Source organism: Arachis ipaensis, chromosome B3, assembly GCF_059453495.1.
Source record: "Arachis ipaensis isolate K30076 ecotype BB chromosome B3, ASM5945349v1, whole genome shotgun sequence".
NCBI classification, from domain to species: Eukaryota; Viridiplantae; Streptophyta; class Magnoliopsida; order Fabales; family Fabaceae; genus Arachis; species Arachis ipaensis.
Genome location: NC_142438.1, coordinates 138,093,980 through 138,166,068, shown reverse-complemented (window position 1 = coordinate 138,166,068; position 72,089 = coordinate 138,093,980). Strand labels below are relative to the sequence as shown.

At 30.2% G+C, this 72,089-nt stretch overlaps 5 protein-coding genes and 1 pseudogene across 9 annotated transcripts; 4 read left to right on the top strand and 2 right to left on the bottom strand.

Annotated features, from left to right (window-relative positions):
* Positions 1-18,852: 18,852 nt before the first annotated feature.
* On the top strand, positions 18,853-19,343 carry LOC148572585 (uncharacterized). Its single transcript, XM_088508164.1, has one exon. It carries the CDS (start codon positions 18,994-18,996, stop codon positions 19,210-19,212), a length of 219 nt encoding a protein of 72 aa, XP_088364290.1. The 5' UTR covers positions 18,853-18,993; the 3' UTR covers positions 19,213-19,343.
* Positions 19,344-26,068: 6,725 nt separating this feature from the next.
* On the top strand, positions 26,069-27,736 carry LOC107631455 (RING-H2 finger protein ATL46 pseudogene; annotated as a pseudogene). The gene is made up of 2 exons (XR_015907213.1): positions 26,069-26,194; positions 26,326-27,736. The product of XR_015907213.1 is annotated as an RING-H2 finger protein ATL46 pseudogene (transcript).
* Positions 27,737-34,011: 6,275 nt separating this feature from the next.
* LOC107631456 (AP-1 complex subunit gamma-2) lies at positions 34,012-46,994 on the bottom strand. 2 transcript variants are annotated; one of them, XR_001618570.3, is made up of 19 exons: positions 46,547-46,994; positions 45,163-45,465; positions 44,901-45,042; positions 42,691-42,864; positions 42,175-42,354; positions 40,242-40,396; positions 39,445-39,535; positions 39,185-39,348; positions 38,755-38,809; positions 37,628-37,750; positions 37,441-37,536; positions 37,066-37,193; positions 36,670-36,774; positions 36,315-36,568; positions 35,699-35,965; positions 35,437-35,612; positions 34,745-34,849; positions 34,353-34,634; positions 34,012-34,241 (listed from the first exon to the last, which is right to left on the bottom strand). XR_001618570.3 is itself a non-coding variant. In XM_016334908.3 (18 exons), the coding sequence occupies exons 1-18, from the start codon at positions 46,588-46,590 to the stop codon at positions 34,539-34,541; spliced, it is 2,658 nt and encodes an 885-aa protein (XP_016190394.1). In that variant the 5' UTR covers positions 46,591-46,994; the 3' UTR covers positions 34,012-34,538. The 2 variants fall into 2 exon arrangements, 1 of the variants encoding a protein (XP_016190394.1); XM_016334908.3 differs by having other exon boundaries at positions 34,012-34,634.
* Positions 46,995-56,127: 9,133 nt separating this feature from the next.
* Positions 56,128-57,084, top strand: LOC107633835 (uncharacterized). The gene is made up of 2 exons (XM_088507607.1): positions 56,128-56,746; positions 56,972-57,084. The coding sequence occupies exons 1-2, from the start codon at positions 56,128-56,130 to the stop codon at positions 57,082-57,084; spliced, it is 732 nt and encodes a 243-aa protein (XP_088363733.1).
* An 869-nt stretch (positions 57,085-57,953) lies between these two features.
* Positions 57,954-60,918, top strand: LOC107634713 (uncharacterized). Its single transcript, XM_088508135.1, has 6 exons — positions 57,954-58,097; positions 58,198-58,371; positions 58,505-58,669; positions 59,212-59,409; positions 60,067-60,164; positions 60,282-60,918. Exons 1-6 carry the CDS (start codon positions 58,040-58,042, stop codon positions 60,753-60,755), a joined length of 1,167 nt encoding a protein of 388 aa, XP_088364261.1. The 5' UTR covers positions 57,954-58,039; the 3' UTR covers positions 60,756-60,918.
* A 2,539-nt stretch (positions 60,919-63,457) lies between these two features.
* LOC107631458 (uncharacterized) lies at positions 63,458-66,487 on the bottom strand. 3 transcript variants are annotated; one of them, XM_016334910.3, is made up of 7 exons: positions 66,089-66,487; positions 65,892-65,972; positions 65,569-65,745; positions 65,127-65,297; positions 64,709-64,921; positions 64,535-64,623; positions 63,458-64,361 (listed from the first exon to the last, which is right to left on the bottom strand). In XM_016334910.3, the coding sequence occupies exons 1-7, from the start codon at positions 66,186-66,188 to the stop codon at positions 63,675-63,677; spliced, it is 1,518 nt and encodes a 505-aa protein (XP_016190396.1). In that variant the 5' UTR covers positions 66,189-66,487; the 3' UTR covers positions 63,458-63,674. The 3 variants fall into 3 exon arrangements, with proteins under 3 accessions (XP_016190396.1, XP_016190397.1, XP_016190398.1); XM_016334911.3 differs by having other exon boundaries at positions 63,458-64,355; positions 66,089-66,470; XM_016334912.3 differs by having other exon boundaries at positions 64,709-64,903; positions 66,089-66,470.
* Positions 66,488-72,089: the final 5,602 nt, after the last annotated feature.

Here is a 72,089-nt window from a genome sequence, read left to right as displayed (position 1 = left end):
ATTTTAACTAAATTTTCATCTAACAACTTTCAATTATATATCAACTTTACGTAAAGTTAACTGCACTTGAATTTTTACATTTTTTCCCTCCTTTTTCTTCCTTTTCATTTTATCAATTATTACATCTTCATTTCTATCCATCCTAGACTTGATATACAATAAAAAAATGAGTTCAACTAGGAAGTTAATTTTGTTTAATTTCATATTCTAAATTCTAATCCTAAATTCTCTAAAAGTAAAAATAAAATAAAAATAATTTTACAATAAAAATGGCTATTATTAACTATTTAAAAATTCATTCTCGCTATATTTTCCATTATAAATTTATGGTGATTTGATTAATTGCTTGCAAACAAATATTTGTCACGGTCGCTCGTGGTGTACGTTCACCAAAGTAAAGTGTTACTATATTTATTTGTCCATTGCTATCAACATTTGGTCACAAACAATATATATAATGAGTTACCGTAAAGAATAATATAAAAAAGTTTCCACGGCGCTCATGGTTTTTACCAAAAGGCTAATGTAAATTTTGTAACCCATATTCACATCCGATTTTTGGAGGAATCCGAAATTAGTAATAATTAGAATAATAGTTTTTTAATAATACACCATTTAATAATAAGTAAGAGATATATGTCCCCCTTAATACGTTTATAATGGACCGGTACGTGTACAAATTTAACAGCTAACTATTTTATAAATTAAATCATGTTACCTATTTGAAATCATTATATATATCTTGACAACAAAGAATATAACTTTTAGTAGTAAACATTAAAAGTTAATTTTAGTATTTAAATTTATAATTTAAAATTAAAATAAATTTATAATATAAGATCTAAAATTTAAGATAAATAAAATAATTAAAAAAAAGTAACTAATGTTAGCTTAAAATAATTAATTATCTAGTAATACTCATAATTATATATATGTCTCTTTAGTCAACATATCATCTTCATTACTATTAAACATTTTTTACTTCATTTTAATTTTTTAGAGAGAGAGAGAGAGAGAGAGAGAGAGAGAGAGAGAGAGAGAGAGAGAGAGAGAGATTATAAATTACGGTGCCAATTGCCAAATAAGGAATTTTTTTTTTCTGTTTTCGTTAATATATAGTATTGTTTTTGTCTTGTAAACTTTGGGCCTAAAATGAATTACGAATATCCATCCAATCAAGGTCAGAAAAAAAAAAAGCAAATGAGTCTTGTTTGTGCTTGCTTTATTTAGCAAGAGGAATAATAAGAGGCTGGTTTAAATAAACACAAGAAGCACTAGTTAGCAACTTTTAATTAAGGGGTCAAATTAAAATGTACATAGCAAAGGAATTGAACATGGCTCCAAATTAAATTATTAAAGCTAAGCCAAAAAAGATGGATGATAATATATATAAGAGATAGGAAAATTTTCAAATGTACTAAAAAATACCAGTGTTCTAGTTGTTTTAACCGTTAATTTTAATTAATATATCAACGGTTAAAATAACTGAAATACTGGTGTTCCGATATACTTAAAACTCTTTCTATAAGATGTGGCATGGAGACAAAAGCCCAAATTAAATTTTAGTTGTACATATATATATTTGAAACCTCTCTATCTATAGGGCTATAGGGAGAACGGAACATGGTAATAACAACTTGAAATAACGTAGGAACTGCCAACAACGTAACCCCATGTGCAACCATGTGCGTTCCGTTCCCACCACAATCCTCCAGCTAAGAATAATTGCATTTTATTTTATTTATATCTATCTATATGCACCAAATTAATTACTAGGAAGGACACAATCCTTGTAATCATTTATCCAAAATTTGATTTTTTCTGTTTGTCATTGTACTGTATAAATATTATCCGCCATTAATTAAATGCATGAAAATTCTGCTAGCTTCATCATACTGATTATATAAAATTAAAGCGTTTCATATTATTAATATTTATATTTGTAAGAATTTTAAATTAATAGACAATTAAATAATATATGTTCATACTTCAATCAATGTCTTATACAAATCAAATCAGAAATTATTATTAGCATCTATTATGCATATATATCAGGATCAGATAATTATTCCTGCTCAAAAATAAAATAATTCACTGCTTCAAAAGTTAAGCAATCCTAACTATCACTATAATAAAATATTATTTTTATGATAAATTCTTTTACTGTTTAGCGACAGTTTTAATTGTTACTAAATTTTTTACTACAATTAAAAAAATGTCACAAATTTAAGTGCCACCATGTGATATAGTAACGATTTTGGATCATCGTTAATAAAAACCATCGCTGAATTATTTGTGACAATTTTTAAAGTATAAAATTGTCATTAATTTGTAACACTTGTCAAAATATTTTTTAATATTGTATTTCGCAACAATTTAAAACCGTCATTACATTATTAAATCTTGTGACAATTTTATTCCTATATTTTATTATTATTTTACATCATTAGAATATTTTTAGCAACGGTTTAAAACTGTCACTAATTACTAATTTGTGTGACAAAACTTTTTTTTATATTTAGTGATTGTTTTAAATCGTCACAATATATTTAACGAAGATTTAAAATCCTAAAATAATTGAACAACTAAGCTATTTACCTATTTGATAACATTGATTTTTTATTTCAAATTCCAAGGAGAAAAGATTAAACTCTTGCAAGCTTTTTTGTATATAAGATCAACAAAGTAGTTGATTAATTAGTGATGATCAAACTCTAAAAGTTGCATTCATGTGTCAACTAAAAGTCAAGATCCTATATAAAGGTAGCATGCGAGAGTCAAGGTCCTATACAACCTAACTGCTGATCATCATCATCCATATCATCATGCTTCTCAACCTCATCTTCTTCTTCTACCATCCTTTTGCTTTTATTTGCTTATTATTTGTCTTTTATTAAGATCAGCACTAACTAAAGATCACAAAGTTAATACATCAACCAGTACAAACAAATAAATTGCAGAGGTAATAATGCTAAATTAATAGTGATATAATGATAAAAGATAACTAATAAAGTTGAAAGAATTAAACTTAAAATTTACCAATACACTTATTAATAAAAATAAAAAATAATGCAAAATAGATCAAAGTTGAAGAAAAAATTAAAAAAAGTAATAACAACTTCATAAATGCAAATAAGATAGAAAAACTAGCACAATATTTAAAAAAGAAAAATAAGAATTATTATTAGTATCTATTATGCATATATATCAGATCAGATAAATTAAATAATATATTTTCATACTTCAATCAATGAATTATACAAATCAAATCAGAAATTATTATTAGTATCTACTATTATATGCATATATATCAGATGGGACAAATTATTCCTACTCAAAAATAATATAATTCACTTCTTCAATAGGCTAAGCAATCCTAGCTATATTGCACATACACACAGCAGGGATATAGCTATATATTAGCTAGCTTGCTTTATTAATGAATTGAACTATACAAGAGAAAATGTGAGTCCATTCATAATTTCTCTTATAACAAAACTCTTATGCTATGTGAGTACTACGACTTATCAGCAAAATTCATATTCATAGTAGTGGGGAATATTATCAACATATTATTTGTAGCCGAATGACTTGTCATGATCAATGGCTTAAGGAGCCACATGGACTGTATCTAGATCTATTGCAAGAAAGATGCAACCAACTTCTTATATATATATATATATATATATATATATATATATATATATATTGTTTTTCTATTACTTTTAAAAAATTAATTTTTATATTTTTCAATTAAATTTTACCTAAAAAAATTAAATTAAAAATAATAAATTACTAATAAATATAAACAATTTTCCATAAATTATTTAATTTTGTAATTATAAAATAAATAAATTTAAATTAAATTAGATATGATGCCAAAATTATTATATTATTATGTACATAATAATCTTATTTATGAATTAGTTATTTATACATATTAGTAAATTTATTTATTGTCTCAATCTAATTTAATTTGATTTAGACATAAAAATTTATGTTTAAAGTATTCTTTTTTTATGTATAATTCTAATAGAATGGTAAACTTTTTTTAATTTTGTATTAATATCATAAATTATCTTTTATTTTATTTTTTTAATTATTAATTTTTATTTTATTATTTTTATCATTTTTTATATACATACCTATCATTGACTTACTACTACTATTATATTAATTTATTCTCTTTTTCTTTTTTCTTTTTCTTCTTTTTCTTCTTTCATTTTATCTTTTTTTATTATAATTAATTACCACTGTGTATTATTTTTGCAACTCTTAATCTTATCTATCACATTTGTCCATAACTATATGTTATATTAACTTTTAATTATGATTTGTTAAAGATCTGTTAAAAATTTTTTATTTTATTTGTGTTTTTGAATATCGAAATGTATGTGTAAATATTTTCTTCATTATTCTTGATATATGGTTTGATTGACGAATAATAGCAAATACTTAATAATTTTAATAAGTTAAACAAATTAAGAAATGAATTAATTCATATTTATTGTAGTTACACTCAAAAGTAAATATTATTTTAAAAATAAATTAAAAAATATCTTATTAACTCACATGTAAATCATCTGATCTATACTCTTATAAATATAATTAGAGGATAAATTTAATTTCTTTTATAATGAGCATTTTTTAAATTATGTAATATATATAAAAAATCACATATTTTTATATATCATGAAGATTAAAAATTAAAGTTAAATAATATAATATTTTTTGGTTTAACAAAATTGAAATAAAACATAAAGATAAACATGAAGGCTAAAAAAAATAGAAAGACTCTAGAGAATAGTAATGTTGAATATCATGCTCTTATATATAAGAATATTAGGGTTTATTACATTATATATTCTCTCAATGTCACATAACAAAAGTAAAATTTTATAATTATTTTTATTATTTATTTTACTTATTTTTAGTTTAGTTGTTTAAATTAGACTTTATAATTATTAAGTTATTTCATTTTTTATCCGAGTACATACATTACATCGTAGTTTTAATAATTAAGGTAAATTGTAAAAAATGAATAAATTTGTATTTATTTTTTTACACTAAAAAATAAATACTATTATAAAATCGTAATTTTAATAATTAATGTTAATTTTTTAAAAAATAAATTTATATTTATTTCGGTTATACTTAAAAATGAATACTACTAAAACCAAATGAAAACTTATATGGTCAAAGATGCAGAAAAGACAAAAAAAAAAAATTTATATTCTAACATGTATTTTATACTGGTGGCTGATTTTGATGGCTGATTTTGGTATACACGTAGTATAACTCTTAAAACTTATATGGTCAAAGATGCAGAAGAAGACAGAAAAAAAATGTATACGTTAAAACAGTGAAAAAATATGTGTTAGTTATAAAAAAGGAAAAGTCTAGGAGGCCAGCAGTTTTGTTGAATTTTGGCCAGCATGTAGCCAGCAGAGAAAGGTGAGTCATTGGATGAAAACTCACATCAATCTCACACCATTAGATCATCATTGATGGCTATTTGATGGTTACTAATCACAAAAGTTACTGGCCCCTATCATTGCTCTATAAAAAATTATGAAAACTGTTTTTGGGGATCGAGATGAATGGATTTTGTTATGGTTTTCTTATTTCTTTGAACCATAATTGTTCATGGCAGCAGACATGGCTAATACTACCGTTCAAATATTTTTTGTTGACATCTGAACGACCAAAATCTCACGGAATATCATGTTCTGTTTCCGTACGACGGAACACCACAACATCTTCGCATAATATAAAGTATTATTGGTGTTCCAGTTATTTCAACTGTTGATGTGAATTATAAAAAATATATATAATATATATTAATTAAAATCAACGATTAAAATAACTGGTGCAAACGGTACTCTTGGTGTACTTGAAATGTTTCCTAAAGCATTTCAGCTAAGGAAGAATGTGAGAGGCCGCCGGGAGACAAGACCTAGAAGTCCGGTAAGACATTTGAAGAGCCTCCCAAGAAAAAAAAGAAAAAAAAAAGAAAGAAAAAAAGAGAGAGTGAGTGAGTGAATGAGTAGTGTACTACTGTGTGTCTAAATGGACCACACACAGAGCCATCAGCCATGCATGAGAGTGGCCATATTCCTTCCGTTGAACACGCTTCCATATCCATCCACGCACTCCAACATTCTTCCTTTTTTATTTTTCTTTTTATTATTACTCATCAAAAATATCATCATTAATATTATAATAATTTTAAGATAAATAATTTTATAATATGTTATCAGAATTTTATGTTCAAAAATAAAAATTCAATTCTTGATAAACTCTCAAAAATAAAAATAAAAATAACATACGATAAATAATAATAATAATAATAATAAAAACCTATACAAACGGTTTCATGGCATCACTCACCCCACTCCTCTTCCTTTCTTTTTATTTTTATTATTACGCTTATCTATTAGCCCATTGCTTTTTTATATCAAGCTTGCTAGTAATTAAAACAAAAGTCTATACATGCACTGTTTTCAGACATTTATTCATTTCACCATACGAACCTTGATTAAGCTTTGTTTAATTCTAGGCATCAAGTGATTTCTTGCTCCATATTTTTGTTACATAATTTGGACCGGCACGTAGTTAAATTTAGATATAATTGATAATTTTTTACACGATCTCACTAGGTGAATAATAAGAAATGTAAACAACGTGAACAACGGATTGTATTTCAGTTTCACTAACTATTTAAAATAAGAATTATATCTAATTAATTTAAAATTTAATTTTTAAAATTAAATTAACCTTTTTTTAATCTATTATTTACATTTACATTATTTAAAAAAAAGCATTATTTTTCTATATTTCTCTTTTTTCACAAAATTTTTTGGACTACTTATCAATCAATAACCAATTCAAATCCGAATGAGTTATCGTATGCTTTGAATCCAATATTTATTTAAGTTAACACAAGTTAACAAATCTACCAGTTCAAATTAATTATTTGGATATAAAATTTAAAATATAAATATAGAAAATGATTTGATTATGAAAATAAGAATAGAGACATAAAATATTGTTATCTTTTTTTTTTTGTCTTTTAAAAAATAATTACATATCGTAACCACCTCTTTTTGTATTTAAGGCCTGATTTTCTCATTGTATTAATGATAAATATAATTTTAAAAAATTAATTATTCTAATTCTAATATATTTTTTCCAATTTTTTTCACTTAAACTTTTAAATCTTTACAAATACATCCTTGAAACCAAAACGATTGGCCTAAAGGAGGTAAAGGGAATCACAACAGACATCTTCGTATCTTATTCCTCACATATATAATAAAGACTAGAAGTGTGGCCAAAATCCTAGCTTCTTAGTTCCAAACAATTTTATATGGAACAAGGGCATGTCTGTTGTTTTATGATATAAAAATATACAATAATATTTGAAAAATACTTAAAAATTTATTTAAATAATTTAAAATTTATTAATTATTATTAAATAATTATATAATTTTAAATATAACAAATATATAATTATAAATATTATATAATTAATATTATATTATATAAAATAATTTTAGATATTATCTTATTAGAATTACCGAAAAGTATGGATGCATGCCATAGCAATACGATGTCATTAAATAAGTAAATAAAAAATATTAGAAAATTATTATAATTTTTTTATTATCTAATTATTAATTAAATTTTTTAATATAATTTTTTTAATTTAATAATATATTTTATTTTATATTTTTAAATATTAATAAGTAATTGAATGAAAAATAATAAAATAATGAATGCAGCTGTCACGCGCTTCCAGTTGCACCATTTATGCCGGTGCAGCTAATTTATGTGGTGATAGTCTAATAATTAAAGCAAACTCCTACTTTATTGACTCCATATACTAGCTACTAGTACAGTAATTTTAGAAAGTGTAACGTTAGAGAGACCAAAAACAGTTAGAATTTGTTTTATTTAGTATTTATTAATTGTGGTAATAATTTATAAATGTTAAATAAGATAAGTTATGGCTATTTTTGATTAATTTTTTTTATTATCAAATATTTTTATTTTAAAAAATCAGTTATATTTTTTTTAAAGATAAATATTATTTTATTAATATAAAATAAAAGTGTTTTCATAAAGAAGTACGAAAAAATTGAGTATTCCCATTTATCATCAACTGTGACCGAAAGACTAAGAGCTCAAAGAAGAGTAAAGTAAGAGTAAAGAAAATTAGCAGCATTTATCAGGTATGGTTCACGAGTTTACGCACTAAATTGCTGGCTTCTTTCACTATCTCTGGTGCCCGAGCTTATTACCTCCTCAAAAAAACACACTGATTCCTCGCTTTCCAAGTGCTCCAACACAGCGCCGCTATGAGGAGGATCTTTTGTCTACCGTCAATTGAGCCGCTACCAGGATAAGACTCGTTGTCACCAATTGAAAAATGTCTCTTCTTCTCTCATCCATAAGTCAGGGGTTATTAAGCTTAGACTCCATATTATTGAAGACAGAGGGCATTGGAATAAAGCATGAGAAATTGATTCAGCCTTCAACATACATCTTGGACAAGTGGCCTGGCAGGAGTAGATACGAACCGGTTGTGAACTTGTTGCAACACCGAAGCTTTTCATGAAGACGTTTCCAATGAGTTATAGATCAAATGGCATAATTTCCACATACTCATTTAAGAAGTTGCGGGTTCGAGTCAGTTATATTATTTAATTTAACATTTACAATTGTATATTTATTATATTTAATGTTATTTAAATATTTTAGTAATAATTAAAAAAGTAAAATAAATTAATTTTAGATTATTTTAATAACTTTTTTTATTATCTGTCAAATATGTTTGAGTTAGCTAGTAATAATATTAAAATGAAAACCATTATTGTTATTTAAAAATAATATTTTCACTTTTTATATATTTTTTATAGTATAAAAGTATATTTTTTATTTTTTATATTTTATCAAACATTGATAAAAAAATATAATATTAAAAAAATATAGACTAAACCACCAAAAGTAACCATGAAAGATTGATTCGCTGACAAAAGTAACCATAAAATATCATAACACCTCATATGCCTATAAATGATTAGATCTGTTTGACAAAAATAGCTTCATACACAAACCATACTCTTATAGCTTTGATTTCACCTTTAATCTTCTTCTCAACCTTCATGGTCATGTTAACATTCCTCTCCCTATGGTCTATTGGAGCAATCGTCTATTGGCTATTTTTGACAAACAAAACTAATCAATTATGGACATATGAGGTGCTATGATCTTTTATGGTTATTTTTGTCAGCGAATCAATATTTCATGGTTACTTTTGGTGGTTTAGTCTACATATAAAAATGTTTAATTATAACATTATTCATTCGTAATTGTAATAATATTGATTTGCATTTCTAAAGCGAAAAAAGAAAATTCTAATATATACAATTGGATGCATCAAAATAACACACATTGAACTGAATAGCTAAATTAATTACTGGAATTTAAAAAACAACTTGTAAATTCATTTTTCTTTGCACTTTTCCCAAACATATATAAACTCTAGTACATAGTTAAATTAAAGATAAAATATATGTTTTGTCAATAATTTTCGTAACAAATTTTAAGAATATCTATAATATTAAATTTATAATAATTTTATCCTCGACTTTTGAAATATATTCCATGTATATCTATACGATGGAGCTGCCTATTAATAATAGATCATTGTGAAATATATACTAAATATTAGGGATAAAAAATGTTACAAGTTTTTGAATTTTGTGAAAATTTTAAATCATATTAAAAAAATATGGCCAATATGATCTGAAATTATTTTTTTTCAAACATTAAATTGAGAGTGCCAACGAGTAATAGCTCAAATGGCATAGTCTCTCCATACTCAATTAAGAGGTTGCGGGTTCGAGTCTCCTATCTTTGGTAAAAAAAAAAAACATTAAATTGAGAGTAAAATTAATCCAAATTAAATATTAAAATATCTTTAAAAATGATTACTTTATAATAGACTACATACACAACATTAGACAATAGATATAGGTTATAAAAACATTTGCCATGTTACAGATACGTACATGAATGATTAATGCATGCAATAGTAATAATGGCAAATGTGCACAATAATAAGTACATGGAGTGTGTCGAAGAGATAGATATAGGTAAGTTAAGTCTCTGCAACAAGGCACGTGAGTTTCCATTGCATTAGCATATACTGTATAGTTTACCTCTCTCTGTTGCTACACTCTGCTACCTGCACCTTGCATTTACTCAACCCCATGCCAATTACCACATCGCAGCAAATCACCCAGGCTTTGCACTTTGCAACAACAACACTCATTTTTAATGCCAAACTTTTAGTACTATATATATATTATTTAATTTATATTTTTATGATAATTATATATTTATTATTATTAGTATATATCTTTTGCGGTCATTAAATTTTTTTTATCGATATTTATATAATTATTCCAAAAAAATTTTAACAACAAAGCATAAAACAACCAATATTTAATTGTCGTTAAATATGTTGGTGGTTACTTTTATTGTCGCTATATATATATATATTTGTGTCGAATTTGTCAAAGTTGATTATTTTTTAGGATAAATATTAAATATTTAAAAGTTACTTATTTATGTATTTTTAAAATTAAATATTAATTTTTATTAATAAATTAAATAATTATATATAAACATCATAGCAATTATATATATATAATAGACATGTTGATGTGTCGACAGTAGAATTAAACGTCATAATCAAGCATCACATGGCATGGCTTTCGTGAACCCTGGATCCGAACTTTCTCACCCTTCAATCTCTTGGGACCGCTTATTATATAGCTTGATAGCTAGCTAAGGAGCCCAGCCTCACCAACTTATATACAAAGCTAAAGCTAACTTCTTCTTTTTCTTTTTTCAATTTTTAATGCTATTTAAGTATTTCATCTCTCTAATATAAAAATTTTGGGGGTCAAAAATTTAATATAAAAATTTAATATCAAACTCATCTGATGCAATTCTTTAAATTTTTTAAGGTTATATCTCATTTTTTTCATGATTTATTAAAGTAGAAAAACTATTTATAGGTGTTGATATTGTAGAAGTTATATGTTCTTCTTCTTGAACATTAGTCTTCATTTTAAAAAATACATTAATTCTTTAATTTTTTATCATTATTTTATATAAAAATTTGAATATATATTTTGTAAAATATGTGAAAAAAAATTAAAAAGATAAATATTAAAATTTATAATATTTATTGATTTTTTTATCAATTTATATAAATATAATAATATCAATACTTATTGAATATTCCAATATTTTTTATCATATAAAAAATTAAATTAAATAAATAGTAATATATAAAATAATATTAAATTAAATAAATAAAAATACCTAATTTTAAAATAAGAAGCAAAAAAAAATATGAGATAAGAATTAAACCTAAGTCCCTTGGATTATAATAAAACATTTCAACCAAATGAACTATTCTTTATTTTTTAAAAAATTACTACTAATTTTTTTATAAAAAATTTGGGAGGACCATATAGCCCCATTGCCCTAGTTAAACTTCGCCGCTGTCTCATATGATAAGAGTTTAAAATTTTATAATTTTTTTTTTAATATTAGACTCTGATATGAGACTTTTTTTTATATATATATTACTCGTATATACGAGACTCATAACATAGTATCATCGGTTAAGAGTTGGCGTTTTGACGGTTTTATTTCGTGCTTCACTTAGTGATATTTTATTCGATATTTTAACATTAGTTAGAATTTTTTACTGATCAAATGTTAGTAGTTATTTTTGATTGGTCGAATGAATAAAAATACTAATATAAAAAACTATAAAACATAGAGAAGTAGTCTTTAAATAATTTATAATATTATTAAAATGATTAAAAGAGAGAATGAGTAAAACACATTATAATTATTATTACTGAAAGAAGCAAAAAATGTTACGAAGTACTAGTACATACAGGATTGATCGAATGTAGAAATATAGGATTATTGCTTAATGTAGAATGCATGTGTTCATGCTATTGCTATGGATAGCGGTGGGGAGCATATATATACATGGAGAGAGAGAAGGGATGAACTCTGCTTAATTAATTGCTTAATTGCTTGCATTGTGTACACACGTGTTGAGGCATTTATGTGCACTATATCTAGCTTTATACTTTCATATATAGCTTCCTAGGGCATGGCCCTTCCTACCTTGCACATGCACATGCACCACCACACTACTAGGGCTTATACTACATATTAATTAAGATAATCATTATTATTTTATGGAAAACGAATGCTACAATCATCCTTCAAAAAATATATGGTAGGTGTCGATTTTTTACTCCTCTTATTTATTCAGAAGAAGTATTCTAAGTTCTTTTTGTATTTGTTCAGACCATTTAATTTTCCTTAATTCTTAAGTTGATAAGAGAAGAAGAATTTTAAAACAACGGTTAAATTATTTCTATATAATCTTAAGATTAGGCATACTTCAAATTATAAAAATAATGATTGATGTAATTATTATGTTAGACCGTATATACCAACATTCTTTAAATGTGAACTTTTTTCTAAATTTTTCGTTAGAAAAGGTATATGTTGACAATGAAAATACTAAACAATGTGAATAATAGATATATTGGATGTTTATTTTACTAGGTGTACGAATGGTTATTTTAATATTGAAATTTAGGTGAGTAATTTGGAGGTGTAATGTGTTTTTATTTGATTGGTGGTTGTTCATGTTGTTCAAAAGTTGATCAAAACAAAAATCTACCGAGTCCCGCTAGGGAGACAATGGCTTATTTGTACAATGTGTACAATGAGTTATATGAGTTACAAAATGAACATTCCCATACTATCTAGAATAATCATCCGAGTACTAGGAATAATAAACATCTTCCCAAAAGCTTAAACTGATTCTTGGGTTCACCAAGAATCAAACTCTTGACCTTTCGGATCTAGAGTTCTAATACCATGTCATAATACCACTCATTCCAAAAGCTTCAACTGATGGAAAAAGATAATACTAATGGTTATATCTCTAATACTCCCTAAACTTCCATTGTACACATTGTACAAATATTCCATTGGCTCCCCATACTTTCCCAAACCTAAATTCTCTTTTTAGACTAAAATTCAGGTTTTTGCTTAAAAATAATTTATTCAATCTTTTTCTTGAATTTCAAATTCCGTCTCAAAACCAAAAAAAAAAAAAAATCCTTTTGACAATAGAGATACATGAGAATATATATTCAATTCTATTATAATAGTAATTAAAGTGTATTTTATAGTTGCTATTATTTGATTGCTCTATATATGTGTTCATCAATCAATCAAATTTTATACTCTATAAGTGCATTCTCTTCTTCTTCTTTTTTTTACTGAAGAAAATTTCATTTGTGGGAAAAAATCAATGGAGATTTACATATAGAAATGGAAATATTAGATCTAATTCTTAAAAAAATATTCTTTATGTTAAATTATATGCTGAGAATAAGTACAAATTTGTATTACTAACAATTTTAATAACAAATAGAAATATAAGTAAATATTAATCTCTTAAGTTTTTACTTTTAGATCTATTCTAATCTGATACAACAGTGAAAGATATTCATTCATCTTTTTTAAATAAATTGAATATTTTTAACATCTGTAAATATATATTTAAATGGCCATTTTTTTTTATTATATCTCTTTTTAATTTGAGATCAACATCACCTACCAAAATCATTAAAAAAAAGCAAAAATATTTCAAAAAGAGAAAAAATACACTAAGAGAATTATTAAATACAAAATTTAAGAAATGAAATCAAGATCAGTAAGTAAACAAAGGAATAAAAGCGGTGAAAAAAGAGAGATAAAAGGGAGGGGAGAAGAGTAGTGGAGAGAGGGCGGCCATAAATGGGAAGAGAAAGAAGACAATTAGAAGAAATAATTAAAGATTTGAGGAGAAAAGAAGGAGTGAAGGAGGTAGAAAAAATAGAAGTGGGAGGAAAATTAAAGGGAGAATAAGAGGGAGAGACACCATGAAAACAAATAAACAAAAAATATATAAATATTAGAGCATTTGTTAAGAATATTAAAAATAGTAATTATATATTTTGATATTTTCATGTATATAATGCACTAAAAGTGTATTCAAAATATAAAAAAAAATCTTAATTCTATTTTTAAAAAATAGGTATATAGAAGAATAGAAGCATTGTAATTTTAAATACTTATTAATAACTTAAGGAAAATATTAAAACAACAATACTAAGAAAAATTATCAGTTCAATCAGTCACCAAATAAATAAATTTATTCAGTCATATTTTTTTAAATTATTTTCTAGTTTTTATTTTCACATCATCTCCAATTTTTTTTTCTAACACCATAATTTTATCCATCACCACCAGCTACTCACCACTGACTCTGACTGTCACCCAATTACTATATTCAGTTACTTTAAACTTTAAACTTTAAATTCTAAATTTTAAATTTTAAATTCTAAATCCTAAATTTTAAATATTAAATTTTAAATTTTAAATTCTAAATCCTAAGTTTTAAATTCAAAAAGACTAAATTTTAAATTTTATATCATAAATTAGTTTTATTTCATTTCATTTTTAAACAATGCAAGTTTTTTTATTTTTGTTTTGGATTTTTATTGTTTATTGTGTTAGATGTTTGTTTATTTATGTATTTTTTTTCAATTATTAACTAATTTTTAAATTAGTTGGTTGAATTCATTTTAACTTACTTTTTAATATTTAAAATTTAGATTTAGCTAATATGTCGCAAGGGCACATATTACTCTAAAGACACAAGTGATAAATTTATTATTAGTAAAAGATTTTAAATTTTTATATTTAATAAATATAAAATAAATACACTAAAATTTTAAATTTTTTATTTTTTTAATAAAAAATTTAATTTATAATTTTAATATATACTCTTAGAATATAAAATAGATACATTCTTAAAATTTTACTATTTGCTTCTTTAAAATCATGTAACAAATTTCCGCCGCCCAATTTTGGCGAAAATGTTGACTAACTTGAATTATAATCAAGTCACTCCTATGAATTTAAAACTTTAAATTTATTGAAGGTTTGAAATTTTAACTTGAGATATCTTCTTCTGGCCTTTAATTTAGTCACAATTCCTAAGTCGTAAACGTTCTACTACAGACTTTGGTACCTAATTTGTTGGTTATCAAAAACTTTAAAGCGAATAATAAATGGAAGCTCATGGCCTAATTAATCATACTAATTGTTTTATCACAATAATCTACTTAAACTCACCCATAACTATGAAGCCAGGTCAAGCTTGGTCCCATGCATTAATTAATTAATTAAAGAGACGTACTTCTTAAGTTAAGTTTTATTTTGGCTTTTGAAATTCACGAGTTGTATATATTTAGTTCTTGATTTTTTATTTACTATAATTTAGTCCCTTAAATTTAAAAAAGTGCACAAATATAATTTATCGTGTATTTTTCGTCATTAAAACTCAACGTTATTAGTGACGTGACTCAATTCTTACCACATTGGACATATTAAAATGTCGTCGTATATTTGTTGGCGCTAAAAACATCGTTTGAAAATTTTAACAAAACTAAAATGTTACGCCCTTTCTTTTTTATCACTTTGTCTTTTCCTTTTCTATTGAACTTCAAACAAAAAAAATTAACTCTTCCATGAATAAAAAAAATTGATGGTTTCTAGAGAAAAAAATGTTTGTAGCCACTTTTTAGTTTTCACAAATTGTGCATGGACACCATAAAGGTTAAAAACGGGTTTGATGGTTTTGTGTTTGTCTCCAAAGATTAATGACAAAGAGTTTTGAGTTATGTCACTAAAAATATTAAATTTTGATGACAGAAAATACATGAGAAATTACATTGGTATATTTTTTGAATATGAAAAATTAAATTATAACAATTAAAAAGTCAAAAATTTCAATTGATACAACTCGCCAATCTTAAATACTAAAGTAAAATTTAACTCTATTAGTAGAGACAACTAAACCAAAATGCGATCTTTTTAAAATTAAAATAAAAAATAAAAAATGATTGAATAAATAAAAATATTGCGACACCATAATAATAAGATATGAAATTTGAAATTAAGTTAATTAATAAAATTTAAAATATTACTAATTATAATTAATTTTTATTATATTAAACTAACTTAATTAATAAAAAAATTTAGATATGTAATATTATTCATAAAATATATCCTCCATCGATATGCTTAAAACAAAAGCAAAATAATAAGAATACCAATTGGGCATAACTTTCTAGTAAACAAGCAAGCAATGCATTCGTTGGCAAAAATTATGCCGCTACCATTTCGTGATATTATAATATAGGTTCTACCATATCCAAAGTTATTTCTTATATATATATATAAAGGAAAACAAAAATGAGAAAAGGAAAACAAATTGTGTAATGCATGATACAACTAATTCATAAAGCCCAATGAAAAACCTCGCGAATTTATTTATTTTAATATATAAGTGACATAATCAACTTGAATTGGTCAAATGGTCAGCTCACTTATCCGTTTAAACAAGTGTCGAGAATTCAAATCTCACCTTATACATGCAGTAACCCATTAGCCAGCAACAGACCCTTAGCAAATTAGTAATTGACCTGTCGGGTTGGGGGATATTGCGAACAATATATATATATAAGAATAATAACTATTAGTTATCAATTCTTTAATTTTCATAAAAAAAAAAAACAAAAAAAGAACAATTTAATTAAGTTTTGACAGCCAACACATTATGGTATTTAATTTAATTTAATTAATCATTATGGACTATTTGAAGCCAACCGTTTAGGATATGATAACCTATTCTAAATTCTAATTACGTAGGAAATTAATTATCCCCAGTAATCAAAACTCGTCAAAACCTTTCCCAACTTCTTGCAGTGGACAACGGCTTGAACATTTGATCAAATTATCCACAGATTCAAAAACCCTAATCTTTTTTTTTGGTCCCCCATGTCCTAGCTCTATAAAACATTATAAAAAATTTTTGAGATTGAAAAAGTAAATATAATATATAATCCTCTAGACTAATATAAAAGTTAAAATTTGAATTTTTCAAAATATAAAGCAACATATGGAAAGTATTTGACGGTTCTTATTAGTTTTGATTTTGTTTATATTTTATTTATTGAATTTAAATAAAGTTTATTTTCTTATTGACATTTATTTTTTATAATTAATGGAGAATAATAAAATTTAAAAATAATAAATGCCAATAAGTTGTTAAATTGAAGAGTAAAAACTAAAAACTGTGCAATATAGCTGATGATTTGTTCATTTTCTAGAGGGAGTGACAACAAATCTGTTTATTGCCTATTTCGAAGACACAACATGCAAAATAGACCTACTTGTGAAATTGGCTAAAAATACACACAAAAAATATAAATAATCTACTCTTTACACAAAATAGAAATTAATAAATTTTTTAAATAAAAAAGCTATCATATTCAATTATATATATACATTTGAATTACTTGTATTATATAAACATAAAATTTCACAGCCAGTAAGTATACAATTAAATGTATTAATATATTCTTGTACTACTCTTTCATTAATAAGAGTCGTTTTTATTTTTTTAATACATTAAAAAATTAATGTATTTAGACAAAAAGACTTATATAGATACATTAATTTTTAAAGATTTAGCTAATATGTGTTAAGATTATTATTTTTAAAAGGTTTTAAATATTTTATTTTCATAGATGCACAATAATTATATTAAAAATCAAACTTTGCACAATTTTTATAATAATTTTTTTTATTAATAACTTTAATATGCCCTTAACTAAACCCATTTTTTTTATGAACTTAGAAAGTAAAATCCACACTTATGTTAAAATGGAGGGAGTCTTAAATTTGAAATTTGATAAAGGGAAAACATTAATTCCCGTTGCACTTGCACCTCATGAGATTATTGGTTACATGACCCCACAGAAAACCAAGTCATGTGAATCCGCACGTGGCAAGCCGTAGATCGCGCGTCCAGCGAAAGTGAATTGTGAACCGTACGATGAGATGACTTGGATAAGGGAGCACGAAGGATGGCGAAGCAGCGAATGAAAATCCCGGTTAGATGGAGCGAGCAACTGTCGGGATTCGAGGATTACTAGGACACGCGTACCCAACAGAAGCCGTCCATAAATGAGCGTGCATGCAGAGCTGTCAGACACGTGCGTGGGCCGCTCCGGGCCAAACACGGGCTTGGCCCACCTCTCCGTTACACGACAAACACTAACCAAGCGTGCAAACCCATTTTAAAACCTAATTCACTCCACATTTTCTTCTTAGTTTTTTATTTTGAGAAACAAATTAAAACAAAAAAATTGATAAAATAAGAAAATATGTGGTTCAATTACTATCTGAAATTTGTAAGTTTATTATATATAAAATGTATTACTTGATTTAAGAGTAATTAAACTTTCATATTTTCATTTTATCAATCTTCTCATTTTTTGTAAAAAAATCAATTTACAAAAAAAGTTTACATATTTATTCAATTGTGTATATTACATAAGGTGAAAACTCAGGTGCAGTCGACTTTACGTGAAGTTGAATTGATAACTGATAGATGAAAATTGAGTCAAATTATCTAACGACTCTCAATTATCAACTTCACGTGAAGTCAACTGCACTTGAGTTTCTACCGTTACTTAAATAAAAGAAGAGCAAAGTGGATCTTTTCGGCTCGGCTTGATAGATTTCTCGGCTCACATGGCCCGTTTGTATAGCTATCAAGTTGCTATCCCATTTCTTTTTCTCTTTTTTTTTTTCTTCATTCATTTATAGCCCTCTCTCCTTGCTCACTCCATTGCAACATTCTCATCCTCCATCATCCACAATTTTCTTCCTCTTCTTCTTCTTCTACCTTCTTTTATTTTTAATTTGTGTGAATATTATTAGTACCTTGTTGTATGTTACTAGTAGTTGATAGATATGGGTAATTACAAAGATTTGGCAAAGGTGAAGTGGAGAAGGAGAAGAAAGAGGCAGCAGGAGGCAGTAGGGAGGAAGATGAAGAAATTACAACGGCTGATTCCGGGCGGAGCGGGGCTGAAGGCCGACCGCCTTTTCCTTAAGACGGCGGAGCACATCACGCACTTGAGGTTTCAAGTTAATGTATTGCAGGCTCTTTCTAAGATATTCAACGCTTGATCATCACTCCTTCTTCTTAATTATGTGACTAATTGTTACATAATATATGCTATTATCATTATTATTACATAGTGGCTTTGTAAACTCATCTCAAATTCATTTAAGTTTAAGTAAGCTCTCTTCTATTCTCATCTCCTCTCTTCTCTTTTAGCTTTGAATTAATAGGGACTACTTTTTTTTTGTTTCATATTGGAGAGGTTTTTAAGCCTAGCTTTGTGTTATTCATGGCACGGAAAGAGAAAATAATATGTAGAGCAATTAATTATATATAAATAATTATATTAAGCAATTTTTACCATAAAAAATATATATTTTCCTTGACTTTTTTTTTTATCACCCATGCATTTAGTTCAATTTTGTAGTATTGTGCTTTAATTTTGTTGGTTGTTGTAAGTTATTCTCAATCCGATAGATTAAAAACTAACATGTCACGAATCTAAACTTTATTTAAAAGTTTGTTGCTTGTTGACTAATAAATTACTACATACACAAGATAGAATTTAAATTTTCGAACTCAAATTGGTAAGTTCAATTATTACATCAGCATTAATATGTATATACTTAGGTATATGAATAGGCATATATGCTATCATTTCTGTTTGATTTTCTCTTAACTATTTAAATTTAAATTTTAGAAGTTTATTATTATTAGGTTTAAAAAAGAAATACCTATATTGTCATTGGTTATTTATCATCATTAGTATTTAGTGTGGTCACGCTAGGCTAGTCAATTTTGCTGTTTATTGTTCCAATAGATTTTGCAGTTCGTTAATTACCCAGAAAGAAAAATGTCTAATTCAGTCAAGAACGGCAATAAGCTAAGCAATTTTGTTTTTCTGCTTTAATAGTTTAATACTATTTGAATATGTCATGAAATCATCCCAAAAATTAAGCTCATAAAAAAAGATAATATGACTGATTATATTTTAAATATTTTTTAAATAAAAATTTATTTTAAATTTATTTAATTTTTGCATAACTTTTTTTTAATTTGTCTTATGCTATTTTTTTATACCATATTATACATTATTTATTTGAAAAACTTAAACGGATAGAAAGAAACAACATATTTTTTTTTTTAATTTCTAACAAAATAAAAACATTCTATCAATGTGTTGACCAGTTGCGAGAGAAAGAATCAAACTGGTGGTTTTGGAAGTAAAGGAAGAAGAAGTGAACGAGCTTCAGACATTTAAATTTTCCTTTTGTTTATGAGTTTTGAATAAGGAAGGAAAGGGATTCGGAGAATTTAATATATATTTTCATAATTTTATTCTTTATTTAAAAAGATAAATGGTAATAGAATAATTTATTAAAAATAAAAATGTAATTTAAATTTAAATCTTATAGAAAAATCCTAAATTTGGAGATCTTGAAAATCCTCAATTTAAACTAATTATTGTTTTTCGAATATTTAAACTCGTAAATAATATTTAGCTCTGCAAAATCTCTCCCTTCTTCAAAATCAACTAAACTCGTGAGCATATCCTAATGATAATTAATTAATATGGAGTAATATACCAAATTAATTCTCAAAAGATTTTATAATTTTAATAAGATATTTTAATTTTTAATAAATTTTAATCATCACATTAATTTTTAATATTTTATTTTATTAAACATATTAATTTTCACATCAAAATTTGATAAGATGTTAGATAAATTAATTTTTATTGTTTATTTAATAAAAATATATCAGTTATTAAAAAAATTTTAAAATTTTAAAATCAATCTCTTTATATAAATGAATAATTTGATATAAAAAATAATTTGTTTAATGAAATAAATATTTAAGATCTAATTTAATAATTAAAATTTGTTAAGAATTAATTGGCCAAAAATTTATGAGGATGATTTGGGTATTATTGTGACTTGAACCAAGTTACCTATATTACCTAAAAAACAAAAGACTCCCAAAAAAGCAACATGCCAATGAGCGAGTAATGATGATGATTACTAATAATTGTAATTAGTAGTTAGTACTTTAATTTCCTTTGCGTGTTACAATCAACAAGTCATTCAGTGTTTTGACTTTTATGATGTTTAGTACGCAGTACATGACCATTGCCGATCTATGAAGATATGATGAACAACGGATGCATGTGTATATACTTGACAACATTAATTAATGTGACATACATATTTAATTTCCACAGCCACATAACCAATTTCCTCTACTCATAAATTGAAAGACCAAATTGCACATAGTACAACAAAATCAGAATATTCTAATTTACTCTTTCTCTTTAACTTGGATAGATTTTTATGTTTTATTATTTACCTACGGCATATTAATTAGTTAAGTGTCAAGAGCTACTTACGGTCAGTAAAAATAACCAATAATACAACCTTTTCAGGTTTATAATAATGAGTGAATAGGCTTCGATATTTAATGGGTTTTGTTAGATAGATAATGGCTTTTTTAAATAATATGAACAATAAATTTTAAAATTAGTCCAATAAAATAAAAATACATTACACCTCTAATTACCTCCAAAATCCAAATTTTAACTATTCAAATTTTAGCCATCCTATATCAATAAACCCCTTGACTGAACAGTAATCCCCTTCCCCACAATTTGACCGAGCAGCTACCCAAGAGACCCCTACCGTCGGCGCTGGAGAACGAACTTCCATCAAGTTCGCTACAACCTGAACATCCAGCGGTACTCAGACGCTCCTCTCACAGGATTGGAGTTTTCCTTTCACGGTGATTGATCGCTGCTGCCGTCTTCCCGTGCGCCTCTCTCGAGCCACTGTTGATCGTCGGTCGTCGACTAGGAGGTTCCTGTCGTCGTTGCCTGGCCGCCAGACATCCGCATGCAGTATCGTGCTGTGTTGCACCAAGCTCATCGCTGAACGCCGCATCTTCTTTGCGCCGCCTCTGGTCTGCTGTCTACGAACCCAACGTCACTCTGCCTCATCGCTACTCACAAAGTCGGATGTTTGTTTTACATTGAATGGAGATGGTTATTGACACATTAACGTAGATGTTCATCTCGGTACTAAAGTGACCTATTTTGTTTATCCATTTTCTTTCTCTCCTTTTTATATAGTGTGAATATAGGTTGTTTTCCTACCTAGTAGTTCGCATTTCTGATTAGTTTTATTGGAGTTTGATTTCGATTGTTTCTTTTTGTTTAATGTAAATTGTGTCGGATGTTTGTTTTACATTGTATGGAGATGGTTATTGACACAGTAATGTAGATGTTTATCTTGGACGTTGGAGTAGAGGTAGGCGGCATCAACTGCGGCTGGGCGGCGGTGGCTGGTGTTTTGGCCGGCGTCGGATCGGTGAGAGGTGATGATAATGGGTGGCTGGGTTGCAGAACGCAATTCACTAATGGAACAAGGCAGTAAGAATTGATGATGGATGTAACTGCACTATTTGCAAATTTTTATTTTTTTAAAATTCAAAATTTTAAATTATTAGAAATTAATTAATCATCTGATTTAATATTTTGATTTTAATTTTTTTTAATTCTATTATTCACATTATTCACTAGTCTCATTGTCTATCTATACTTTTTCATACTAAAATAGATGAACAATTTGCGCTGATTAATGATTTTATAACATTGTTGTAGCCATGTTTCATCGTTTAAAGAAGAGTAAAGTATCATTTTTGTCCCTAACGTTTGGGGTGTAACACCCTAACTTTCAGCATGTCATGATCGTACCAAAAGCGAGGCGTTACTAACCTATTTTCCGGCATTTTCTTAAAAATTGAAACGTGATATCGAACTAAAGGCTCAATATTAAATAGTAAATAAGAAAAATAGGTCAGTAACGCCTTGCTTTTGGTACGATCATGACATGCTGAAAGTTAGGGTGTTACATGGGGTAAGTCTCAAAGTTGTCCCTAACATTTCAATCGTCCTATTTAAGTCCCTAACATTTGAAAATTGGCTCAATGTTGTCTTGCCGTTAGGGATCCATTAACAGAATTGACGGCAGGACAAAATTGAGACGATTTTGAAACGTTAGTGACTTAAAAATTATAAAAAATAAATTTATTTAGAATGAAAGTAATGTGATTAAGTATAATTTACTTAGATATGATTAAAAAATAATTGAATACTATGTACAGTAAAAAATTGATATTATTGAAGGATAAAACTAAAATTTATTTCTATGTATCGTTTTTGTCCCCAACGTTTTCGTCCTATTTAAGTCCCTAACGTTTTAAAATTGTCTCAATTTTGTTCCGTCGTCAATTCTGTTAACTGCTCCTTAATGATAGGACAACATTGAGTCAATTTTAAAACATTAGAAACTTAAATAGGACGATTGAAATGTTAAGGACAATTTTAAAACTTACTACAAACGTTAGAAACAAAAACGATAATTTAGCCTTTAAAAAATATATATACAATAAGGGGACTTGTTCCTTAATGGTAATAAATTCGAAACAACACACCGTAGCCTTAGACCTATGTATACAATATTATATAATATAATATATTTTTTTATTAATTTGTAAAGTATATTTAATTTTAATTTTAGTTTAATTTTAGTATGTGTTTTATATAATAATCAATATTGTAAAATTTATAAAATGACACTGGCAATAATCTCGCTCAAGTATTACAATTCATAATATCATCTCTTCCTAGAGAAATTAGCATATGTGTAATAAATTAAAAAGATAAGTATAATTATTCACTTAATAAAACAAAATAAAATTCATGCAAATATAGAAAAAATAAAAAAAAATAAATAAATAAATAACCATAGCAACCTCTTAAAAGTGGAGGAGTGGTCGAATCAACATTAAATGGAAATTACATATGTATCTGCAACTATACTGAAAGAGTGAATCTCTAATAAATTTGTGACATAAAGTCATAAACTCAGTGGCAAGAGAAGAGAGGAAGATGTTAGAGCCAGAATTGCCATGTTCTAATAATATTACAAGACCACATGCAACTGCAATGTCAGACAACTGAACGTGGACTCCATGGCCTACCATTCATTAATAATTTTTCTTTTTTTATTTTTCTCTTTTAATACTATGAAGTTAGTTTTAACATCTTTGGGTGGGAGAGATCTTCGTTTGAAATCTTTAATCCATTTTGAGACCGCTCCAACTCAACTTTCTTTCTAGTCTTTTTTCCATGATCTTCTTTTGAGTTTATTAATAAAAGGAAAAGTCTAGGGCCAGTAACTTTGTTAAATTCTGGCCAGCATATAATCAGTAAAGAAAAGTGAGTCATTGGATAAAATCTCACACCATTAAAATTATCTTTGATGGCTACAAATCACAAAAGTTGCTGCCCTTAGCATTCCTCAATGTTATAAACAATATTATTGTCTGTGTTTCTAATCAAATAATGCTCAAGATTGTATGCTTTTAAGCTATAAATTATTGAATTAAATATTTTTAGTTTTTTACTAACATAATTCATGTTTCTTAAACAGCAAAGAAAAAAAAAACTGATTTTACACCTAATCAATAATGATAGTTAAAATGCGTAGAGACCACATTCTAATCAATGACAGATTGAGTGTGTAAAAATAATACATCTGTTTAAAAATATAAATAAGTGAATATTTTAACGATAATATCTTTTAATAAAGATTACCTCGTAAATTGTTAAATAATTCAGTTAAGCATGTAAATTTATCTAACGATTTACAATGTAATTTTTATGTGAAGACATTATCATTAAATTATTCACCATACAGAAAATAATTAAACTTTTTTCTTTTTTTTTAGTTAATATATTCATTATGCAAGGTTTTTTCTTTTTTTGGGTCAAATAGATTGGATGACCCCAATCATAATAATTACAAACTCACCCACATTATATTATATATACAATATTTAAGAATTTTATCCACTACTTGATCAGTTGGCCTATAGTCAAATCTGTTTCAAACTCGAATATACTTATTGCAAGACATACATGATGACTATTAAAGTAATGTTTTTTTTTTTTGGGTGACTACTAAGTAACGCTTTGCCTCGATTATTCAACAGAGGTGTTTATGGATCGAATTCGATCCGCATATCCGTAGTATTTATTCGAATCCGATCTGAAATTACGAATATTGATCCAATTTATAAGGCTGTTGGATCGGATTGGATTTGATTCGCACACTAAGGGAATCGGATTGCGGATTTTATGAAAGTATCCGTATATCCGCAGATCCACAAAAATAAATAAAAATGTAGATATTTTTTTATTTTTTATTTCAACTAATAATGATCATATATGTTGTATTATTTTATTTTATTATTTAAGAAAAATATGTTTAATAATATTTTAAGAATAAACATGTATAAAAGAATAAAAAGAAATTTATTAATATTTTTTAATAATAAAATTTTTAAAATATTTTTATATTTTGCATATATATCCAATATCTGATCCGATTTATAAATGTACAGATTAGATCCAAATAAAAAACTACAAATATTAAATCCAATCCAATAATTTTAATGTGATCGAATTAGATTTTAAAAGGTTTGGAATTCTGATATATGACTACTAAAGTAACGCTTTGTTTTTGTACATATGACAACTATAGTATATGGGTGTTTCATTTTTCTCGGCCCTAAAAGTGTGATACATAGGCTTTTCTAGTTTAGGATTTGGGCTTCTTAGTCAAAAGTCAAAACAAATCCAATAACAGATTTTGTGTTTTGGGTTGAAGCTTAACATGTGATGTTGACTAACTACAACATTGGGCCCATTTACTGTTATGACTCAAATATCTTACACAATTAACCAAAAAAAAAATTTATGTAAAATAAAGGCCTAGGAGGCTAGGACCCTAAGCCCTAGAGTAGGGACAACATGATATAAGCTTGGATCATAGAAGTAGCTCTCGTTTCTCTTCTTTTGCTATTGATTTGATTATTCTCCGAGACAGGGAGAGAGTCAGAGGCAAGTGTCTTTAGAGTCCCGAGTGAGTGAGTGTCGAGTCCTCAGGTAGCTGAATAACAGCTGAGAAATGATGATTTCCTGCAATTAAGGTAGGTCAACTACAACCTTAACCAATTTCTCCAGCATACTTCCCTTCAATGTGACTGCCCCAGACATCATAACCCTTTTGTTTTTCCACCAAAGTTTGGAACTTTAATTTTTATTTTTTTGTTTCTTCCAGCAAGTGCAAGGATTTTATGTGCATGTTCATTGTTTGTCAAAATGTCTGAGTTGGGTTGAACACCCAAATAAGCAAGATTCCAACTTCATATCAAGCTGTACACATAGTTGCAATATCCAAATACTGAGAGTCACAAGCCACGTATTCTAGAATGTACTGGGTTAACTTCCAAATCTGTCATAGTAGTGATGCTATCGAGATCCCCAAAATCCTACCTTTACCTTCTTCCTCTTCTTGTTCTTGTTCTTCCCCTTACAAGAAACAATTAGAATGAACCCTGCAGTGATTTTCATCATAGTGATCTTAGCTATTGTGTTCTTGATCTCTGGTATCATTCAATTGGTTGTTAGATTCCTTATGAGGCAAAGGTCCTCTTCTTCGTCAATTATACAATCAAATAGGTTCCCTGACATGTCTGAACCTGATGCATACCAGAGACAGTTACAGCAACTCTTCCATCTCCATGATTCAGGCTTGGATCAGGCCTTCATAGATGCTCTCCCAGTTTTCTACTACAGAGAGATCATAGGTTTGAAGGAACCATTTGATTGCGCAGTTTGCTTATGTCAATTCTCAGAACAAGACATGCTGAGATTGCTTCCACTTTGTAACCATGCTTTTCACATTGACTGCATAGACACATGGCTCATGTCTAATTCAACTTGTCCCCTTTGTAGAGGGAGCCTCTATGATCCAGGGTTTGCATTTGACAACCCAGTTTATGAATTTGAGGGTCCAATAAGGGAAGATGGGGTTTCAGGGAGTGGTGTTGGTGTTGGTGTTGGTGAGGCTGGTTCTGCTAATAACAAACATGGAGAAAGTCACATAATGAGTGGGAAAAGGGTGTTTTCTGTTAGGCTTGGGAAATTCAGGAGCTCAAATAATGGTGAAGGTGTGGTCATGGGAAGAGGTGAAGGAGAGAGTAGTAGTAGCACAAGTAATTTTGATGTGAGGAGGTGCTTCTCAATGGGGTCTTTTCAGTATGTGGTTGCTGATTCAGATTTGCAAGTGGCTTTATGCCCTGACACCAGTGGCAGTATGAGAAAATTGAAAGGAAGATTAGCTCCACAGTATGGAAATTCTTCTTCCATTGATGGGGATATTGAGGGGGAAAAGATCAACATTGCTAGAAAAGGTGAGAGCTTTTCTGTTTCAAAGATTTGGCTATGGTCTAGGAAGGATAAGGTATCAAATTCCTCACCAGAAATTCATTTGGGTAATTCTCATGTCACTGCAACTTTGCATGGATGAATAGAGGGATCAAGGTACATGAAACTGCTCAGATTTAGAACATATTTTCAATGAGTTCACTCTCAGATCTTTCATACTTTGATTATACTTTTTTACTGATAATACTTGTAAATTATGCTACAAACATCAATTGAGAATCTATGTCCTTTGGGTGAGAGTTCAGAGTTAATTTCTAGTTTTTGTTAGGAAAAGCATACTTTTTATTTATTAATAATATTATTTTTTTATTTGTTTTTTTTTTTACAAAATCCTATTTCTGTAGAAGTAGCCATCTGTTTTGTTCCTGAATTTCGAGAAAAGCTATACTTGGTTGCTTGAATGAAGAAAAAAAGAAAAGCTTTGCTTGTTGTGGTCTTATGAGGAAAATGAAGAGACAGATCAATGTAGTGATTAGCAAAAAAACACAATGACAAGAGATGATTTCAACAGTATTTTAGAATGTGGTCCCTTGGTGCCATGTGATGTTTTTATTTCAGTGACAAAAGTGATATTTATCAGCAATTTCTTGCAATGAGTAAGAAAGAAACTAAAGTGTAAGTGTCAAACTAGGAGTTGCTTTTTGGATGCTTTGGTTTTCTGCGGAGGCATGCTTTTATTTTAAACTTGTTTGGGTTAAAAAGAAGTGAAAGAAAACAAGCAAAGCGTTCTTCCATTCCTTTTCTATGTCATGGTTAACATTTTGATCATTATTAATATGAAAAGATGGGTGGAAAGTAAGTCAAGGAGTTTTTTCCTTATGTTCTACCAATCTAATTATTACACATTTCTCTTTTTCAAGTTTTGGCTAATAGCGTCTCCCTTCATATTAGGATGAAGGATTGTTTAGTTTTATTAGTTGTTTTTTTAGTGTTAAATCTAAGAAGGTACTAGTTGAAAAGCAAGGGAAAATAGTTAACTTTCACACAAATTATCTAGGTTTGTTTCTAAGAACAGGACAAGACAACTAATGGACAGAAACACAAAATTTTGTGTTGTTGTATTCTGTTTGGTGATAAACTAGAACAAATTATGAAAATTCAATTTATTTTCATTTTTTTCATTCAAAAAATTTGAGATGAAAAATATAACAATAAAACATATAATTATGAAAAATTAACAAGAATAATGAAAGAAAAAATAAAAAATAAGTTGTGTCCCTTGTTAGTGTCTCCGTGTCCTTCTTGTCAGGATGAATACAAAATACACTAATTCAGTCGTCTCTGGATACATTATTTCTGTCCATGTTTTTTCTGTCAAACACGATTTTGTGTCTCAATGTTCCTGTGTCAGTATCCCATCTCTATAAACAAACGCAGCCATAGTAGGATATAATTGAGAGGTAAGAAAATTGATATATACAAATATTGAATGATCCATGAAAAATTTTATACTCATAATTTATGTAACTCTGGGAAACACAGTATTTCTAATCTACATAGTACGAAATTCGTTTTTCCTTTTTAAATTCTAGTGAACAATTTTTTATCTTCAATCAAGTTCCTTAATGAGAATCAAATTCTAACAATCTAACCCATTTCCTCAATCAATGAAGATAAAATGTAAAACTTACCGATATCACTTCCCAGTTCCCATACTATATATTATTATAACCCTATACTCTGGTAGAACAAGAAGGCCAAGAATTGGTCAACTCCTTTAGGCTTAGAAACTACTAAGGCAAACATATAAAAGCCAACAAGGGTCCCCACCTTGTAAGGAGTAAGGACACATTATTTTCCCATAATTCGCCACCTCTTCAAGTTGGTCACCGACACAAGGTAATATATAAGCACAGGGTGAACCAAAAACCAAGAAAAATTAATGTGTTATTATATAATAAATAAATAGACTTATTAAAAGCTTACTTTACTAAATGAGTGGTTGGTTTGGTTAAATCGTATTACCATTAAGTAATGATACCAACTATGGACGACAGAGACTCCAAATTTGGATTTTCTTCCTAATTAAGAGTGATTAGAACTTTGCAATATTATAAGCTAATGACTCAAATCCAATGCTTTGATGACTAATGTTTTGCACGGTTTGATGCGAGTCTAATGTGGGGACGACAGTTAAACATTAAGTTGTATACTTGTATCGTGTTATGTGTTTTGTTGGACAAATGCAAGTGAGTTAGCTTGACCTTTTAATTTAATTACACTACCATCCAACTATTATATTACGTAATAACTAGTATTTTTATTCTTAATAATATTATAGGAATATAAATTTTTTAAAATTATGTCAATTTTATTTTGATATTATAGCACAAAAAATTCATAAAATCAAATTATTTAAAAAAAAATTGTATGTAAAAGACAAAAGTTTTTATCAAGTAAGAAGATCATAATCTTTACAGATAAAAAAATTAAACAATAAATTTTTTAGGTATTATTTTTATGTAAAAGACTTTAATTATTTATTAATAATTAATTTTCATACTTATTATTTAAAAATAATATGTTCTCTCTCTATATATATATATATAATTAGGTATTAGTATAAAAAAAATTATATTGATAGTTATAAAATTAATTAAAAATTATTTTTTTAAATAATTGAATCTTGATTCTAATTATTAGGTACAATATTAGTGTTTTCTCTAAATTATATGTAATAAATATTTGAAAAAAAAAAAGTAAAAATACAGTTAGAAAGATAAGTGGTAAATATTTAAAATAAAATAAAACATAAAAAAATATGTATATAATAATAATATTTTTGTATATGAATAATATTATGGGATTATTTTTTAATTATAAATTTAATATATTTTTATAATTTTATGAATTTATTTAAATTATATTATTTTATTAATTTTATTTTTTTTAGAATAAAAAGGTAGAAAAAGATAGAGAATGAGACGGAAAAGAAAGAGAAAGATAAAGAAGAAGTAGAGAGGAAGTTTGTTAATTTTAAAGGAAAAAAATTTATTTTAATTGTAATAAAAGAATATCTTATGACACAGTTTACTTTGTCAAATTAATAAAAAAAAATATAAATTATAAGTTATATATAGAGTGAAAAAGGTATAGAGAAATAGCAAAAGAGAGAGATAGATAAAAAGATGAAGGAACAATGTTTATTAATTTTTGAGAAAAATATTTTATCTCAATTTTAATGAGAGTATCACGTGATACATTGTAGTTGTTAAATTAATAATATAATATAACTATATTTTAATTTTAGTTTAATTTTAATGACAATTAAAAATATTATGTTACACATTTTGATTATTAAATTTATAATTAGTCATTAGTAATGATATATAAGAGAGATAAAGCGAGTAAATGAATAAGAGAGATAGAAAAAGGGAGAGAGAGGAAGAGGGCTCTTTAATTTTAAAAAGAAAAATTTAATTTCAATTATAATAAGAGAGTAATATATGACATATTTTGGTTGTAAAATTACTAATATATAATAGATTATGGTAACATTTTTTATTTTGTCGAGTAGTCCAATACAACGCTTAATGAAGTATAAAAAAGTTACAAGTTAGATGTGCAAGGTGGTCTAAAATATATGACAGCCAAATTTCAAAAAGTAGCATTGTTTTTGTGTTGAGGTCACTCTGTGTATCAAAATTAATTTGAAAGTTTGAACAATTCAAAACTCCAGCTAGTAATTTGTTAAGTTTCCTTGTGTATTTCTTTTCAAATGCTATTCCTATCATCTGAGTCCATACTTTTTAGTTAAACAAATTGCACTATTATTTCACACTAACTATAAAGTAAGGTCTATACAAATACCATATACTAATGAAACATAAATATTAGTTGCATTTTATTATTAAATGTTGAGTAATGGTTGCCGCTATGGTCATTAGTAAACGATGATATGTTAAAATCCATTTCATAATGTCATAAAAAAAATCGATTTCATAAAAAATGTTATGTACAATGCCTACTACTAGTCTAAAGATGATGTAGGTGAACATAAATTTATGAGAAAAAGACAAATAGGTTCTTGACCTTTTTTTTTTGCAAATATTTTTATTTTTGACCATTGAAAAATACATTTAAGTCTCTGACGTTCTTAAAAGTTGAACGGATCAGTCCCTCAGTTCAAATACTTCCGTCAGACCCAACAAAAAAGTTTGACGTGACTCCCGTAATACTTGTCACGCGTAAGCGTCGCCTGACAGACTTCCCTTTCACGCGTACGCGTGACACACGGCCCTGAATTCAGCAAATTCTCATTTCTTCATGAATTCTCCACTTTACATTTTTTTTTCCATTTCTTTCAAGCCATTCTTGCCTTCAAAACTTTAAATTAAATTTAGCAATTTAATAATCTAAAAAACATGTTTTCAATTATTAAGCACACTTAGGAGAAATTCACAAAACCATGATATTTTAGTGAATAAATGTGAAAAAAGTTTATAAAATCCACCAAATTTAATACAATATAAACCATAAAATTGTAGTTCATCAACTTTCCCACACTTAAACATTAGCATGTCCTCATGCTAAACTCTTGTGGTTCATCAACTAATATGCAAAATGCGTCTACCTACTTGGTTAAAAATGAATCAATCTCCAAGAACATATATGAACAAGTAGGGCTAAGATAGTATGATGATTTTTGAATTCTACTAATTCAAATCTCAAAATGAAGTATAAATATACTTGTAAGAAGAAAGCTCGTGAAAGCAAGGAACAATGGATTGAGCATCGAATTCTCACCGGAAGTGTTTGCACTCTAATCTCTCTAGTGTTTAAGGGTCGATTCTCTCAATTCTCTACTAATCTTGCTTTATAAGGCTTACTCTTCTTCTACCAATCAACATATATTCAATGCATGGATACACATATCAAGAGGTCTTTTCCAGGGTTGTAATGGGGTTAGGGCTAAATTTAATTTACTTTTCTCACATTCGATACCTTGATATGTTTGTTTGAGTGATTTAAAGTTTTGAAGGCAAAAATAACTTGAAAGAAATGGGAAAAAAAAACATGCAAAGTGGAGAATTCATGAAGAAATGAAGATTTGCAGAATTTATGGCGATGCGTACACGTGTGTCACGCGTACGCGTGAAAGGGAAATCTGACAGGCGATGCGTACGCGTGACCCACGCGTACGCGTGACCCACGCGTACGCGTGACCCACGCGTACGCGTGATAAGCATTACGGGAGCCACATTAGACTTTTCCATTAGGTCTGATGGAGGCATTTGGACGGAGGAACTGATCCGTCCAACTTTTAAGAACGTCAAGGACTTAAATGTATTTTTTAATAATTAGGAACGAAAATGTCTGCAAAAAAAAAAGGTCAGAGACCTGTTTGTCATTTTCTCTAGATTTATTATATATGCAGTTATCATGTTTCAGAGTTTAAACCCTAACGACAATGTTAAAAGTTCTTGCCGTTAAATTCTTTGAATTTAACTCTTACATATATAAAATAATATTTGGATATTATGTAAATTAAAATCATGTTGTAAGGATTTGAATTAGAAAATTTTAAAATAAACATAAAATAAAATCTTAATAAATACTCTAAAAGGCAATTTTTCAAAATATTATAAATAAAAATTTAAATATAAACATAAACTTTTAAATTTTAATACATTAAAAGGGTTATACTTTTTGTCCCTAAAGTTTGACAAAAGTTTTAAAAATACTCCTAAGTTTTATTTTGTTTCAATTTTGTCCTAGAAGTTTTCGATTTGTATCAAATATACCCCTGACGACTAATTTTTCAAAAAATTTAAGACCGATTCAACAACAATTTCATAAGAACAACTTTCAATACAAGCAAATCAAGCATAATTTTCTTGCATTATTATTAGATTCATCTTAAATTTTTTAAAAATTTAGCCGTCGAGGGTATATTTGATGCAAATCGAAAACTTTTGGGACAACATTGAAACAAAATAAAATTTAAGAGTATTTTTAAAATTTTTGCCAAACATCAAGAACAAAAAAATATACTTTTAATCAATATTTTCAGAGTGCTTTTTAGTTAGATCTTACACAGAAATTCATAATATTGTAATGTGATGCTCCTACACACTAGACTTGTCATTAACATCGGATCTATAAACCATAAATGAATTAATTTAACGATCCCAAACAACTGGCACTCTGGCAGTCTAGAATTTTGAATGGAATTTATAGCACCATGTGACAGAAGTGTTGTTAATTACCAATGCAACTAGACTGGAATTCAGATTAAGTGGCAAAGACAGGAAAATAATAAAATATTTTGATTTGGGTTCCTTGTTTCCAAATTATGTCGACAAAATGGAGAAATTAGTCCGATTATGTTCACATACCCCGAAAAGGCTGTTTATTTATTAACAGTAGGAATAGTCAATACCATTAATTCCTATCAACAGTTAAATAATTTAATTACACACTTCCCTTTTAAAGGTTAATTTTCTCGTGCAGCGGCACAGAAATGTAAATGTTCCTTCAGTTATCTCCTTGAACTTTTAGCATAGAGAATAAGAAATACGTTAATTTTGGGATTACATTTCATTAATGATACTGGGGGAAAAAAGATGTTACATAAAACAATCGAATATAACAATTTGTATAAAATCCCTACGATTTATCAAATTGCATTCAACACTGCAACTGCAAACGGCAGACTGACGCAACTACCTTCAGCTTCAGGGGTAAGAAATTGCAAGCAACACAAGTTCTCAATGTGAGACAATTCTGTGTTCCTCATAGGTAAAACTGTGATTGACATCATCGTGTATAAGAATATTTTGGACTAATTTACATAAAGAACCTACGCTAGTTAAGAATTGCAGCTTGTGAAGCCACCAAACAAATAAACAAACCTACCTCAAATTTGAGCCGGAAAGCGGACCCAGTTGTATGAACCATACCGCCCTCTCATTTTGAGGCATGAAAGTGAAACACGAAAAGTGCATTCCTGACTGACTATTAAGTGCGGAAAACGAAAAGGGCTTATTATTAATTTATGCCTTTTATGGTATCACCCAAAATGGCCACTTACAATTTTGGCGCTCATAAATCACGAGGAAAATTACTGATTTGTCCCTCCTCCAGTTTCTCCTTGCCATTTATCTTGTATGTTATCCTTATGCGCATTACAAGAGATTTCTGAAAAACAAATGTTATTAGACATTAATTCTTCTCTAAGAACCACTTAAACGCATAAATCAAAGTAGGAACATGGTTATGCACAAAAACAACTGACAAATAAAATCTACCTTTCCATTTTGGCTATTGGTAACTCGAAAATTTTGAGTGATTGAACCATTTCCGTTGGCAGGGAGAGTACTGCCGCTAGCTGGATCTAATTGCAGCTGCAGAAACTGAAAATCAAAATACCAATATTATTAGAAGAAAACAGGTATAACCACTCATCAGCTTCAAAATGTCAATATCTAATTCAAACTCAAGTGTGGAGACAACATAAATATATTTGTTCATTGAATTGAGGACATCTATATTGCTAGAACTATTCACTTGAGAGAAATAAATCCCCCAATTGTGATTTCTTTATCATGATAAGTTTTTTATAGTTATAGGTCAAACAAAGGAAGGAGAAGACATTTTCCACGTTAACTAGAAAGCATGGAGAGCGCTAGTCTCAGAGCAACAGTAAGGTTTCTGCTGAGTGACCAAAAGGTCCCAGATTCAAATTCTGGAAATAGCCTCACCCCTAACTTTGCAAAGGTAAAAATTCTGAAGATTTACCCTCTGAAAACCTCTACGGGTGGGGATTCTTGCACTAGGTTGCGCTTTTGATAAGAAAGCAGGAAACCTCAAGTAAATCAAATAATAAAACACGACATAGTGAAAAATGTAGACAAATTATATCCAAACTCTAAAAAACACTTTAATGATGATGATTTTCGCAGGCGATGTAGAAAGCTAAACAGCACACTGACTGCCATACCTTTGGAACTGCTGCCTGAAAAATAAAATCTGTGTATTCATCAGAGGACAAATTTATGAAGGTAGCTTGGATATTCGTTGTTTGTGAGTTTCCTGGCTGTTTTGAGAAATTGAATGTCAACTGCAAGGAGCTGCTCTCAAATGCAGTTATAGATGGATAAACTGTCCCATTGTTTTCTGTTCAATACAATATAGGGGAAATGAATTAGTATTTGCACTGAATTGTAAATTAAAATAATTTCCTAATTGATAACTGAGTTTACCACTTTTCGGTGGGGTGGATGCAAAACCATCCAACAAATCCATCATTGGAGCAGCTCCAGTGATTGAAGTTGTTCTTGAAGATAGTGAGAGTGATGAGAGATCATCTAATGGTGAAACGGATGCTTTTTCACTTTTACTGGCGGATAAAATGTCTATGGCAGAAGAATTGCTTTGTGCAGAAGGTGATTCAACAGGTCTAGACACTGATCCAACAGACAAGAGATCCAAAAGAGCATCTGTGCCACTTTTTGAAGTTTGGTTAGCACCTAAAAATGCAAGAAAATGTCAGACTGATATGAACATAAATGATTTTGCAAGTTTATTCATTAAAAGATAAAAAAGGAAAAAGGGCACTGCAGAGGATTGTGCAATGCAACTATCTCCGATCTTTAATTCCAATGCTCACCTCATAAATTACATCTAACAGCAGTATAACCAAACCCAATAAGCAGAGTAATATTTGTAATATTTCCACAAATGATAGAAGAACCCTAAATCCTTTCTATAAAACTCTGAAATCTTGTAATGGTCTAGCCATAAACCATGTTTCTGAAAAATAAATATGTATCTTTGTTATGGAGTGAACAAAGATGGAAAATCTTAAAGAACACTGACCCGATTGTGCTGCCGGTGACAGATCGACACCAAGAAGGTCCTGAAGAAAATCCCCACCAGAAGAGCTTGGTGCGGGAGCATCATTTGAATTTAGATCAAGCAGATCTACAAGAGAGTCTGCAGGTTTGGCTACCCCGTTTGGAAGACTCACAGAAGATCCTGCCGAAATGGAACCTGCATCAGGCAGAGACCCAGCCTGGCGACCAATGAAAGTTGCCTCATCCAAAACTGGCATCCTTTCTACAAGCATAGACCTACATGATGACATTTCCCATAATGTGATTTCTTTTACTAGAGTACTATAAATTCAAGCCCTTGATACAATGTCATTAAACAAAAAATACTTTAACCTCACCTAATATTTTGATGTCTTGCAATAATTGAATTGAATTCTATAGATCTTTGCTGCAACTCTAGCACAAAGTTCCCTTTGTACTTAACAATTATTTCCCTGATCCTCCTATACAAGGAACAAAAACAGAATAGAACTTACATGTCAAATATGCAAATACAAGAGTATATATGCAAAACAAATGAAGATACATGGATGAAAAACAGTCATATGACTTATCAAGAAGTCAAATCACATGCATAGGGGAGGGAGTAAACATGCAGCAAGTGTTTAAACTATTGAGCTTGGTCTTATACTAGAATCATTATATTCCTCTGAAGCAGGGACAGGAAAGAAAAAAAAATCCATTTTAAAACAAAATGTAACAGATATTTACAAACGGGAAAAAACAAATCATACTCTGAACAAGAAGGGAAACGTGAAGAGAGCTTTAATAGGGCAACCAAAGCCATTGCTTTTGTGGTAAAATCCAATGCATGGCATTGTATAGTAATCTCTATAAGATCCACAGCATCTGACTCAGTCACCTGCATGCATGAAATACATGAAGAATAAAACACTATATTTAGAAACTAAGAGCAAATAAAGGATCATGGTGTGAAGTATTCGTTTTGTAGTTTCACATACATACATACATACATACATACATACATACATACATACATACATACATACATACATACGTTACAGAAACTGTTAGTGGTTAAATGTCCTCATCATTTTCTCAGAACTTTACTTATTTAGAAACTTCCGAAGGAGGAAAATATTACTTACTGTTATTCGATCTTCAAGGTCAAGCATTCCAACATTATTTATTAACAAGTCACCATACTCTCCAATGCACCATATTGCAACACGAGTGAAGGCTTCCTGATAAAAAATAGAAGTCAATGTTATAACATTATGGCTGCGACAAAAAATCAACAATAAGCATATATTTTGTCTGAGAAGAATAGAGCACCTGTTCATTTGACTTTTGAAATGCCTTGTATAATGCTCTTACTGCATATCCATGAAGCTCTGAAGCATTGCTTATAACAACAATTAGGGCACGCCACACTTCATCCTTTACAAAATTTCCAGCCTACTAACAAATCATAAAGTCAATATTTGGACTTGCTTTATAGTAGAAAAGGGACTCACAAAACAACCAAATTTGATTATCAACAATTTGTGACTGTCTGACTGATATAAAGAAATAGTGGAGTGGGTCCTAGTGCAAATATAAAGTGACAAATAGACTAAATAAAACATACACAGTAGTTTACTTCAACCCAAACAAGTAATCATAAGTTTGGTTTTGGTCCTCCTTTCTTCCCACTCCAAAAATGTTTAAAATGTTTGGTTTCGTCGCTTCCAGCTATTTAGTTGTGATAAGTTAAATGTGTTGACTAAATCAAATCAAAATCAGATTCTTAATTTCTTTCCTGAATCTTTTATGTAAATAGAATTAATTATAAATCTTTTCCTTTTTGGGTTTAGCTTAAAATCCAGGTGGAAGTTTCATGAACACCTCTTCCTCTAGTTCCCCATTCAGGAAAGCATTCTTTATATCCAATTGGTGTAAAGGCCAATTGTAATTCGCAGCAAGGGATAAGAGAATCCGCACAGAACTGAGTTTGGCAACTGGAGCAAAAGTCTCTTGATAGTCTACTCCATAGGTTTGTGTATATCCCCTAGCTACTAACCTAGCCTTATACCTCTCTATGCTTCCATCAAATCAAAATGGTAACATGTCTCATCTGCCATCTCAATATTTAACTTGTTATGTCAACATTTAATGGAAGAGACAAGCCAATATAGGGACCCAAAATAAAGTAGAGATCAACATAAAATCAAGGTTTACTGAAATCAAAAACTTATTTAAATCAAATAACAAGTTGTCAGCATGTGTGGGATAATTTTAACAGGGTGTCATAGGAGTCATTTTTCCTGGGATGTAGAATGCCAAGTGTAGAGATGAGAAACAAGTTACTACCACACACCACACACATTACTGATATGATCAAACACTGAAAAATGAGCACAGATTTCATTATCTCAGAATTTTTTTTTTCACTACAAAGATCTTGTTTCTTAGAAGTATACCTCCAACAAAACCTTGATCATCTGATCAATATACCAGATTTTCTCTGGTGAAAACCTGAGGCACAAATAGGTAAATGCTAATTAATTAACAAAACACATTTAGATATAATGGCAAAGTTTTAAAAGGAAAAACCTCCAGTTGCCAGTTCTAAACTAATAAAGGGGAGTGGAGATGATGGCAATAAGACATGAACTAAATGGATTCTGTTTAATCAAACAAATGCATTGGTAAACAAAGGCCAGAAAAATCTACCAAGACATTATTAATTAATGTGAGAGAAAAAGAAAACAAATTGCACCATGAATTCAAATATGAAAATGCAAGCCTAGCTTCTTATTTCAACCCTAATACACATGAAAGTGAATGCAAATGTTAAAAGTAAACTATGTACGCAAAAATGGAATGCCATTGATAATCTGTATGACTCACTTTGAAACTATTGCGCAAATTTTAGCAGTAAGGTCCCCCTTGAAATCCTGATCACAGGTTTCCAGATAAGATACTAGCTCTGTCGTTAGGGGCTTCACATTACTTTCATTCACCAGAACATAAACAAGTTCAAGGGCTCTTTTCCGAATTGAAGCATCAGCATCCTGGACCAAAAAGTTAAGTCAACAACCTCTCAAAGTCATAAAACAAGGCTTAGACTTGTAACTGAATAAGAAAAAAGATTGAAGGCAACATAATACCTTCACACATTCCAGAATTGTTGCACGATACCTAAGCACTGCCTGAGGATCAGCAGTTACAGCTTTCATCAGCATGTTTAATGCCACATATCTGAAATGATAAGTTAGAAGAGTTCAATTGACTAAAACAGTGAGTATCATGGCAATCACAATACAGAAATTACAAACACATACAATAAAAAAGAAAGAGGGGAAAGAGAGGGGGGAGGGGGCTTAAAACATCTGGAAAATATTTCTAGGAAAAATTCTTCGAACGTAACAATTCACCAGGAAGTGGTGTACTGTTTTCCTAAAATTTTTCTAAGCTAACATGCATCCAACCCATTATCATATCATGGATTGTCTATGATAAGCATGCCATACAGGCTTAAAGAGAGATGATCCAGAAGAAAAGCTCCAGGAACACAGTAAAACAGCGTTTCCAAATAATTCAATGTTGTCTTGGCTCCAAATTATAAGTCCTTTTTACTGTAATAGCAAGACCACTGGAAGTGTATATCCGTATATATAGCAACCTATGCATCTCCTATTTAAAAATTTGCCTTACATGTTTTTCCCTCAAGAAAAAAGGGACCAATGCGCCTGCAACAAGTAAGCTTAGAAAAATTTTGGTATTCATTGCTCTCTTCATTCTGATTCCTTCTTCTTAGTGATTTGGCAGTTATAGATAACCTTTCTTAGTAAAAAAATTTGTTGCTTCAATTTACTCGGCGAACTCTCAATGTACTTTTGTGGTTATAACCTTTATACAACATTTCCTATAGGTATCAAGAAAAAGCAATGTCCAGAAAAAATACCTGATATTGTTGTCACGGTTTGACAAGAATTTTCCTAGGATACCGATGGCAAGCACGCGCAAGCCACCATTACCTTCAATGCTCATTATTGTTTGAACGCACTCATATAAAATGGCATTCGCAGCAACTTTATTTGACTCGGTCTTCGTACCCACCTAAAAGAAATAACAAGTTAAGGAACACATCAAGCATAGGTTTCAAGAAAAGATGGTCACTGAAAATGTGTGACACAATAAAACTGTGTCGATATATGGGGCGAGGGTCAGCTACATTAATGGGATAACACCGTCGCCTATTGAAAATCATGTCGATTGTCATATCATCGAAATTTGGGGAATAATTTTGAACCATTAGTGTAAAACAATTTTCTCAGAGGATTAAACTTTTCAGTATCTTGGTTCTACTAGTACTATCCAAAATGATCGAGAGAGAGACAGAGATCTAAACCATAGGATTCAAGCTATGTGGCTAAAATAGAGGAGTGTTTTGAGCTTTATCTACAAGAAGAAAATTAGCGTAAAGCTTAAAGGTATATTTTACTGCATATCTATGGGATTGAACGTCAGGCAGTGAAAAGATATCAGGAACGTAAGCTTAATGTGGCAGACATGAGGATGTTTAGATGGATGACTAGTCACACCAGACTAAATAGGATTTGGAATACATTGGAGAGAATTTGGGTAGCATCAAATATTGAGAAGATTACTAGAATTTTGTCCTCAGTGGTATGGATATGTTCTAAATAGGCTTTGAGAGTCTTGAGAGAGTGGATTGGATGGAAGGTAGTCATAAAGCTAGAAGTAGACCTAAGAAAAACATCATGTTATTTGATACATGTAGCCAACCCCACCTATCACACAGTGCTTAAGTTACTGTTGTTTTCAGTGTGAAGTAGTTTTACATTGTCATCTAACATATTCACTTATATTTTGAAGGTTTTAAAAGTTGCGGGTAATTGAATCAAACATATTTGTTGATGTATGCAGCAATACATGATTGAATATCTCAGTAAAGCTTTTTTAGACTAACAATACATACAAAATAAATTAGGAACTGAATCTTTCTTAGTGGTTTCAGTTATATGTCTCCTTGGCCTCCCTCTACCTCCAGCTATTCAACTACCCTCTAACTAATCTAATCTCCATACTATGGCTTATACAGGTCTTCTCCAATCTCCAAAGACAACCATCCAAGGCTTATCATTTGAACGATAAGTGCTACCCTAATTATCTTACAATATAATATTACTTATCCTATTTTGTCCAATCTTACCCAATGTGTCCATGCACCTAAAACAATTCACATGTCTATAACACTGAGCTTTAATTACATAGCTAAAGTTCGTAACCCTATTTACCTATGCTTTGGACTTGAGAAACAATAATCAGAAGTGTAGATCTTACTAGTATCACCCATACACACCTGCACCCAAAATCATTTTGCTTTGACATCTAAATCACAATAGTCCAGGTTGGAGCTGAATACTTGTGTTTTTAAGGTGCTCAGTTTCCCCTAAGCACACATTTGGTACATTTTACATTGCAAAACCTAATAGTATATTAGTATAAAATATGATAGTATAAAGTTTATACTTTGATTATTGACGTGTGAATGTGTGATGACAGCAGTAGTGGAGTAGTTTCGCAGGAGTTCCTACTTTCAGATATGTATAAATAAAGACACTAAGCAGCCCTGTTGCAATTCTTGAATTTTGTCTTTTACCTTCCTGCCCTAAGTTGTACTGTCCCTTTATACTCTTGACAAAATTTCTTTTTCAATTAACAAAAAGTTTCCTTCAAATTAAATATCTCAATCCTTAATTCCTTATTAAGATACCATCAGCAGTTTGTGTTGGCATGCAAGGTAAAATGATATTCATTGGGAAAAAATGTCCACAATACCAAACACTGACAATTGACAATGCACAACAGACCTGGGCAAGTATGTCATTCATAGAGTCACTAGCATCGGCATCACCTTCACCCAGCAATCGCAACAACTTGAGCAATCTGATATGAAGAAACGGGTCTGTGATGCCAGAAACATCATACTCTGGTGAATAAGAACTGTTCGCTAGATCCTTAAGAGTTCTCACCAAACCCTCTGTGCATTTCTACAATAATTGTTCAGACAGTTTTTTGTTACAACAGCTGACCAAAGGCATAGCTCAAGTGGCAGACGAGTTAGCAATCAAACACCCTAAAGTAAAATATACCATCATAAAGTGCATACACAACAAGATTAACATGTGGTGCCATGCATGGCAAATTGCAAGTGAGTAATTTTGGAACTCAAGTCTGCAAACATCATAATAATAGCTCATATACAAACCAAAAAGATGAAAGCATTTCAGCCAAAAAATAAAATTCCCAGGTTCAAGAAAAAAAGAGGAGAAAAATGGTTTAAGTGTTCCTGGACGTTTTACACAGTAAAGAAAGACTGAAAGCACCTTTCGAATATGTTCAAGAGCTTCTCTGCTAACTTTACACAAATCTGCACAAAGCTGAACTGCAGTGATCAAAACTCCATGATGCTTCTCCTTAAGCAAGGCAGTAGCAGGCTTGACAAAGTTTTCCGCCAAATCTGGAACTTTCTTTATGATTCGTATAGAGCACAATGCTGCCTAGATAAAGGTCAGTATAGTCAATTTATCAGAACAAACAATGATAACTCAAGCAGTTGTTTCATGAGCAATTCAACATCAAATCACAAGGTCACAATTATTTGGGAACTATCAAAAACTAATATTTCATTACAACAGCTGAGAGATAGGTATTTCTTATTTGTTTCTCTTAAACAACAACTCTTATGGTTTTTTTTTCTGGTCTTCATCAACCCCTTTTAATCGAAATATCTTTCATTTTATCCACTTTTCTCACTAGCGCCACAGACACACTGCAAAGCAACTTAATTGAATTTTTGTCATTCTATCAGTAGGTTCTGCTCCAAAAATTACTTTTGCAATGTCAAAAATTTTATTAAAGTCTATAAAGGGATCTACATATGGTGTTTATTGATTTGGAAAAAGCATACGATAGGGTGCCAAGGGAGGTCTTATGGAAGGTTTTGGAAAGGAAGAGAGTCAGGATCGCATATATTCGTGCAATTAAAGACATGTATGATAGGAGCTACAACTAGTGTGAAGACTCAAGGTATTGTGACAGAAGAATTTCCTATTGGTATAAGATTACACCAGGGATCATTCTTAAGTTCATACATTTTCACATTAATCTTGGAAATACTCACAAAACATATCCAAGAGCTTGTGCCATGGTGCATGCTTTTTGCCGATGATATCGTCCTTATGTGAGAGTCAAAAGAAGACCTAAATAAGAAGTTAGATTTATGGAGAAAAGCTCTAGAAGTGTATGGTCTGCGTATAAGCCATAGTAAGACGGAATATATGGAATGTAATTTCGACCGCCGAAGGGAAAACCCTAATACAGAGGTGAAAATTGGAGAAAACATCCTACGAAAAGTTAAAAGTTTTAAGTATCTTGGTGCATCATACAAAATAATGGAGAAATTGAACAGATGTAAATCATATGATCCAAGCAGGTTGGTCAAAATAGCAGACTGTGTCTGGTTTTATATGTGACAAAAAAAATGCCTTTAAAACTTAAAGGTAAATTCTATCGCAATGCTATCAGACCGGCTATGCTTTATGGTACAAAGTGTTGGACAGCAAAAGAAGAGCACGAACATAAGTTAAGTGTGGCAGAGATGAAGATGTTGAGATGAATGAGTAGTCATACGCGATTTGATAGAATAAAGAGCGAAGATATAATAGAGAGAGTTGGAGTAGCACTTATTGTGGAAAAGCTGGTAGAATCGCATCTCAGGTAATTTGGACATGTGAAAAGAAAACCGACAGAGTACCCAGTCAGAAGGGTGGATGAGATGGAAGATGGACAAGGGGTGAAAGACAGAGGAAGACCTAAGAAGATCATCCATGAGGTGGTCAAACGAAATCTACATGTAAACAGTCTCTCTGTAGACATGATACATGATAAAGCTCATGACGTCGTTTGATCCATGTAGCCAACCCCAACTAGTAGGACAAGGCTTTGTTGTTGTTACTTGTTTGTTGTAAGACACTTATATGATTATATCAATGTTAGTGTACGTCTTCACATTATTTTCCTACTGGAAATGAATAAATGCAAGTGTTTTCTCGTAACATTTCAAGTTTAATGCATTTAGCAAATGAAGGAGTGTAACTTTTTCTGTTGTGCAAGAACCAGACGAATTTCTTACATAACCCTTTTCCCACAGAAGCCTAGGCAGTTCGCTACTATTAGTGCCAGATTCATATAACAAAAATCTTTAGAATGACAAAGTAAGCACCATTACAAGAAATTGAGAAACAGGAAGAAGTAACAAGTCATAATGTTGCAGAATAATAGTAAAGAAGCTCCAAAACTAATAACTTTAAATTAGGAGTAAGTTATTGTAACTACATAGAGAAGTCACTGTAAATCCCCAAAAAGAAAAAAAAAGGGGGGGGGGGGGGAGAAACATTCCATGGCCTATTTTCCTCTCATAAGCATGCATAAAGAAACAATAGAATTCTAAATATCACAATATATCTATTGAGTTTAATGTTACTCAAGTGATAAGATTCTGATAAAAGCGTATGAAATATAATGGAAAAGTCACCTTCTTCCGAATATTTGGATCTCGAAATTGCAGCAGTCTCTCAACCTCAGGTGCAAGATCACGAGCCATTTCTGCTGAGCATATGTTTCCTAAAGCACAAAGAGCAAGTCCTACTATATACTGATTCGTGTGATTAAGATCTCTGTAATTCAGTTAAGGTTGCTGATTGCTATAACCAGTGATTGATTTTGTTACCTACCATATTTGTGAACTCAAATGTAAAAACTGAGAACAAATGAAACATTGTCTTGAAAATGGATACTGTTTCAAAGAATTGGTGACCAACATTAGCACTTCTTGTCTTTCATCAAGGAGCAGCATAAGGCCAAGGTAACCTATTCTCTTCTCTGGAAATCCGGGAGATGCTATACACTTCAGGCACTCCATTTGACCAAAATGCGTAGGGTAGCCAAGCATGTGGATGAACATAAGCTTAGCCAGATTCCGATGCCTATAGTCTGGATCGTTTTCATTGATTGAAGCACGAATGGCAGCACATTCTTTTCTAATGGCAGCACGCTCTTCTGCTGCAGTTTTGCAAGCACGTATGGCCCGAATCATGTCCCTGATATCAAAGTTATGAACAATTTAATTTAAGGATACTGATAATAACTAAACTAAAATGTTAAAAGTTAAAACTATATATTAAACATTTATCATTGCCAGAAAAATTGGCAATCTTTTAACTGCACTGATTTTGCACATAAGAGGTACTTAAAATACACATACACAGACCAACAAGCAGAATACCACGAGCGCGAGCTAGTCAAACACTAAAGCACAAAAAACTGAGAAAGGACAGCCTATAGATCATCACTTTTCAACAAAGATAGCATACAGGATGAAGGTCTCATCTTCTTCCCCCTCCCAAAACAAAAGAAAAAATGGCCAAATTCTTGGGACAACTGCAACAGGCCTCATATTCAAATTATTCTTAACCACTTGTATTCTATTATATAAAATTCAGCATGAGAATATTACAGTGTGTCCTTGACAACCAGTTTGAATCCATGTGGTTGGTACAGTACTTAATAAGAAAAGAATGGCATCTAGTAAGTGATGTTCTAATATAATCCCGAAACCTCATGCTCAATTTCTCACTGTCCAATCTCTCAACATCTTGAAACTAGATGTGTGTAAGTAGCTAAAGGATAACATTTAAACTTTATCCTCAAGATAATGAGAAGAGGCATTGTCACTTGTCAGCACATTTTTCCATGATGTGATAAAACCTAAGAAGGTAAAAGTTATAGGTTAAAAGCACAATGACAGTATGTAAATAAGGCTAACAAGCACCAAATACACTCAACTTTGACATGCATGCTTATAACACAACACGCATAAACCAGATTAGTACCAAAACTTAAAAATTAAACTACAGTGCGCAAGAAAACAAAGAACCTCACCATAATAACTAACACACCATTCCTACAGCAACTTTAGAAATAATTCTGAAGGATCTAGCAGTTAGCAATGTCTGAATGGAAGAAACAAAACACAAAACAAGAATTGTGCCATAGTAATCACTAGTCAGCTAGCTTAATCCTTTAGTAGCTGGCATTGGCGCTAAAATCCTCAAACAAAATAGTAATAATAATAATTACGAAACTTTGAGGTTCTTGTGATCTAAGTAAGCAATGGCTCACCTGAGACGCGTGCCTGAAGAGAACGGATTTAAGATCGGATCCATGGCGAAAAAGCTCAATCGGATCTAACTGAATGAAATGCGAGAGAACCGGGTCGAGGACCCGAATTCGGAAGCGGAGATCCAAATCGGTCGCCGGCGACGGAGAAAGAGGAACGAAGAAGATTTGGATCTGAGTCGCGTTTTGCTTTGGCGCTGGCGCGTGAAAGAAAGAGTCTCTAATTTCTTTTCTTTTTTAATTTTTATTATTGTGTTTGTTTTCTTTGATTTAATTTAATTTCCTTGTTTCTTCTTTCTTGTATTCTGAAGCTATGCTACTAATTGAAACTCGCGAGTTGAAACGCACAAACTTCGCAAAGCGAATGTTTGTTTTGGCTCTGGCTCTTTCTTTTTTTTTTTTTTTTTCCAGATTTGTCCATATTACCCTTGTTTTTTGTTTATGTTTATACACAATTTTCTTTGGCAAACACTTTCGTTTTATGGAAATCAAAATTTTCACTTCACTTCAATATAATAAAATAATGTATTTATATGTAAAATATATATTTTTTAAAAAAATTATTTTATTACTTTAAATCAATTAATTATTTAAAAATGGGATCAAATTTAATATTTAATTAATTTATTAACAACGATTTTTATTCTAAATGGAACTAATTTACTAATCAATTTTTAATTAATCCGTTTAAACCGGATATATATATGTGTGTGTGTGTAGAATTCGTGTATAAATTTTTCTATATAATAAGCTTAATGTATATATTTTTATCGTACTTTTAACCAACAAAAGTACAAAACATATCTTGAAAAAATAAAATTAATTACTTGATGAGCTTTTTTTATTTTGATATATTTTAGAATTTTATGAAAAACGTCAAAATAAAAATAGAAATATTGAAAGTAAAAATATATAAATCAAAATGACCATATAAAAATTATGTACTAAAATATGTTAACAAGTTTATATTTGTTGTGAAATAAATAAAGAAGTAAAATAAATATAAAATAGAAAAATATAAATATGCTCTTATTTCATTATAATAATTTATTAATATTATATGTTGTAAGGTATGTATATATTTATAAAGTGAGAGAGAGAAATATGTATATTAAAGTGAGAGAGAAATATTGCTCCTTAAAGAAAAGGAAAGAATTATTATTATTGTGTGTTTTTATTGAGATGGTTAAGCCTCTATTTATATGTGTACATGATGACATCTTTTCAAACTACATTAAATAGAGTCATTCTTGATAAACTAAGCTTCATTGGAAATGGGCATCCACATCAGATCTTATCACAACACTCTCCCTTGGATGACCATTTAAGATTATTGTCTCGTTAAAACCTTACTAAAGAAAAACTCAGTGGGAAAAAATCTTAGTGAAGGAAAAAGAGTACAATATCCTTTGGTGATAGGGACTGCCTCATTAAAAACCTTGTCAAGAAAAACCTAATTGAAAAAAAACATGACCAAGGAAAAAAGAGTACAGTCTCCCCTTCTTGTCGACATCAGTTAATGTCTCGAAATCGGTGCATCTCAATCTCATGTATCAATCTTTTAAAGGAGGATTTTGGGAGTGACTTTGTAAATAAATTTGCTAGATTGTCACTTGAGCAGATCTGTTGGACATCAATTGTCTCTTGATTTTGAAGATCATGAGTGAAGAAGAATTTGGGAGAAATATGCTTTGTTCTATCACCTTTGGTATATCCGCCTTTAAGTTGAGCAATACATGCTGTATTATCTTCAAACAGGATAGTTGGAGCTATCTTCTGATCAATCAGTCCACATGATGACAGAATATATTAGATCAAACTCCTCAGCCAAAAACACTCGCGACTAGCTTCATGTATCGCTAGTATTTCAGCATGATTAGAGGATGTTGCTGCAATCGTCTATTTCGTGGACCTCCATGATATAGTTATACCACCATATGTGAATAGGTATCCTATTTGAGATTTCCCTTTATGTGGATCAGACAAGTATCCAGCATCTGCATAGCCAACTAATTGTGACTTTGATCCATAGGGATAAAACAATCCCATATCAATCGTTCCATGAAGATATCGAAAGATTTGTTTAACTCCACTCCAATGTCTTCTAGTTGGAGAGAAACTATATCTTGCTAGTAAATTCATAACAAATGATATATAAGGTCGCGTATTATTAGCAAGATACATTAGCACTCCAATGGCACTAAGATATGGTACTTCAGAACCAAGGATATCTTCATTTTCTTCTTTAGGACGGAATTGATCATTTTCCACATCCAAAGATCTTACGATCATTGGGGTACTCAAGGGATTTGACTTAGCCATATAAAATCTTTTCAATATCTTCTCTGTGTATGTTGTTTGATGAATAAAGATCCCATTTTGTATTTGCTCGATCTACAGGTCGAGACAAAATTTAGTCCTTCCGAGATCTTTCATCTCAAACTCTTCTTTTAGAGTTTTTAGGAGTCCCAATGATATTCAAATTTTCAACGTACACAGCAATTATAATGAATCCAGATGCAGATTTCTTTATGAAAACACATGGACAGATATCATCATTCTTGAATCCACTTTTGGCCAGATACTCAGTAAGACGATTATACCACATTCGTCCATATTAGTTCAGACTATATAAAAATTTTTGCAATTTGACTGAGTATAACCCTTGCAAATATTCATTGGATGCTATAGATATCTTTAGTCCATCAGGAACTTTCATATAGATATCCCGATCTAATGAGCCGTATAAATAGGCTGTTACCACATCCATTAAATGCATATGCAGTTTATGATATGCAGATAAACTGACCAAATAACGCAATATTATCGCAACCACTGCAGGAGAATACGTTTCTTCATAATCTATACCGGACCTCTGTGAAAAATCTTGTGCTATAAGTCGACCTTTGTAGCGTACAACTTTATTTTTCTCATTTCATTTTCTCACAAATACCAATCGATATCCAACAGGTTTTACATCTTCTGGTATACGAACTATAGGTCCAAAGACTTCACGTTTTACAAGTGAGTCTAATTCAGCCTTCATGGCTTCTCCCCATTTTGGCCAATCATTTCTTTGTTGATATTCTTCTACTGATCTTGACTCAAGATCCTTACTTTCATGCATGATATTTAACGCCACATTATATGCAAATATTTCATTGACAATTGTCTTATTTCAGTCCCATTTACCTCCTGTAAATATATAGTTTATCAAGATCTCATCATTTTCAGAATTTTCTGGTAGCTGAACGTCTTCTGGCATTAAAATTATATCAGAATTTTGGACAACTGCAGGTGTCTTTACTATGTCTTTTTCAACAGTAATAGTATTTACCTCTTTTCTTTTTCGAGGATTTTTGTCTTTGGAACCGACAGGCCTGCCACGCTTCTGGCGTGAATTTGCTTCAGTGGCTATTTGTCCACCTGGGACATCAATTCGAATTGGGACATTTTTCGCTGGTATATACGACCTGGTTATCCTTTTTGTATCGAAAAATACATCAGGCAATTCATTTGCTATTCTTTGCAAATGTATAATCTTTTGAACTTCTAGTTCACATTACCCTGATCAAAGATCTAAATGCATCAAGAATAATGCATTCCAATTAAGTTCCTTTTCAGGAAGCTTATTCTCTTCCCCTAATATTGAAAATTTTGATTCATCAAAATGACAGTCCGCAAATTGGACTTTAAATACATCTCCCATTTGTATCTCAAGATACATCACTATAGAAGGAGAATCATATCCAACATATATCCCCAATTTTCTTTGGGGTCCTATTTTGGTGCGATTATGTGGTGCAATGGGAAACATTTGACTGCTGGCCAAAAGCTAATTGCATAGGAGAGAACTGATAGTAATTCGTTGGCCTCAAACGAATAAGTGCTGCGGCATGTAAAATAGCATGCCCCAAACCGAGGTTGAGAGATTTGTTCTCATAAGCAAGGGTCTAGCAATTAATTGGAGGTGTTTAATAAGTGATTCTACTAACCCGTTTTGCGTGTGAACATGAGCTACTTGATGTTCAACACTTATTTCATTAGCCATACAATAAGCATCAAAGGCTTGGGAAGTAAATTCACCAACATTATCAAGACGAATTACTTTGATTAGATTTTCTGGAAATTATGCTTTTAATCGAATAATTTGAGCCAGTAATGTCACAAACGCCAGGTTGTGAGAAGACAATAAGCACACATGTGACCATCTCAAAGATGCGTCTATCAGAACCATAAAATATCTAAAAGATCCACATGGTGGATGAATAGGTCCACATATATCGCCTTGAATCCTTTCTAGGAATTCAGGGGACTCAAATCAAATCTTTACTGGTGATGGCCTTAAAATTAACTTTCCCTGAGAACATGCAGCACAACAAAATTCACTAGTTTTAAGAATCTTCTGGTTCTTTAGTGAATGTCCATAGGAGTTTTCAATAATTCTTCACATCATGGTTGTTCCCGGATGACCCAATCGGTTGTGCCAATTTATGAATTCATTTGGGTTAGTAAATTTCTGATTTACAATGGCATGTGATTCAATTGCACTAATTTTGGTATAATATAACTCTGATGAAAGTGAGGGTAACTTTTTTAGTATAACCTTTTTATTTGAATCATGAGTTGTGATACACAAGTACTCATGATTTCCCTCATTCATAGTCTCAATATGATATCCATTTCGGCGAATATTTTTAAAACTCAACAAGTTTCTTGGAGACTTGGTAGACAATAGTGCATTATTTATTATGAATTTTGGTCCTCCGGAAAACAAAATTATAGCTCTTTTGAAGCTTTCAATCACATTGCCTGAGCCAATAATAGTATTAACATATTCTTCTTTTGGCACAAGATGGGTAAAATATATATCACTTTTGAGAATGGTATGCAAACTTGCACTATCCGCAAGGCATACATCTTCATTATATATCCTTGCCATTTTCTTCAAAGACAAATAATAATAAAATGAGTAGTAATACATGCACAGCCAAATTGAGTTCTTGATTAGAATTATTTTTCTAAAAAATAATGTACATAATGTTAGATACTAAAATTTTATTATTATCACTATTATTATTATTATTTTTAAAACTTGACATATTTAATGATTTCAAAGCATAAACATTAATATTTCATTATTTATATACATCACATTTGAAACTTAAATACATAGAAAATAAAATTTAACAATAAGTTCTTTACATTATTTATTTACATGGATACTTAACAATCCCACATATTAAACTATTTTATCATTGATCAAATGACCAATATTTCCTTCAGGATCCTCAAAGAAATCAGATACATCATAATGAGTAGTGGAATTTTCAGCATCATTTGAAACAAAATTTGTTTCCTTTCCTTTATCATCATTTTTCAAAGATGCATGGTAAAGATCGACTAGGTGCCTTGGGCTACGACAGGTAGGTGACCAATGGCCCTTTCCACCATAATGAAAACACTTATCCTCTATTGATTTATTTTACCCAATATTTTTTTCTTTATCCTACTTATGGTGAGATCCTCTCTTTTGAACATAATTCATTTTCCTTCCATAATTGTTCTTGTTATTAAAACCTTGCCATTTACTTCTTTTGGGATAATTTGTCGCATTTACTTCAGGAAATGGGGCGGCGCCAGCTGGGCGCGTTTCATGATTTTTTAAGAGCAACTCATTGTTGCGTTCAGCAACAAGAAGGAAAGAAATTAGCTCAAAATATTTTTTAAATCCTTTTTCTCGATACTGCTGCTGTAGAAGCACATTCGAGACATGGAAGGTTGAAAAAGTTTTCTCTAACATATCATTACAGTTATCTTTTCCCCACATAATTTCATTCGTGAGGTGATTCGAATCATTACAGAATTATATTCATTTATGGATTTAAAATCTTGTAGACGCAAGTGCGTCCATTCATATCGGGCTTGAGAAAGTATCACCGTCTTTTGATGATTGTACTTTTCTTCAAGGTCTTTCCATAGATCTGCAAAATCTTTTAACATGAGATATTCATTTTTCAATCATTCGTCAAGATGACGACGAAGGAAAATCATGGCCTTGACTTTATCCTTTTGGGATACATTATTTTCAGCCTTAATAGTATCTCTAAGATCCATTGAATCAAGATGGATTTTAGCATCCAATATCCATGATAAATAGTTGTTTCCAGATATATCAAGAGCATTGAATTTAAGATGAGAGAGTTTCGACATAATGAAAATTTGTTACCTGAGTCTTCTTAAAAATTTGATCAAAGTGTCGTGCTGATAACGTGTTATGAAATAAATATGGAAGCGAAATAAATATGGAATAGAGAAATATATATATATATATATATATATATATATATATATATATATATATATATATATATGCTCTTATTTCACTATAATAATTTACTAATATTATATGTTATAAGGTATGTATATATTTATAAAGTGAGAGAGAAATATTGTTCCGTAAAGAAAAAGAAAAAATTATTATTGTTATGTGTTTTTATTCAGAGGCTTAAACCTCTATCTTATATGTGTACATGATATCATCTTTTCAAACTACATTAAATAGAATCATTTTTTATAAACTAAACTTAATTGAAAATGGACATCCACATCAGATCTTATCACAACAATATTTATATTAATTTAAATTTTCATTAATTTAAATAAATAAATTTTAAATTTAAATTTCTCTCATCTTAACAAAATAACAATTAAAATTAATATTAATATACCAAAACAAATTTATATTTATACTAATTTAAACAAAAATAAACTAATAAATTATAATTTAAATCACATAATTTCTCCCTAATCATTTAGAGGCTAATTTTTTTATATTGGTTAAATATATGTGTAATACATTGTTATTGGAAGATTAGGTATTTTTCTTTGATATGGTATTTTTTATTGATATTATTCAAATTGGACGATCCGATTTGTTTGGAAAAAAAAAACTACAAATCGGACCGTTCTGATTAGTTTTTTTTTTCTAAAATTAAAACGGATCCTCCAAGTTTTATTAAAAAATAATTTTTTTTGTAAATACCCTCTAATCGGATGGTCCGAGTTCCTTATTCCAAATTCCTTAGTCCGATTTCAACCTCTTTGACACCACATGCAGAAAAAATATTCCTATTTTCCATAACTTTGTATCACTCCACACTCTTCTCCATATTAAAAATAAAAAGCGTCACTTAGAGCATTTCCAACGGACAAATATTTGGAGCCCTCCTACTGTGCTGTCAGAGAGAAAAGAGAGATTGGGCGTTGGAGAGGAACTCATTTGAGTTCCTTCACGCAATTCAAAGCGAGGGAGTCCCTCTGAATGGGGACTCCCATTAACCAATACACAATTGCCAAATGGCAAGTAAAATAAAAAATAAATAATTATATAAAATATTAATTAATTAAATAATTATATTAATTAATTTAATAATTATTATAATGACTAATTATATTAAATATTAATATTTTTATTTAATTAATAATTTATATTAATTAATTAACTAATAATTAATTAAGTAATTAAATTATAATTAATTTATTAATAATTATAATAATTAAATAATTAAATTTTTATTTAATTAATAATTTATATTAATTATTTATATCATAATTAATATTAAATATTATTTATATTTATATTGTTATATTAATTTAGCCGTTGCAAAACTAGCCGTTGTAAAAATAGCCGTTACTATGTTACCGTTATTATTAATAAATTAATATTTTGTTACTCTATATATACCACTTAGATACACGTCTATTCTCACACTCTCTACTACTCTTCTTCATCTTCTTCCAAGTTTACAAAATCAAAATTATGCTACTATTATTTTTTGTTCGAAAAAATGGATCCAAACCAACTCAACTCTTTCTTCAATTACTTACAAAACTTTCCTCAAATTCCAAATACCCAACAATCTCAAACCTCAAACTCTCAAGTTCCAAATCAAAACTTCACACTACCAAATACATTTCAAAATCCAAATCCACAAAATCTTTCTAATTTCAATTTTCAAGCTCCTTATAATAATCAATTTCCTATATTCCAACCGCAAAATCAAAATTCACAAACACCCCCATTTTCCATTTTCATCCATATTTAACCCCTCTATCGAAAATGTTACTCCAACTTTCTTGTCGTTTCCAACTCAATTCAGTGCATCAAGACATAACTCATCTGGTGTTGGTGGCTCTTCTAACCCATCCTCTCAGGCTCCTATACAATCTAGTCCAAATTCGCAATATTCAGATTTTGCCAACCCTCGTAGATTAGATGCTATCGACCTCAATGATGATGATATTAAAGATCGGAGGCAAGATAGTATTCAACACTGGCATTGGAAAGAGGATGAGATGCTGATCAGTGCATGGTTAAATGTTTCAACTGACCCTATAGTTAGTACCGATCAAAAAAGGGGAAATATTTTGGAGTCAAATTCATAGCTACTGTGTAGAATTTTGCTCCGACATGACAAGGGGGGTAGTTGCATGTAAGAAACGATGGTATAAGATCAACAAGGCTATTACACAATTTGCTGGTTGCTATGATCAAGCTAGTCGAAACATAAGGAGTGGTTCGAACGCTGATGATATAAAGGAGTTGGCTTATAAACTTTATTCCACACATTATGGTCAAAAATTCACTTTTGAGAGGCATTGGAACATGCTTCGGTTGGAGTAAAAATGGAGAAGCCAACTACCTACACAGAGTGGCGGCTCAAAGAGAACCAAGGTTAGTGCAACTGGAGCATACTCATCCTCATCAAACCCAGAAACACCGTTGGCTAACGAACCTCGTTCTCCCACAAGGATCAAAGAAGAGCAAGCGAAAAGGTAAGGAAAAAGCACAGATGTCTGAAGATTTTAGCGAAAGAAAATCATCGGTTGTCAAAAAATTATCTCTCATGGAAGATATTAAGAATGTTAGAGAAAATGAACTAATGAAAAGAGAAAAAGAAAGAGAAGAGGAGAAGAAACATAGAGCAAAGATGATGGCAATCAAAGAAAATGAGTTACAAATTCAAGCAAAAATGAAAGAACAAGAATTACAAGCTCAAGCGGCAATGAAAGAACAAGAATTACAAACTCAGAGGTATATTAAAGAAATGGAGATAAAAGCAAAAGAAAGGGAAATGGAAAAGGATGGCCAAGGAAAGGGAAAGGGAGATGGATATGCAAATACTTAATGCTGACACGTCTACAATGAGTGAAAAACGACGAGCTCTTCATGAGATTGCATGTGAGAAAATAATCGCCAAGTGGTTTACTCAATGGTTCCTTATATTCGTAGAGTTATGTTGTATGTTCTTATTTTTATTGCGTATTACTGGTATATGATATAGTTTGTTTTATTTATTTCTGATGTAAGTTTTTAAATTAGTCAATATTATTGTGCCGTTATTGTTCATGAAAGTGACCGTTGCAAAACTAGCCGTTAACTAGCCGTTAAGGTACTTACTGCAGACACACTTATAAATATCAACTATCAATGACTCCGCAACTCCACTTCAACTCTACTTTCTCACCTCGAAAGAGAACCAAAAATTACATTTCTAGATATGGCTAGAAATTTTGATGATATGTTTAATGAGGCTTTGTATGGCAAAAGAAGACGGCAAGATAACACACTCATAGATAATTGGATCGATGAGTATTTACTCGAAGATTTAGAAGAAGAAGATATCGATAGAAACTCTATCTCAATTACTCGTAGATGGATCAACAGAGATCGAGAAGCAGGACATGATTGCCTTTTTCAAGATTACTTTGCAGATGATCCGGTGTATAATGCTGACATTTTTCGACGGAGATTTCGAACGAGAAGACATGTGTTCCTTCGGATAATAGACGCTCTCTCAAACGTCTATCCGTATTTCCAACAGAAGGTTGATGCAACTGGAAGAATAGGCTTGTCGCCACTCCAGAAATATACCGCTGCGATACGGATGTTAGCATATGGCGTAGCAGCTGATGCTGTTGATGATTATGTGCGCATAGACGAGAGCACTACAATTGAATGCTTGGAAAAATTTGTTGAAGGTGTCATTTCGGTGTTCGAGGATGAATACTTGCGAAAACCCAATCCAAATGACGTACAACGCCTACTACAAATGGCGGAGGGTCGTGGCTTTCCTGGCATGTTGGGTAGCATTGACTGCATGCATTGGCAATGGAAAAATTGTCCAAAGGCGTGGAAAGGTATGTACATGAGTGGTTATTGTGGGGTTGCAACCATAGTACTTGAAGTTGTAGCATCTTCAAACCTTTGGATATGACATGCGTTCTTTGGAGTTTTTGGTTCAAATAACGATATCAACGTGTTAGATCGTTCTCCTGTATTTGATGATATCCTAAATGATCGTGATCCGTAGGTAAATTATACTATTAATGGTAATAATTATACAATGGGATACTATTTAGCAGATGATATTTATCCTGAATGGGCCACATTTGTCAAATCAATCTCAAAGCCACAATGGGAGAAACGCAGGTTATTTGCACAATACCAAGAAGGGCAAAGAAAAGATGTGGAATGAGCATTCGGAGTGTTACAAGCACGCTTTACAATTATATGTGGTCCAGCTCGTTTTTGGAAAAAGAAGAAGCTTGCCAACATAATGAGAGCTTGTATTATATTGCATAATATGATTGTTGAGGATGAAAGAGACACTTATGCAGGAAATTTTGCTCAAGGCTTAGAGTATGATGATGTTGAAAATAGCTTATCATAACCTCAGCTGGGAGAAGAAGATTTTGCACCATACCATCAATTTCTCCAAAGAAATGCCCAACTTCGAAATAGGCAACAGCATAGACAATTGAAAGAGGACTTGATTGAACACATATGGCAATTTCACAATGCTTGTCGTCAACTATAGAGTTTAATTATGTTTTTCTTTGTATTAAGTAATTTTACAAATTAGTGTAATCCCGAATTATATATTGTGTATTATTGTTATATATAAATTTATTTAATATTAATATCTTTTAATAGTGAATTATTTTTAAATTTAAATTTTTAAATTATCTTATTAAAAAATTTAATTATATTAATTTCAAGTATTTTAATTAATTAATTAAGTGAAACCACAACAGGAATTAAAGTTAGTTCCTCCTAATGAAGAAGATAGAGATGCTTTGAGTTTCTATTTACTGTTTATGACGCAAAAATTGATGTGAAATTATTTTTATGATAGGTGGACCATAAACAGAAATTGGGATGAGTTCCTACCGGAGATGGTTTTAGACGTGAGGGAATATTATCCACTGCTAACATGTTCATTTGCTATCAACATCTACGCAAACTTTGTAGTTTAGATTTTTGCTTTTTGTGCTAACATATTCATAACTAAATGTTTAAAATAATAGCATTATGTAAATTAATTTATTTGAATAAATTATTAATTTACTTTATTTATGGTTGGTCTGCTTCTGCAGCAAGTAAGCTTTGAGTGAAGTGAGCTCAGTATCCTGTGCCCTTTGATCGCAGCCATGGCTTCTCCTTCCACCTTCTTTCTCTTCCTTCTCTTCATCCTCCTCACTTTTCACGGTAACACACTAACAACATTCTTCATCATCAATTCATCATCATCCTTCATTTCTCACCTTTTCTTTTCTTTCCTTTTGCATTTTCTTTCTCTTTTTTTCAGCTAACGCAGGAAGCATAATTCTCGAAGAGGGTTTCACGGTCACCACCGTCCTCGACGGCCACAAGGTCAACGTCAACCCTCACTCCATCCTCCAGCGATCCGGTTCCTCCGATCTCATCCTCCTTGATTCTACAAACAGCGTTTTCTACACCCTTCAATTTCCCATTTCCAGTGGTAACCTTTTTTCCCCCTCTTTCTTTCCCCTTTTTTAGTTTTCGTTTTCTTTTTCTTGGGGTGTTCTAAAGTTTTGATCTTTACGTGCTTCTTTGCTGCTATTCTTCGATTTTTTTTTAATAATAAATTGCAGATAGTATTGTGAGGAGGCTTTCAGGAGATGGGTCTGCGGGGTATAAAGATGGGGATGTGATTTCAGCTGAGTTTAACAAACCCAGAAGCTTTGCTGTTGATCTTAAAGGAAATGTGTACGTTGCTGACAAGAACAACAAGGCCATTAGGAAAATCTCTAGCAATGGTTTGTTTGAAGAATGTTACTTCACATTTTGGATAGTTTGGTTACCTTATTGTTTGTTGTTTGTGTTGCTTGGTTCTGCTTTGTTTGCATCTCCAAAGTTTCAGACTTTGTTTATAATATACATATACATAGCTTGAAATTGCACATGTCATGGTTTGTGTTTTTGAGTACATAGTTGTATGGGGAGAGACAGCGATAGGAGGGTTTAAAGGAACTATGTTTTCTGTACATCTAATGTGCCAACTCAATTGGATGAGCTGTGTAATCTGTGTTGGTTCTATATCACATTCAGTGATGGACGAATGATGGATTCTATTATATTTCTCAGCATGCATGAGAAGCATGGGTCAAACAATTGGAGGTGTTTCCATGTGGTCAATAATTATGGATGACGGGGTGGTCCCTAGTTTTTGTTTTGACTTGATATTTGTTCTTAAATGTGTGGTAGGGAACTTAGGATGGTGAATCTTGTAATAGCTTTGGGTGTAGTTTGTCGTCAAGAAATAATTGATATTTCTTTTGTCTGTTTTTGTCTTTCCCAGGTGTGACTACAATTGTTGGAGATTTCTCAGAAAAGTCAAGCAGAAAAAATGGACTTTCACAAAATGTATCACTTTCTAATGATTTTGAGCTGGCTTTCATTCCTGGCCTGTGTGCTTTACTGGTCTCAGATCATATGCATCAATTGATCCATCAGATTAATTTGAAGGAGGAGGATTGTACCTTTGGATCTAACTCTGGTGAGATTTTAATCCACTTGTTGGAATTAGTATCCCAGTAATAAAGTTAAATTACTTTTCATTCAAAGGTTAAACTGATCTAAATAATCTGTAGTCTGGTCCGTAAGTGTGTAAATATTGCACTAGTGTGTAGTAGTTTATTGCAATCTGAATCATAGTAGTATAGTGTGGTTGTGGTAGATTAAGTTAATGCACAGACATTTGTCTTGATTATGATTTCTACTACAACATCCTTCTTGAGCTTTTGAAAGAGAAGGATATAAGAATAGATTATGAAATCAAGGCTATGACACAGTTTTGTCATTTTGTGATGTGTCAAAATATGTCATGATTCATGAAGATAGCAAAGGCAAGTAGGTTCAACTTAAGGCAATATTGCCAGTTATTTATGTTTAGCATATTAAACTTTCCTTTGACATGCTAATATAAAAATGCAATCCATTACTCTGTTAGTTACTTCTTGAACTGAGTTAAACAAAATGAAGATTTCTGCTTGACATTCATGACCCTTCTGAACCTTAGAATTATTTGTAGATCACTTTTGTATTATATGTCAATCCAAATGACATAATGCTAAACTATAACCTTTTATCTACCTAGAAAAGAGAAACTAGAAACTATGATTCAAATATAATGAATAAACTCTCTTTTGTCCAGGGCTAGGTGCAGCTATGATTTGGACTTTAGGATTAGGACTATCATGTTTACTAGGCTTGGTGATTGGGATCGCAGTTGGCAGGTATCTCATCCCTAATGTAAGTAACCCCCCCCCCCCCCCCTCAAAAAAAAAAACAAAAGAAAAAACCTTATTTCGATGATTTTATAAGTGTGAGTGTCAACTTATACCCTGTCAAACTGATATGTGTAGACAGGAAGGTTTGAACACTTGCCATTTTGCCACGACATGGAAGCATTGCCTAACACCTCTGGGGAATCTAGTTCAGATACTCTACTCCGGCAACAAAAGCGCAGCTGCTAGCAATATCTGCTCGTTCCTGATCCAACTGTGGAAATTGATTCTCTCTTATCTTCTTCTGTTTAGATTCATCTTAGCTTCTCGAAGGCCATGTCTAGAATCTGTGTCATTGATGGATTTAGATGCATGCAACAGTGGTGAGGTAACAAAGTCAAGTAAGTATCATGATCAGTTAAAAGAATTGATAAGCTTTGATGAAGAACTTATTGGCTCAACCAGCAAAAGAACCTTCAATAATACTAGGGGAAAGAGTGTTGGGATTCTTGAGTACCATGGAGATGATGATGTCATAATGCAGGCTAACATGGTTCCTACAGGTAGCATTCTTCATCAAGGTGGTGTTCTTAAGCGTAGACATGGTGGTTTATAAGAGAATACTCTGCTGTATGTACTTTGTTATCAATGTTCTGTAAACTAGTGTGCATATATTTTGATCAACATCATTTTTTTTCCTTCCCTTTCCTTATATACATAAATGTCATATTGTCAACCAATTAGCAATTCATGGTTGTCTACACTGTCAAATTTAATTTGTACATACACGCCACAACTTAGTTTTAAAAAATGTAATTTCTGAAAAAGAATACTACAACAACAACAACAAAGCCTTGTCCCACTAAATAGGGTCGGCTACATGAATCAAAGGACACCATTGTGCTCTGTCATGTATCATGTCTACAGAGAGACCGTTTACATGTAGATCTCGTTTGACCACCTCATGGATGGTCTTCCTCTGCCTTTCGCCTTTTGTCCATCTTCCATCTCATCCACCCTCCTGACTGGATGTTCTATCGGTATTCTTCTCACATGTCCAAACCACCTGAGACGCGATTCAACTATCTTTTCTACAATGGGTGCTACTCCAACTCTCTCCCTTATATCTTCATTCCTTATTTTATTCAATCGCGTATGACCACTCATCCATCTCAACATCTTCATCTCTGCCACACTCAGCTTATGTTTGTGCTCCCCTCTAGCCGCCCAACACTCCGTACCATACAGCATAGCCGGTCTTATAGCGGTGCGATAGAATTTACCTTTAAGTTTTAAAGGCACTGTTTTGTCGCATATAAAACCAGATGCACTCCGCCATTTTGACCAACCTGCTTGGATCCTATGATTTACATCCTGTTCAATCTCTCCATTATCCTGTATGATGCACCCAAGATACTTAAAACTTTTAACTTTTCGTAGGATGTTTTCTCCAATCTTCACCTCTATATTGGGGTTTTTCCTTCTCAAACTGAACTTACATTTCATATATTCCGTCTTACTACGGCTTATGCGCAGACCATACACTTCTAGAGCTTCTCTCCATAACTCCAACTTCTTATTTAGGTCTTCCCTTGACTCTTCCATAAGGACGATATCATCGGCAAAAAGTATGCACCATGGCACAGGCTCTTGGATGTGTTCTGTGAGTACTTCTAAGACTAATGTGAAAATGTATGGACTTAAGAATGATCTCTGGTGTAATCCTATACCAATAGGGAATTCTTCTGTCACACCACCTTGAGTCTTCACACTAGTTGTGGTCCCATCATACATGTCTTTAATTGCCCGAATATATGCGATCCTTACTCTCCTCTTTTCTAAAACCTTCCATAAGACCTCCCTTGGTACCCTATCATACGCTTTTTCCAAATCAATAAACACCATATGTAGATCCCTTTTATTACTACGATATCTTTCCACCATCTTTCTTAATAGGTATATAATTTCTGAAAAAGAATATTGCTCTAAATTTTAAAAATTCCAAAGATAATTTATTATAAGGTAATAGCAATAGAAAATAGCAAAATATTACTTTTTAACTTTAGGTTATAAAGTAAGACTATGGCTATATGAATCTTATATTTGACACTACCTAATTGTTTTAATATTTTATTTTTGTTTAAGTTTCCAACTTTAATTTTTTCAATAAAAAAAAGGTTTAATTACTCTGTTGGTCCCTATAGTTTCGCAAAATTTTCAATTAGGTCCCTATATTTTTTTTTCCTTTTAATTAAGTCCTTGCACCAATTTTTTTTTTTTAATTGGGTTCCTACACTTTTTTTTTCTTTTATTTAGGTCCCTATACCAATTATTTTTTTTTTTTAGTTGGGTCCCTATAAAATTAAGCCAATTACTACTAAGAAGGACTTAATTGAAAAAAAAATTTAGTGTAGGGACTCAATTAAAAAAAAAAAAGTATAGGGACCTAATTGAAAATTTCACGAAACTATAGAGACTAACAGAGTAATTAAACCTAAAAAAAATGAACGAAGAGCAGAAAACTAGAAATAACAAAAATTGGTATCTAGATATGGTGTCCATATGGTAATGAAAACTCAATCCATCTCAAATTCTCAATTATTAGGAGTAGAAAAGTGATCACCCTAGAAGATATCATAAGATGTAGACCTAGAAAAAGTTATTATTACTCCTTATAAAGTTTCAATTTCTTGTTTGGAAGAAAATCATTTCTCTATATTAGTTGATCATGACTAACAATGTATGACCCTAAACCCTAAATTCAATAAATAAAGTCATCATAACTTAATTTGTGTTGTGGTAGCTCCATACACGTCACATCATGATCATAATAGCAATAAATTAATTTTGGAAAATACTTCTCACCCACCTCATTAATCCTTTGGTTGGTGTTTAGAAATCTAAGTTTGGAATAAAAGATACCACTTTTCGGTTCCTAACAGAATCTTCTATCCTCTATTAATTATTATTACAACTCAATTTCTTGGTGGATGTGGATCACCAATGAAAGTAATAAGTATCTGTCCCTTTATTCAAATTCAAAGCATAATGTGAAGAAACTCTTATCATTCTCAAGAGATTTCAATCCAGTCATGCATGCCATTGCAAATGAGATGAGAAACATAACCAAAAGCTGAATTAGTCTTGAATTCTTGATTTTGTCTGGTTAGAATTTTAGACCACTTATCTTGTTGATATTTGGTAATCTAGGAAGAGCAAGCTCAAGTTCAAATGAAAAAAGTTCAGAACAGAAAAGAAAATAGTTTTTTTTTTTTTTTCTTCCCAAAGAACTATTGATCATTTTGTGATGAGATCATAAGAAGTAAAATGCAGAATCTATTGATCTAAAATAATACAGCAACCTAAATTTGGCAAAACTGAATAAAACAATTCACATCATAATGACCAGCTTCTCCTTGCTAAGATACATCTGAAAGAAATCATTATACTAACTACTTGATTTCTTCATTTTCCCTCTCCAATCAAAAGATGGATTGAGGCTTTGTTACTTCTAAAATTCCTAAATTGTATACACTCAATACCTGTGGGCATAACCCATGGAATTCACTCTAGACCGGATATTGTGATGTTCATATAGCGAGTCACCATAGTTCACAGGCTTTATTACCACAGACTCCTCCTTACCATCTTGTTCCTGCACCGCCCCGAACACTATCTCATTGGTCGTCTCGCGGCTTTGCTCGAAGTAAGTGTGAGGGGTCGATGACTGGTACTGATGACGATGATGATGTCTTTGTGGTTGTTGCTGCTGCTGCAGTTGCTGCTGCTGAAGATCACCGTCCCATCCATTGTAAAATGCTCTACTTTGCCTTAATTGCTGCATTTTCTCAGCGTCTTTAGACATGAAAGGGTATGTTTTTCGAGGGGTTGGGGTTCTCATGTCGATAGAAGGAGGCTCATCTCCATCAGGAATCACGAAACTTTCCTGTGCCGGCCAAGCTTGCTTTTGATGTTGCAGTGGGACCAGAGGTTGTCTTTGAAACTTGTAGCTTTGTGGTTTTCTTCTGAAAACAGGAAATATTCCTCCCATTATCTCCACCATTGATGCAGAGGCATTGGCAAGTAGCTTTCCAAGGGACCCAAAGAAGCCTTCCTCTTGCTTTTCAGGTTCGAATTCGGATGGAATCAAGGGAGGCCTCACAGATTTCATGGGCTGTTGAAAAGGACTAGGTGAAATGGAAGACATCACTTGAACCTGATCCTACAAAAAATATTGGTTTAACTTTAAGAACAACAATTTTAAATATCTGCCACATGTTAATCCATTGATGTTACTATCGACAGAGAACTATATCCATTAATGGCTAATCAAATTTCCCATATCATTCACATTTAGAATAGTGCACAAGGGAAAAGACAAGACTAAGTGCTCACATCCTGTGAACCAACAATTGTACCGAGTCTTCGCTGCAACAATGCCAGCATATAACCAAAGAAGACGGCCCCAACAAGCATTGCAATCCCTGCAACAATGACTGCAATCAGTCTATATTTGTAGTTAACAGCTAACAGAATTTTCTACAGGAGAACTTAAAGGATATACTTTACCAAGTGGGAATCCGCTACCATATTGATAGGCACAGTCATCAAAGTGAAGTTGAATTTCCCTGATCGCTCGGTTTCCTCTGTCTATGACGAGTAAGGAACAACTACTACCAACATAAACCACGTCAAAGTCATCAGAAAACTTAGCTTCTTCACTTGGTCCATCAACATGGCCCCCTCCACGAATCCATTTTCCTCCTGCAATTGTAGTAACCCCTGAATAGAAATGTTAATCCAATAAAAATTCCCGGCTCCGATTCCAATATAAAGTGTAACAGTTTTATAAGGGTGCAAACACACAAAAGATTCACAAATTTCTAGAATATCCAGACAACCAAAGTTTATATTTCTCATTTAGCCAATATGAAGACATTAAAACATTGACCCAAGAGGGAGTTTAGAAGATGAATGCTTATTCTACCTGAATCACTAATTTTCCTAATTGCCATGTTAGTAGTATCTGCAACATAGATATTCCCTCGGTCATCAACCGTTATCCCCTTCGGATGGTTCATCCTAGCCTCCCTGTGCTTTCCATCAACATGTCCAGTATAACCTTCCACAGAGCCCGCGACCAGCTTCGGTCTGCTATCTGCAGAATTGCCATGAACATGATCATTCTCAAATTAATGAAATATACACATCCAAGGAGTCTAACTGTCACACAGGATATTATATGGAAAAAAGATAAGTCCCACAGGTTACTGTTACACCTGAAAATGCAGTACAATCTCATGATACATATTCGTTAAGCTCATAATCTTACAAATGAGATATTCAGATGCACATTGGTTCCATTGCTTATCTCCATCGCAATTAAAACACTTTACAGCATAAGCAAACCCACATTTGGCAACACTTACACAAAGAAAGTGAAGATGAGATCCTGTAAAGGTTACTGTTGGAAGAATCCAGAATGAGAAGCTCCCCGTTGGGCAACAACTCAACAGAATAAGGCTCAATTCCAAGCTTGCTTCCATCAAACACTGTCTCCACATTGTAACCACTCTCAAACTTCATCATCGACCTGCTGGAAACCGCTGCAGCAAGCAAACGAAACAAAACATACATTCAATAAGAAAAAGCACACAAGCACACAAACATATTCAAAGTCTAACAAATCAACCACCACAAGAACACCAAAAAACACAACGTGGGCGATTGCTGAGCACAGATCCAAATTTACCCGTTTTTGTTGTTGCCTTGAGGGACCACACCCACTTGGTGAAAGCTGGCACAGCATTGGAGAGAAAACCAGTAACAATTTCTGAGGAATGAGAACAAGGGCATGAGGAAAAGTGAGCTAAAGAACACAACTTTGATCAAAATGGGAGCTGAAAAGTGAAAATTGCATGGCACCAAAAACTGATGAACTAAACTTACTAGCAGGGGAAGTAGTGGATGGTGCAGCTGAGACTGAGAAGGTTCCAAATAAGAGAAGCAAGAGAGTGAGACCAAGAAGAATCAAGAGATTCTTACCCATTGTAATCAAAACTGAAGTGAGTAATAATGTGTGGGAAAATGGAAGGTGTTTGTTTTAGCAATGGTGGTGAAGCTGCAACCCTAGCTCATCGGTGGTGGTGATGGTTTTAATTTGAAAAGCATAAATGAAACTGAAGGGGGTAATAAGAATAAAAAAGCAATCTTTTTTAATCTCTTGTTTGGTTTTGTATAATGGGGGTTTTGGGTTCTTAGCAGAAAGAGGAGGCAAAGCCAAAGACAGTGGGTTTTTGAGTGTGGAAAAGGGAAAGAGAGAAAGAGCGTTGAAAAGTGTTTGAAAATGAAAACATCGTTAACCACGGTGGATTGTTTTCTTTGTTTTTTTTTTTGCCCAAAAATAAAAATAAATAAATAAATACTTCTTTTTTTATTTTCGTTTGATGTAATTTCGTGTATTAGTTATTATTAATTTAATAGAGTACATTGCATATTATTTTTATTATCTTTTGTTCAATACAATACTCTTTTCAAACTTTAAATAGAATTTAATTTTGATACATTATTAATATAAAATAATTTTATATGTATATTTAATTATATAATATTATATTAAAAAATTATTTTTTACATTAACGGTATGAATAATTATAAAAATTTAATAAAATTAAATAATTGTATAAAATATTTTACGTTACTAGTACATTAAAATTATACTATTCTAAATATTGTCAACTTTTAATTATGTACTTCAATTTAAAAAATAATTATGTTAAGAAATTAAAAATAAAATTTATTAAAAAAATAATTTACTTAGTATTCATTAATATATTAAATAGAATTGATATACTTATTTATCTTTGTGTTTTGTGTTATATTTATTGTTTAAATTAAATTTAATTCAATTATTATTAAAAAATTAATTACCATTGCCTTAACTCTTGTTCTATTAAGATACTTATTCATGATCATGTTAAACGGAGAACAGAAGTATCAAAATTTTCTATAGTGAAAAAATTAATAAAATGATAAATTGAAAAGTTAATTATTTTTAAATTAAAATATTAAAATACATATTTGTTAGAAATTACAAAATTAATAATAATTAATTTTTATTTTATTATTTTATTAATTTTTTATTTTAAAAAATTTAAATTTCACACAAAAGTCTGCCTAATTTAGCTAAATAGCTTAATTAAATTTTTTTAAAAAAAATAGTTTAAAGAATAAATACTTATATTAAAAATAACTTATAAATAAGTTATTTTGTGTTTAGTTTTTTATGTTCTAAAAGTGTTTATTTAAAAAAAAAAGTAATAAAAAAAATTATTATAAGAGAAGTAATTTTTTTTAACTTCTCCATAAACACTAAAATAGTTTTTTAAAAAGGTACCATTTAATTTTAAAAATTGTACCGAATATTAATACTATACATTTTCATAAGTTAAAAGTAAAAAAAAAAAGGTTACTTAACCCTAATTATTACTCATTACTCCTTTTGTATTATAATATGTATCTCAAATTCTCAATAATATTTTTAAAAGTTTTAAATATTTGTTTTATTTTTTACAAAATTTAAAAAACAAAACATATATACTAATACTAAAAATAAAAAATAAAAAACAAAAACAAAAACTAATAATATCTTTAATTTATTATTATCCTGTTACTAATTATAAAACTATTATAATTTATTATTATATTATAGTTATAATACTATAATATAATAATCATAACATTTTCTCGTATAATTTCACATAAAAAATATAATAATTTATTTAAAATATTGTTTTAATGTTTTATGTTTATGTCAAGTCTTAATTTTATTCATTACATTTAAAATATTATATTTTAATAAAAAATTAAATAAATTTTAATAGATAAATGATAAATCACACAAATAAATCAAATAAAATTAATATTATATAAATATCTTAAAATAAAATAACTTACAAAATTACATGCATGCCCGATTTTATTTTTATGTAAATCGAATCAACTAAATTTTATTTACGGTTTTTTCAATGTAAATCGAATTTAGTTTATTCGATTTAATACTGATATAAATTATTGATATTTTTTATTTTTAAGTTAATTCTATATAACTTTAAAATACAAATGTCAATAAAAAATACCTCCTATTTGAATTTAAATAAAATATAAAAAAATCAAAATTAATAAGAATAGAAATTTAACTTTTGTGTTTTAGTTCAAATTTAGAAAATTTACATTTTTATAAACTTATGAATGTAAAACAGAACATTAAACGATTTCTAAAACTTTATTAAAAATTATCATTTCACTCATTAGTATTTATAAATTATTACCGAGACTTTTGATGTTAAAAATTAATATAAAATAGGCATTCCAAAGTGGTATAGGAGTTAAAATTTGAATTTTTTCAAAATTAGAAATAACAAATAGTTATACAATATATAATGACCAACTATATTTATACAATATGTCATTTGAAAAATAATTAAAATATTATATCACTTAAATTATCATTTAATTTATAAAATTAAGTATAAAACTTATATTTTGATGATTTTATGCTCTGAAAAATCTAAACTAAAAGTAACAGCATCAAAGTAATAAATTCTAATAATGATTTTTAATAAATTTTAAAAAATTGTTTAATGTTCCATCTTACATTCATGAGTTTATAAAAATGTATATTTTTTAGAATTTGAACTAAAATACAAAAGTTAGATTTTTATTCTTATTTTTTTTATTTTTTTACTTTAAATAAGAGATATTTTTTATTGACATTTATATTTTAAAGTTTAACTTAAAAGTTAAAAATATCAATAATCTATATCAGCATTAAATCGAATAAACTAAATTCGATTTATCATAAATTTAATATTGTCTCACTATTAATTAGTAACTATAAATAAAGAGAGTAAGCGGTAATTTAATTAGTTAAGTACAATTGAATCAAATAAGTCTTTTTGAAATAAATATTTAGTTTCTTGTGAATTTTCGAGTATTGTCGTATTCAACATTTGTTCAATTACTCTTTTACCTGCAAATGCAATGTAAACATTGGGTTCAGCAATAATAATATCGCCCAACATGTTGAAATTGGCGGTTGACTATTTCGAATTCTACTTAAAGAGGTTTAGTTCATTCCGAATTCTTGAGTTCGAAATGAAAGAGTTGTATTCGCTTTGACGGTTAAAAATAGATAACCGTTAACCAAATATTTTCAATCCATCTATTGTAAGTGTCAATATATTATTGGCTTCATTATCAACTTATTTATTCATCAAATAAATTTTAATAATTTCTTTTAACATAAATATTATTAACTTTTTTTAGGATGAAGAGAGTAAATTGGTTAAATAATCATATTTTCATTGTAAATGTACTAATAATGTTAACAATAAGACAACATACATTAAGCTTATTTAAATTTTTTTAAGACAAAAAAATAAATAAAACTTAACTCAAACATTACTAAAAACAGTGCTTGATCTGTGTCATCATCTTAGCATAAATTGGAGCATAGATTTTTATTGGTATCATGTTGTGTCTTTTTCTCTATGTTCTCTTCTGACAAACTGAAATGAATATAATTCACGCATTGGCCTCCATTATACACAACCTTGCATAGATGCATTATCCATTGGTTTCGTGGTCCATGCCATGCAACATTCAAAAGAATGAACAAATAAATGAATAATAATGGTACCCTCATTGTCTCTTGCTGTAACTAGTAGTGCTAACTTATTTAAAAAAAGTAAATATCGTTTTTGTCCCTAACGTTTGGGGTAAGTTTTAAAGTTGTCCCTAACGTTTTAATCGTCCTATTTAAGTCCATAACGTTTCAAAACTGACTCAATGTTGTCCTACCGTTAGGAATCCGTTAACAGAATTGACGGCAGGACAAAATTGAGACGATTTTAAAACGTTAGGGACTTAAATAGAACGAAAACGTTGGGGACAAAAATGATACATAGAAATAAATTTTAATTTTATCCTTCAATAATATCAATTTTTTACTATACATGGTATTCAATTATTTTTTAATCACATCTAAGTAAATTACACTTAATCATATTACTTTCATTTTAAATTAATTGATTTTTTTTATAATTTTACTCTTAAAGATTTTTAGTTATCATAAAATGTTTGTAGAATGATTAGTATATAAACTTGTAGAAAAGAAAAAAATAATATATATACAATAAAATATAAATTATACCTTTTGTCTCTAATGTATCAAAATTCTTTAAAATTATAAAAAAATAAATTTATTTAAAATGAAAGTAATGTGATTAAGTGTAATTTATTTAGATGTAATTGAAAAATAATTGAATACTATGTACAGTAAACAATTAATATTATTGAAAGATAAAATTAAATTAAAATTTATTTTTATGTATCGTTTTTGTCCCTAACTTTTTCGTCCTATTTAAGTCTCTAACGTTTCAAAATCGTCTCAATTTTGTTTCACCGTTAATTCTGTTAACGGATCCCTAATGGCAGGATAACATTGAATCAATTTTAAAATGTTAGGGACTTAAATAGGACGATTGAAACATTAGGGACAACTTTGAAACTTACCCCAAACGTTGGAGATAAGAACGATACTTTACTCTTTAAAAAAAATATTTATTTTATCACAATAGATTTTGCTGTGATTTTTATTTTAACATTTAAATCTTTTTTTAAAAAAAAAAACTTGTACACTAAGATATAAAACTTAGGTAATATGAATTTTACGTCGATCATATCCAATAATAAAAGTAAATGTGTGGATTAAATGTATAGAAAATAATTGTTAAAAATAGCATGATTCCAACTCTATCAAACATGCATATATAAGTGCATTCATGAGAGCAAGCTGGCAATGATGGCATGGCACGTGAAGAGACCGTAACATATCAACTTGGCATGGCATTGGATCCAATAACAGCAGGTTTTTTTAATAGAATTTGTGTATGCATAATGCTCCGAAAGGAAGAAAAACAAGAAAGAGCATCATCACAATTCACAAGGACAAAAGTGGCCAATTTTCTATTCCTTCATTAAACCCTAAACCGACAACAACAAAATAGTCTCCTTCATTCCCACTCTTCTAATAAAAGTGTTGTCTTTCTTAGATATAAACAGTGGAATCTTTAATTGGTAACTGGTGATCAGATTCATATGCAAGACAAGTAGGATAATAGTAATAATAAGTGTGTTTAATTTATGGATGTGTCAGGAAGCATTCATCATCTCTATAAAATCGTGAACATTTCTCATACTATCTAGAATAACCATTCGAGTACTAGGGATAATAAACATCTTCTCAAAAGGGTTTAGAGTTCTAATACCATGTCATGATACAACTCATCCCAAAAGCTTCAACTGATGAAAAAAGATAACACTAATAGTTATATCTCTAATACTCCCTAAACCTCCATTGTACACATTGTATAAATATTCTATTGGCTCCTCATACTTTTCTTTATTTTTTAATGTAACACTTTATTTAAAATTAGCAATTCTTAATTCTTATTATGGAACGACATAGATCCTCATCAAGTACAAATTAAGGCTTAAAAGTTATGCATTATGCAATGATTCTAATTTTCTAGTTTCCGTTAACTCCACTCACTTTTGTATTGTTATTATTTTTATTGTTGTTCATTTGAGTTCAAGTGCATATAATTCATGAAAACACGACAAAATGAATCTATCACTGGACACTAGACACTAGGTGTATAGCTTTTTATATTTATGGCTTTTGAGACATGTATACAGCCAAGAGATCCAGTTCATTATAGTAGAGACGAACTTAAAAGTGTCATCACTCAATTATTGTGTTGGTGAAATATTCATCTTATTGTTGTAGTGTCCTCTTGTCATCTTGTGACTATTTCAAAGAAAACATTCCATACCAATGGCCATGCCATTCCTTTTATTTTTTATTTTTTTATTTTTTGTTTTACTT

Coding starts and splice junctions, on each gene's coding strand:
- LOC148572585 (XM_088508164.1), top strand. CDS start 18,994: ATGGGTAATTACAAAGATTTGGCAAAGGTGAAGTGGAGAAGGAGAAGA.
- LOC107631456 (XM_016334908.3), bottom strand. CDS start 46,590: ATGGATCCGATCTTAAATCCGTTCTCTTCAGGCACGCGTCTCAG. Junction 40,397..42,174: donor TGAATGACATACTTGCCCAG/GTCTGTTGTGCA, acceptor TATTTCTTTTAG/GTGGGTACGAAGACCGAGTC. Junction 34,635..34,744: donor CCAATAGCCAAAATGGAAAG/GTAGATTTTATT, acceptor TTTGTTTTTCAG/AAATCTCTTGTAATGCGCAT.
- LOC107633835 (XM_088507607.1), top strand. CDS start 56,128: ATGTTTAATGAGGCTTTGTATGGCAAAAGAAGACGGCAAGATAACACA. Junction 56,747..56,971: donor TTGTCCAAAGGCGTGGAAAG/GTATGTACATGA, acceptor ACTATTTAGCAG/ATGATATTTATCCTGAATGG.
- LOC107634713 (XM_088508135.1), top strand. CDS start 58,040: ATGGCTTCTCCTTCCACCTTCTTTCTCTTCCTTCTCTTCATCCTCCTC. Junction 59,410..60,066: donor TACCTTTGGATCTAACTCTG/GTGAGATTTTAA, acceptor TCTTTTGTCCAG/GGCTAGGTGCAGCTATGATT. Junction 60,165..60,281: donor GCAGGTATCTCATCCCTAAT/GTAAGTAACCCC, acceptor ATGTGTAGACAG/GAAGGTTTGAACACTTGCCA.
- LOC107631458 (XM_016334910.3), bottom strand. CDS start 66,188: ATGGGTAAGAATCTCTTGATTCTTCTTGGTCTCACTCTCTTGCTTCTC. Junction 65,973..66,088: donor ATCCACTACTTCCCCTGCTA/GTAAGTTTAGTT, acceptor CTCATTCCTCAG/AAATTGTTACTGGTTTTCTC. Junction 64,624..64,708: donor TGGTAGCGGATTCCCACTTG/GTAAAGTATATC, acceptor TCATTGTTGCAG/GGATTGCAATGCTTGTTGGG.